This window comes from Nomascus leucogenys, chromosome 20, assembly GCF_006542625.1.
Source record: "Nomascus leucogenys isolate Asia chromosome 20, Asia_NLE_v1, whole genome shotgun sequence".
NCBI lineage: Eukaryota > Metazoa > Chordata > Mammalia > Primates > Hylobatidae > Nomascus > Nomascus leucogenys.
The window spans coordinates 35,457,887-35,529,975 of record NC_044400.1 but is presented as its reverse complement, the minus strand read 5'-3'; the positions used below and the strand labels follow the sequence as shown (position 1 = coordinate 35,529,975).

Genomic DNA, 72,089 nt, shown 5'->3' with positions numbered 1-72,089 from the left:
ACAACACACAGAATGGAAGAAAATCTGCAAATCACATATCTAAAAAGGGACTTATATCCAGAACAGATAAAGAGCTCTTCAGTTCTTTATTACTGAACTTTCAATTCAGTCCTCAGTAATAAAACAACAAATAATCTAATTAAGGAATGGACAAAGGATCTGAGTAGATGTTTCTCCAGGGAATATGTACAAATGACCAGTGAGCACATGAGAAGATAATCAGCCTCATTAGTCATCAGAGAAACGAACATCAAAAAAAAAAAAAATCACAGTGAGATACCACTTCACCCCCACTGGCATGACTAGAACAAAAAAGTTAGGCAGTAATAAGTGTTGGTGATGCTGTGGAAAAATCAGAACCCTCATATCCTGCTAGTAGGAAGATAAAAATTGTGCAGCCAACTTACAAAACAGTTGGGCAGCTCCTTAAATGATTAAGCATAGAATTACCAGGGAGCCCAGCAATTCCACTTTTAGGTATATATCCAACAGAAAGGAAACATGTTCACATAAAACCTTGTACATGACTGTTCATAGTAGCATTATTCACAATAGCTAAAGGTTGGAAGCAACCCAAATGTCCATCAACTGATGAAAGAAGAGACAAAATTTGGTATATTCATACAATGGAATATTATTTGTCCATAAAAAGAATACAACTCTGATACAAACTACATGAATGAAATTTGAAACATGCTAAATGGAAAAAGCCAGTCACCAGAGACAACATATTGTAGTATTCTATTTATACAAAATGTGCAGAACAGGGAAATGTATAGGACAGATAATAGATTAGTGGTTGCACAGGGCTGGGGTGGGGGTGCAGACCACCTAAGGAAGTGACAGCTAAAAGCACAGGGTTTTGATGAATATATTCTGTAATTGCCTGGGGTGATGATTGCACACATCTGTGAGTATGTTAGAAACCAATGAATTATACAATTTAAATAGGTAAGCTGTGTGGTATGTAAATCATAATTCAAAATAACTGTTAAAAAGAGGATGGGAAGTCCTGAAAGTTCCAAATTATCTAGCCTGACTGCAGCACAGGCTGCCATGGCTGATGCAGAGCACACAGCTGGAGAGAGGGAGGGCCCTGCCAGATGGGGAGTTGGGACAACATTCCCAGGTCGATGGGGAGCCAGGGCAAGCTTAGGCTGTAGAATGTTGGCATGACAGATTTCAGGGGAGATGGGAGGAAGAAGAGGCAGGGTGATCCACTGTTCCATGGTCAACCATGTTTCCACAGTCCCAAAAACATTTCTTGCCCTGCAAATGTGCTACTTTCTTTCTCCCCACCCCTACTTATCTCAGCTGGTGATGCCATTGTTCTACCTCCCAGCCCACAGTCCTGGCTTTTTCACTGATCCTGCTAAATATGAACTCCTATATGTGGCATTAGTTTATCCATTTATGTTTTCTCAAGAAAAAAGCAATGGTTGTTTGATGCTTCAGCGTGGCAGAGAGGCAGGATTATCCTGACTGTTGACTCTTTTCTGTGCCTGCTGACCTCCGTAAAAAAGCAAATATTCCCCTCAGCTCCGGCCTCTTTTCTCTATGACCTGGGGGTGCAAGTTTTGGCAGCCTGAGAAGTAGCAACCATCCCTTTCATGAACGTTTTTACAAAGATAATCTTTTAGTGTCTTTTTAATTAAATGAAGAATTCCACTGTTCTTGGTAAGACTAGAAAAATATCACAAAAACTCAGTGCAGTAGAAGATCGGCCAAAATTGCAAAGCACTCATAAATTACCTGGGATGTGGCAGCCCAATGAGCAAGGAGTAACCGTACATGTGTGGACCACTGAACCCCGAGGCTGACTCTCCACTGGCCTTGGATGTGGTATAAACCCATGCTGTTCCCACCCAGCATTTCCAAAATGATACTTGGACTTCCTGAAGCAACAGGGTAGAGTTCTTTTGAGTAAAGGTAAAGGAATCGAAGCTGGCTCAAATAACCTGCAGAAGAAAGAGGGTTGAAAAACTACCAAGACTGGGACTTTCAGCTAGGTACCTTGCAATGGGGCTGCTATCGGTGACTGTGGGGTTTGTGCTCTGGCATCTGTGGAACAACAGGCTTCCCCCAGGGACTTCTGGCATTGGAGCTCTGCATTGGCCACTCCAGCTTTTACTCATCCCATCACCCCACCTCCACTGTCAATCAAGGGCGTGACCTTGACTTGGAAGCCTGTGTGTCTCCCTGCCAGTTCTCCCAGGTTGTGGTTAAGATGGCAGTTCTGGGCCACGTGTATACCCAAGGTGAGTCCTGGTAGGGACTTATCACACCTTCAAGAGTCCAGAAGAAACATGCATGCAAAGAAATAAGTGAAACATAGCAAGGCGGCTGCTGCAACAGTGGGGCAGGTCCAGGCCATGATAGATACAAGGGTTAGAGCCACCTCCCGGGAAGGCTGCACAGAGGAGGTATCCTGAGAAGATTCTGAGCCCGAGGAGCATATATGAACTTGCTAGGTAGACGGGGGCAGTAACCTCCTCAGGTAGACAGTGCCTAGGCTCTTTGGATGACTTTTTGCAGTCCTTAACACTGTCTCCCCTTCTCTCTGTACATAAGAAAAATAAACCAACCTAAGTCATACTTTTATGTGACTCTTAATTATTTTTCTTCCATGAGTCAAGAGACTGTCAACAAATGAGCTCTTCCTTCCTCGACATACAGAACTAAAATGGTATTCATTCAGATTCTTAGCAGCATAACTGATGAAGTTGCAAATGTATCTAGGGGGAAAAGGGCAATAAAACATGTTTGTAAAAGCAGAATGTCTTAGAGCTTTCAAAGTGTGTTAATAACTACTAGTGCTTTCAATTCTGAAAACTTCTCAGAAGTTGTGTGATATCCTCATTGCACAGCTGGGCAAAGTCAAGTCTTAGGGAGATAATATGATTTCTAGGTCTTCCAGATTTGATGAGCTATAGATGGATAAGTGAGGTTACCTGGACACCTGGTCAAGTGCTTTCCTTTGGCAACAATAGGACGGGAGGAGTGGCTTAGTGGGAAGAGTGGGCAATTCCAGGCAGGAGTCATGGAGCTTCAGTTTGGTGAGAAATTCTACTTTGTTCATACTGCTGGGCTCTGAGAATCCAGGGATAGAGACCAAGGGTCTAAAGGACCTGTCACAGATGAACAAAGTGGAATTTGTAAACAAACTGAAGATCCATGCCCCCTGCCTGGAATTGCTCATTTTCCATGAAAATACAAGGCCTGAGTAGGGAGCATGTCTATATCACAGAGAGTCTCATGTTGGGCGGCGGGGTGGGGGCAGGAAGAGATGAATGCTGTCTACAAAACATCATGAGCAAACACTTCCACACTTGAAAGAAATGTGAACTTTTTCCTTTATAAATGTGAGTATCACTGGAGCACTGTTTATACAAATGTGGCCGCTGACCAGGAATGCCCTTAACTGGACTGTGGGCAGGCTCTGAGGAAGAAGACTCCTGCCAGTAGGGACAGGCATGTGTCCCAGGTGCTAGCAGCATTTTTGATTTATATGAAAAAGACATTCTGATTTTCCTTCTCAAAAAGAAAAAAGAAGTTTGAAAGATGATTGTGCACATTCTTTGTATAGTGTTTCTGTTTTGTTTGATTCAATATAACTTCACTGAACATCTACCAGGTACAGACATCATTCCAGGCAATGAGGATACAGGGAAAGAAGGGACTGTCCTGCAGGTGCACCTTTGCTAGTCCTGTTCCCTCTACCTAGACTCCCCATTCTTCTGGATTACCCCTCCCCAGAAGGCTCCCTGTTTCATTACACTGTACCCCAGGTAGGGCAAGGTACCCTTTTCTCTCTCTGCTTGCCTCAGTCATTCCCCCTGGACTGGGAGCCCCGAGGCCAAGGCCTGGCTCTTCTCTGTCCCTGGTCCCAGAATCTCACAGGTCTGGCACAGAACTAGTCTAGACAAATGTATAGGAATGAACAGGTACCCTCAGGCCCTGTCCCGCGGGTGATAGACCTTTAGTGATATTAAACAGGTCATGTTCACCCCAGCGAGGTCTGCCTGTTATCAGCTCTGGAAAGATGTGGGGCGTGAGCATATCCTCAGGCAGAAGCCTTCCCTTTCCCTGGGCCTGTTGAGAAGAAGCTCTGACAGTCCTTCCTCTGGGGCCCAAGCACCCTCCTTGGGCCAAGCTGCATGAAGGCCATCCCTTAATCTACCAATCTCAGCATTTTTCTTTCTGCCACATCCACATGGCAGGCTGTTCCCAAGCATGGCATTCCAAGAGGTGGGGCCAGAGTTGGGGAAGTGCTTTCTAGGAAGGGATGTGCCATAGTAATTGGCCACAGCCTTAGCTCTTCACTGGCCTTTAGGACTGTGCACAAACCTTGCCTCAGCCTTTTATGCCATTATTCAGAAAAGCACACTAAGAAAGAAAGGGAATTGGTTTTGTCATGTTCATGTTATAGGGATAACACTGAATCCATTCTGAGTGATAAAAATAAAATTGACAAACTTTACTACCTTAACTCTCGTGAATAATAATGTATTTGAAACAGAACTGTGTTCATCAGAAAACACTAGTGTTGCAATTTGCCGCTGAGAACTTCTCAAAGATGATGCTGACTCCTGTACCTTTGGGCAGCCAAGGGTCAGCACAGGTATGGGCAGCCCCCAGAGGATGTGAGAATAACAAACTGTGGAAACAGGAAGGGCCTTCGCAAGCATGTGGGAGCTGCCATTTTTGCCACCCTTGACCTGCCGTAAAGGGGCATTGAGGTTCTTGTGGCTGCGGCACACCTGAATAATTGCAAACAACTGCTACTAACACCAACTTCTCGGGATTCTGGAACTATGCCCAACACTGAGCAAAAGCAAGTGTGCAAATTACATTGTGAGAAGGCTTTGATTTCTGACTTTTTAAAGGAATAGAGTATTGCATAAGGCTTTCATACCACACAGTTCATTTAAAATAAAATGAACTTTTGCTTCCTGCATGGCTGTTGGCAGATGTGGTCCTGGAGAAGGTTCTCCTGACTGTAGAGAGTCAGTGCTTCAGCTGGAGGAGATGTAGCTGTCTTCCAGCCATGCCCATCCCTGCTCCCCAAAGGCCTCTTTCAGATCTCTCAGGGGTCAGGCTCAAAGCCGGGAGAAAATGGATCCCTGGGTCCAAGCGGGCGATGATTTTAGCCTGAGTTACAAAGGGTGAGATCAGGTGAGGGGAGGGACAGATGAGGGTGAGATCAGGTGAGGGGAGGGACAGATGAGGGTGAGATCAGGTGAGGGGAAGGACAGACTTGCTTGGGTGCAACATCGAAGGGGACACCAAAAACTCGATAATTGACATAAATACCACATAATTTAATATTCAGAAAATCAGAATTAATAAAAAGTGGTATTGCTTTTTCCCCTTTTGCCTCAAGCTTCCATAGGGCTTGGCACAACATCGTTTCTGGTCCTGTTACCTAAGATTTTGATATTTTGTTCATTGTGGATTTTGTACTAATGTTGATTTTAACAATATTACATGGAAATATTATTCATTAATTTTTGGGTGTCTGCCTCAGGCTAGGAACTTACTTGTATCATTACAGTCCCAGCCCTGTTACAGACACTCCTGTGCACAAAAAAGCACCATGGGGAATCAGAAGGGTGAGTCTTTGCAAGCCTCCAGGGGCTCACACATTGCCTCTCTCTCTCCCCCTTCCCTTTCACCTGGCTTTGAGATTGAGGTAGCAGGCTTTGAGGTGGAGGAGGCAAAATAAAAATGAAACATCAACAACAAAAACACTAGGCTTATTTTCACTGGCAGACAGTGTCTGATGTAAGATCTTGAGTTGCAGCTTCCTAAAATACTCCTGATTGGTAACACGGTTAATTCACAGGATATTCTTGGTTTAAAAAAAACCTGGGGACCAGACTGAAAATGCATTTCAGGACATCTGCAGGGATCATAAAAAGCTCAGCATTAGGTAATTCTCTCTATAAGACACCTTCAGGCATAAAAATATATTAGAATAAAAACCATATCAGGGGATTTAATAGCCTTCTCCAATCACCAAGCGGTCCTTGCATCTTTATGTATTTGTCAGGGAGCATTGCTGGTGGAAGAAAACTGACGTCACAGGCAGGTCAGCAAGCGGCATGGCATGGATGAGGGTCTGGCTCCTGAGACCTGCACCAGGCACAGCCAGGCGAGGAGCAGATGGGAGCATTCTCTCCATCTTCCAACAGTGCTTATCCTGGAGGCAGGGGAGGAATTAGGGGTCATTTTTATCTTCCTTCCTTATACTTTCATGCATTTTAAATGCCTTTCACAATAAGCATGTATAATTTTTTTCAAAAATGATCTTTACATAATTTTAAGTGCTTTCTACAGGGAGGATGGTAGGAATATTTCCTAATTCCAATAAATACCAAGCAATAGGAAAGCATCTAAGCAGCAATATCAAGTTTGGGGGTTAGTATTGAATAGAATTGTTGGAGCTCATGCTGCGAAAAATTGAAAAGTGTTAAAAACCCTGCCACAAAGATTCCTGTGGTCCTACTTGAAAATGAGGAGAGGGACTTGTCTCATACCTCAGAGCTGTGGAGCCTCCACCCAGCAATCAGGCCTCTATCAGAGTTACCTGCTTTGTGGACAGCGTCACTGCGGCTGGAGGTTTCACACCCAAGATGAGATCACAGTCAGGGCTGGCAGTAGAAAAATTGTTAATTTGGCAGAGTTTGCTGGGGTTTTCTTTCCAGCTGACCCAAGTCCATAGCTGCAGAGCTTGAGAAATGTCACCTGGGAGAGCCAGATCTCCTCCGTAAGGAAGCCTCCTGTATTAAGAGGCTCGTGAAGAAGGGTGGAGTTGGGGGTCTGGAAGTGTGGATGGGCCTGGGGCAGCCAGAGGGGGAAGGCAGTGGTGGCTCAGCTAAGATGGGCATGGTGTCCTTATGCTGGGCTGGTGGAAACCAGGGGCCCTGCCCTAGGGCTGAGTGTCTGCTAGAGCCTACAGGCTGAGGTGAGCTGGCTGTGTGCATGTGTATGTGTCAGAGCGGTTGTCAGCACACAAAAACTATGGCCTGCCGGGGAGGCTGAGTGAAGCAGAAGAGCACTGTCAGAAACTGCTCCCAGCTTAGTCTGAGTGTGAGCGTGAGGCGTCAGGAGTAGAAGATGATACTGAAATGTAAGTTCCAGGAAGATGAAGATTTCATCTGTTTTGTTCACTATGGGTGTATTCAAAACTCCTTGCAAATATTAGACACTCCATAAGTGTTAAGTAAACGAAGAAAGGAAGGAAGGAATGATTGATACTAGGAAATGAACAGCAGCGTGGGGTAAGGTATAAGGCTCAAACGTAAGTTGGTAGAAGTGATGTTACCTGACCTCAAGTCTTCTTAGAATGTGAAAGTATTAGATACAGTGCGGTATTGACATAAGAACAGATGCAAAGATCAGTGGGGCATACAAAGGCCAAAGAGATCCATGTTAATAGAGTCAATTGATTTTGAACAAACACATGAAAGCAAGTGAATGAGTAAAGTCTTTTAAACAATTGGTGCTATAACAACTGAATAAAGGAGAGAGAAAAAAATTTCCATCTTCTTCTACACACCATATACAGAAATTAACTTAAGAGGGATCATAGACCTAAACATAAAAGCTAAAACTATAAAGATTTTAGAAGAAAGCAAGAGAAAATATTTTGGTGGCTTGGGATAAGCAAAGATTTTTTAAGTAGGCTTAGAAATTGATAACCACAAAAGAAAAAAGATGATTAATTAGACTTCACAGAAACGATACCATTAGGAAAATGAAATGACAAGCCTAAAAGATAAAATATTCACAAAATATATCTCTAACAAGGAATTTCAAGAACATATAAGGAACTCAAACAACTCAGTAATATAAAACTATCACATTAAAAATGGCAAAACATTTGAACAGACACTCTACAAATGAAGATATATAAATGGTCAATAAACACATGGAAAGGTTCTTAACATTTTTAGTCATTAGGGAAATTTAAGATAAAACCACAAGGTAGCACACTTTAAGCACTAGAATGTCTAAAACCAAAAAGAGTGACAGCACTAAATGTTGGCAAGAATGTGGAGTAGCCAGAACCCTTATATGCTCCTCATGGGAATGTGAAATGATGTGATTTATAAGAAAATCCTACAGTGTAAGACAATGGCTTATACTTTTATATCATTTAAACATGCACCCACTTTTTGGCCTTGTCACTTCATTCCTACAGGTTCATCTAAGAGAAATGAAAATTTATGTCCATACAAAGATGAGTAGATAAATGTAATAGCCAAAATATGGAAAAAACATGCCCATCAAAGGAAGGTAGACAAATTACGGTATATTCACACAGACTTCTCAGGAATGAAGAGAAACAAATTACTGATGCACTGACATAGATGAATCTCACAGACTGCTGGTCAAAAGAGGCATATGAAGCTCAAGAACAGGCAAAACTAATACGGGGTAAAAATAATTAGAACAGTGATTGCCTTGTGAGATTGAGGGATTGAGTAGAAAGGAATAGGAGAAAACTTTCTATAAAGAACGTAAATGTTCTAAATTTTGAGGGGTGTAAGTCACAGAAGTATATGTGTGTGTCAAAATTTTATGGCTAAGGTTTGCACATATATATATATACATTTTACCTAAAGTAAAAAAAAACTGTAGTAATGATAATAAAAATAACCCATTGAGTGAAGAGATGGGGGTGGGAGAAAGTATAGATGGAACAAGAGAGGTAAAATGTTGATTATTGAAGATGAGTGATGGATATATAAGGATTTATTATACAATTTAATTTCTCTAGTGATAGGATTGGGATGTGTGTTCCCTCCAAATCTCATATTGAAATGTATCCCTAGTGTTGGAGATGGGGCATGGTGGGAGGTGTTTAGGTCATGGGGGCAGATCTTTCATGAATAGCTTGTTTCCCTCCCTGCAGAAATGAGTGAGTTCTTGCTCTGAGTTCATGCAAGCTCTAGTTGTTTCAAAGAGCCTAGGACCTCCTCACACCCTGACTCTTGCTCCTGCTCTTGCCATGTGATGTGCTTGCTCCCACTTTGCCTTCTGCCATGATTGGAAGCTTCCTGAGGCTTCACCAGAAGCTGAGCAGATGCTAGCACCATACTTCCTGTAAAGCCTGTAGAACCATGAGCCAAATAAACCTATTTTCTTTATAAATTACCAGTCTCAGGTATTCCTTTATAGCAAAACAAGAACAGGTGAACACACTGATATCATCTGGATCTGTGTCCCCACCCAAATCTCATGTCCAGTTGTAATCCCCACTGTTGGAGGTGGGGTCTGGTGGGAGGTGATTGGCTCATTGTGGTGGAGTTCTCATGAAGAGTTTAGCACCATCCCCGTTGGTACTGTATAGTGAATGAGTTCTCATGAGATCTGGTTCTTTAAAAATATGTGGCACCTCCCCACTCTCTCGGTCCTGCTTCTGCCATGTAAGAGGCCTTCTCCCGCTTTGCCTTCCACCATAAGTAAAAGCTCCCTGAGGCCTCCCCAGAAGCAGATGCTGCTATGCTTCCTATATGGCCTGTGAAACTCTGAGCCAATTAAATCTCTTTATAAATTGCCCAGTCTCGGGTATTTCTTTATAGTAGTGTGAGAATGGACTAATACACCTAGTGTGAAGATTTTCATTAAAAAATGTAACTGTCTTCTGGAACTAGCCCTTTAGGATCTAACTGTGTAGTAGAAAGTGGATCACAGCACAGCACTCAGCAGAGATAACACCATCCCAATTCATTCATACAGCTGGCACTTTTAGAAACATCTTTTACACATCCCCTCAAAAAGTACCTAACATGCACAGCAGGTTTAAAAGCGCAAGGCTGAGCCAAAAACGGAAAGGCAGAGAAGCTTCAAGAGAACAAGGTTCTGAGCTCTGCGGATGTTCTCCTCCAACATTGGGCACTTTAGTGGGAGAAGAGGTGTGGGGTGGGCAGTAGGCATGGCCCAGGTGTGAGTACCAACAGGTAGGCAATGGGGTAAAACGTGGAGCTAGAGCACTAGGTGGGATCTTGTTGAAAAGCAATCCAGTGAATGGGGCTGAGAACACCCTTTACCTACTTGCTCCTATTCCAATCCCCTAGAAATGGCATTAATAGAAAGTTAATTTTGTAACACTAGAAAACAAGAGGGGCACTTTCTGTGGATGAAAAATAATGAGAAATCCATGAAAAACAGGAGATAGATGGAAAAGTGCAGAAGGAAGAAGCCACTTCCTGAAATATGAGCAAGAAAGATATTTAGAAAAGATGGCCCAGAGCCCATAGCTGCCATCAGGGAGTTGGGGGGGTGGGTGTGCCAGGTGGTGGGAGCCTGGAGCATACATGAGGGGGTTCTGCCACTGAAAGGGCATTTCCACCCCACCTCTCCTCTCTCTCATGCCAACTGGAATCCTTAGAGGCTTCCATCTTGGGGCAGGAGCCATGAGTGCACCTGACCAGACTCAAGCTGTCACCCCGAGGTGTCACTTCTGCTGCTGGCACAGCCTGCCCTCCCTGTGCACAGAACAGCACACAGAAGTGCTTCACAGACAGGCTGGCAAGGATCCTTACAGTCACAGGTGAGCACACAGTTAAGGCCCTCCCAACACACACACACACACACACACACACACACACACACACACACTACGGGGGGAAATAGGACAAAGAAAATAAGACCAATCCAACAAAATCCAGGAGTAGAAAAAGTGACGAATTTCCTACACCATTATCAATAATACACACTTAGAAAATGAAATAGGAAAAAAGTCTCAATGATAGCAGCAACAAAATCTATAAAAAACGGAAACAAACTTCACATGAAACTCACAATGATTAATAATAATCTATAAAACATTTCTAAAAAGCATAAAAGAAGACCCAAATAAATGGACATACAGCACATTCTTGGATGGGAAAGTTCACTATTTTAAAGATGTTGAGTCTGCCCAACTTAGCCTATAAATTTAACGCTATCTCAATCAAAATTCTAAAAAAGCCTTGATCAACTGGAAAAAATAATTATGCAATTGATCTGGAAAATATAATATTGTTAGTCTGATGGGCTTCCCTTTGTGGGTAGCCTGAGCTTTCTCTCTTGCTGCCCTTAACGTTTTTTCCTTCATTTCAACTTTGGTGAATCTGACAATTATGTGTCTTGGAGTTGCTCTTCTTGAGGAGTATCTTTGTGGCATTCTCTGTATTTCCTGAATTTGAATGTTGGCCTGCCTCGCTAGGTTGGGGAAGTTCTCCTGGACAATATCCTGAAGAGTGTTTTCCAACTTGGTTCTATTCTCCCTGTCACTTTCAGGTACACCAATCAGATGTAGATTTGGTCTTTTCACATAGTCCCATATTTCTTGGAGGCTTTTTTCGTTTCTTTTTACTCTTTTTTCTCTAAACTTCTCACTTCATTTCATTCATTTGATCTTCAATCCCTGATACCCTTTCTTCCACTTGATCAAATTGGCTACTGAAGCTTGTGCATGCGTCATGTAGTTCTTGTGCCATGGTTTTCAGCTCCATCAGGTCATTTAAGGAATTCTCTACACTGTTTATTCTAGTTAGCCATTTGTCTGATCTTTTTTCAAGGTTTTTAACTTCTTTGCGATGGGTTCGAACATCCTCCTTTAGCTCGGAGAAGTTTGTTATTATTACTGATTGTCCGAAGACTTCTTCTCTCAACTTGTCAAATGCATTCTCTGTCCAGCTTTGTTCCATTGCTGGTGAGGAGCTGCATTCCTTTGGAGGAGAAGAGGCACTCTGATTTTTAGAATTTTCAGTTTTTCTGCTCTGGTTTCTCCCCATCTTTGTGGTTTTATCTACCTTTGGTCTTTGATGATGGTTACATACAGACGGGGTTTTGGTGTGGATGTCCTTTCTGTTTGTTAGTTTTCCTTCTAACAGTCAGGACGCTCAGCTGCAGGTCTGTTGGAGTTTGCTGGAGGTCCACTCCAGACCCTGTTTGCCTGGGTATCACCACCAGAGGCTGCAGAACAGCAAATATTACAGAACGGCAGATGTTGCTGCCTGATCCTTCCTCTGGAAGCTTCATCTCAGAGGGACACCTGGCTGTGTGAGGTGTCAGTCAGCCCCTATTGGGAGGTGTCTCCCAGTTAAGCTACTCAGGGCTCAGGGACCCACTTGAGGAGGCAGTCTGTCCATTCTCAGATCTCAAACTCCATGCTGGGAGAACCACTACTCTCTTCAAAGCTGTCAGACAGGGACATTTAAGTCTGCAGAAGTTTCTGCTGCCTTTTGTTCAGCTATGCCCTGCCCCCAGAGGTGGAGTCCACAGAGGCAGGCAGGCCTCCATGAGCTGTGGTGGGCTCCACCCAGTTCGAGCTTCCTGGCTGCTTTGTTTACCTACTCAAGCCTCAGCAATGGCAGACGCCCCTCCCCCAGCCTCGCTGTTGCCTTGCAGTTCGATCTCAGACTGCTGTGCTAGCAGTGAGTGAGGCTCCATGGGTGTGGGACCCTCTGAGCCAGGTGTGGGATATAATCTCCTGGTGTGCCATTTTCTAAGGCTGTTGGAAAAGCACAGTATTTGGGGGCAGTGTCCCAATTTTCCAGGTACCTTCTGTCATGGCTTACTTTTGCTAGGAAAGGGAATTCCCTGACCCCTTGCACTTCCCAGGTGAGGTGATGCCCCACCCTGCTCCATGGGCTGCACCCACTCTCTGACAAGCCCCAGTGAGATGAACCCCGTACCTCAGTTGGAAATGCAGAAATCACCCATCTTCTGCATCGTTCACAGTGGGAGCTGCAGACTGGAGCTGTTCCCATTCAGCCATCTTCAAACCTCCTCCCTCTAATTTCTTTTATTTTAGAATCACATTTTGTGGAGCTCCTTTGATGTCACTTCAAATGATTTTTGACAAAGATGAGTAAGCAATGCCAAGGATTATTAATTACCTTTTCAACAAGTGGTGCTTGAGCAATTGATATTTGTAGGCAAAACAACTAAACAAAAAAGAAACATACAAACCTCAATCTAAACTACCTCACACCTTACACAAAAGCAAATTCAATTTGAATTTTCAAATTTACACCGGACAGTATTCTCCACAGAAACAAACAGAAGAATATTATATATATGTATGTATGTATAATAGATACATAAGCTATACACATACATATATACTTTTACATACATTTGTATAAAGCCAATTATAGATTCCAGTTTGAATCTGAAGGTCTAAGAAACAGAGGAATTGATGGTGTAAGTTCCAGTCTGAGTTCAAGCCTGAAGGCAGGAGAAGACTGATATCTCAGCTCAAAGAAAGTCAGAGAAAGAGAATCCTTCCTACTTCTACCTTTTTGTTCTTTTCAAGCCTCTAGTCGATTGAATGAGATCCATCCACATTAGAGAGGGCATTCTAATTTACTCAGGCTACAGTTTCAAATGTTGATCTTATACAAAAACACCCTTACAGACATACCCAGAATAATGTTTAACCAAATATCTGGGCACCCTGTAGTTCAATCAAGTTGATATATAAATATGACCATCATAGAATTAAATGTAAAATATGTTTTTTTGGTAAAAGAATGGTAAATATTTAAAATCTAGGTCTAGGCAAAGAGCTCATAGACTTGATATCATAAGCCAATCCATACAGAGAAAATAGATACACTTGTCTCATTAAAAGTATAAACTTTCACTATCTGAAACACATGTAAAAAGTATAAAAGCCAAATTAAAGAGTGAGAGAAGACATTTTTCAAAGCACACATTCAGTAATAAACTGGTATCTAGAATATATTAAAAATAACTCTCAAAACCCAAAATGTAACAAAAGAGGCAATCAAATTAGATAATGGGTAAAATATATTAACTGACATTTCACCAAATAGGGTATACAGATAACAGATATGCACATGAAAAGATTTCAGCATCATTTAGTGATCAGCAATGCAGGTTAAAATCACAAACAGATATCACTGCATAACTATCAGAATAGCTAAAATAAAAAATAGTGACAACAAATACAGGTGAGAAAACAAAGGATCTGTATTACTCATATATTTGCTCCTTGGAATATAAAATTGTACAGCCACTCTAGAAAAAGTTTAGAATTTTTTTAGTTTCAACTAAACATGCAGTTATCATATTGCTCTACAATTGCCCTCTTGGACATTTTCTAGATAAGTGAAAATTTATATTCACACACAAACCTGAACGTGAATGTTCATAGTAGCTTTATTTATAATAGGTAAAAAATTGGCATTAGTATAGAAGTATCTCAACAGGTAAATGTTCAAAAAAACATGGAACACACATACCATATAATAAAAACACTAAAAGGGAATGAACTATTGATTCACACTACTATTTAGATGAATCTTAAGAGGTTATGCTGGGTGAAAAAAGCTAATCCAAAAAGTTAAATATTGTATGATTCTATTTATATAACTTGAAATGACAACATTTTTTAAATAGACAACAGATTACTGATTGACATGGATTAGCTGTGAGGGAACTATGGTTATAAAAAGGAAACATGAAGGATCCTTCTGATAATGAAACTGTTCAGTATCTGATTCTGGGTGTGGATGCTATAACTTACGTATGTGATAAAATTGTATTTTGTTGAGGATTTTTGCATCTATGTTTGCCAAAAATACTGGCTCAAAGTTTTCTTTTTTTGTTGTGCCTCTGCCAGGTCTTGGTATCAGGATGATGCTGGCCTCATAGAATGAGTTAGGAAAGAGTCCCTCATTCTCAATTTTTTGGACTAGTTTTAGTAAGAATAACACCATCTTTTCTTCATACATCTGGTAAAATTTAGTAGTGATTCTATCTGGTGCTGGGCCTTTTGTTGTTGGTAGGATTTTGATTACAGAATCAATTCCAGAACTCATCTTTGGTCCGTTCAGGAATTCAGTTTCTTCCTGGTTCAATCTTGGGAGCTTGTATATTTTCAGGAATTTTTTTTATTTCATCTAGGTTTTCTAGATTGTGTACATAGAAGTGTTTATAGTAGTCTCTGAGAGGTTTTTGTATTTCTGTTGCAGTTGGTGGTAATGTCCCATTTGTCATTTCTAATTGTGTTTATTTGGACCTTTTTTTTTTTTTCCAATATATTGAAATGGCAGATTATTATTTTTTTCTTTTTTTTTATTATACTTTAGGTTTTAGGGTACATGTGCACAATGTGCAGGTTTGTTACATATGTATCCATGTACCATGTTGATTTCCTGCACCCATTAACTCGTCATTTAGCATTAGGTATATCTCCTAATGCTGTCCCTCCCCCCTCCCCCCACCCCACAACAGTCCCTGGAATGTGATGTTCCCCTTCCTGTGTCCATGAGTTCTCATTGTTCAATTCCCACCTGTGAGTGAGAACATGCGGTGTTTGGTTTTTTGTCCTTGCGATAGTTTACTGAGAATGATGTTTTCCAGTTTCATCCATGTCCCTACAAAGGACACAAACTCATCATTTTTTATGGCTGCATAGTATTCCATGGTGTATATGTGCCACATTTTCTTAATCCAGTCTATCGTTGTTGGACATTTGGGTTGGTTCCAACTCTTTGCTATTGTGAATAGTGCCGCAATAAACATACGTGTGCATGTGTCTTTATAGCAGCATGATTTATAGTCCTTTGGGTATATACCCAGTAATGGGATGGCTGGGTCAAATGGTATTTCTAGTTCTAGATCCCTGAGGAATCGCCACACTGACTTCCACAATGGTTGAACTAGTTTACAGTCCCATCAACAGTGTAAAAGTGTTCCTATTTCTCCACATCCTCTCCAGCACCTGTTGTTTCCTGTTTTTTTAATGATGGCCATTCTAACTGGTGTGAGATGGTATCTCACTGTGGTTTTGATTTGCATTTCTCTGATGGCCAGTGATGATGAGCATTTCTTCATGTGTTTTTTGGCTGCATAAATGTCTTCTTTTGAGAAGTGTCTGTTCATGTCCTTTGCCCACCTTTTGATGGGGTTGTTTGTTTTTTTCTTGTAAATTTGTTTGAATTCATTGTAGATTCTGGATATTAGCCCTTTGTCAGATAAGTAGGTTGCAAAAATTTTCTCCTATTCTGTAGGTTGCCTGTTCACTCTGATGGTAGTTTCTTTTGCTGTGCAGAAGCTCTTTAGTTTAATGAGATCCCATTTGTCAATTTTGCCTTTTGTTGCCATTGCTTTTGGTGTTTTAGACATGAAGTCCTTGCCCACGCCTATGTCCTGAATGGTATTGCCTAGGTTTTCTTGTAGGATTTTAATGGTTTTAGGTCTAACATATAAGTCTTTAATCCATCTTGAATTAATTTTTGTATAAGGTGTAAGGAAGGGATCCAGTTTCAGCTTTCTACATATGGCTAGCCAGTTTTCCCAGCACCATTTATTAAATAGGGAATCCTTTCCCCATTTCTTGTTTTTGTCAGGTTTGTCAAAGATCAGATAGTTGTAGATATGCGGCATCATTTCTGAGGGCTCTGTTCTGTTCCATTGATCTATATCTCTGTTTTGGTACCAGTACCATGCTGTTTTGGTTACTGTAGCCTTGTAGTATAGTTTGAAGTCAGGTAGCATGATGCCTCCAGCTTTGTTCTTTTGGCTTAGGATTGACTTGGTGATGCGGGCTCTTTTTTGGTTCCATATGAACTTTAAAGTAGTTTTTTCCAATTCTGTGAAGAAAGTCATTGGTAGCTTGATGGGGATGGCATTGAATCTATAAATTACCTTGGGCAGTATGGCCATTTTCACAATATTGATTCTCCCAACCCATGAGCATGGAATGTTCTTCCATTTGTTTGTATCCTCTTTTATTTCATTGAGCAGTGGTTTGTATTTCTCCTTGAAGAGGTCCTTCACATCCCTTGTAAGTTGGATTCCTAGGTATTTTATTCTCTTTGAAGCAATTGTGAATGGGAGTTCACTCATGATTTGGCTCTCTTTTGTCTGTGATTGGTGTACAAGAATGCTTGTGATTTTTGTACATTGATTTTGTATCCTGAGACTTTGCTGAAGTTGCTAATCAGCTTAAGGAGATTTTGGGCTGAGACAATGGGATTTTCTAGATATACAATCATGACATCTGCAAACAGGGACAGTTTGACTTCCTCTTTTCCTAATTGAATACCCTTTATTTCCTTCTCCTGCCTGATTGCTCTGGCCAGAACTTCCAGCACTATGTTGAATAGGAGTGGTGAGAGAGGGCATCCCTGTCTTGTGCCAGTTTTCAGAGGGAATGCTTCCAGTTTTTGCCCATTCAGTATGATATTGGCTGTGGGTTTGTCATATATAGCTCTTATTATTTTGAGATACGTCCCATCAATACCTAATTTATTGAGAGTTTTTAGCATGAAGCGTTGTTGAATTATATCAAAGGCCTTTTCTGCATCTATTGAGATAATCGTGTGGTTTTTGTCTTTGGTTCTGTTTATATGCTGGATTACATTTATTGATTTGCATATGTTGAACCAGCCTTGCATCCCAGGGATGAAGCCCACTTGATCATGGTGTATAAGCTTTTTGATGTGCTGCTGGATTCAGTTTGCCAGTATTTTATTGAGGATATTTGCATCAATGTTCATCAAGGATATTGATCTAAAATTCTCTTTTTTGGTTGTGTCTCTGCCTGGCCTTGGTATCAGGACGATGCTGGCTTCATAAAATGTGTTAGGGAGGATTCCCTCTTTTTCTATTGACTGGAATAGTTTCAGAAGGAATGGTACCAGTTCCTTCTTGTACCTCTGGTAGAATTCAGCTGTGAATCCATCAGGTCCTGGACTCTTTTTGGTTGGTAAGCTATTGATTATTGCCACAATTTCAGAACCTGTTATTGGTCTATTCAGAGATTCGACTTCTTCCTGATTTAGTCTTGGGAGGGTGTATTTGTCGAGGAATTTATCCATCTCTTCTAGATTTTCTAGTTTATTTGCATAGAGGTGTTTGTAGTATTCTCTGATGGTAGATTGTATTTCTGTGGGATAGGTGGTGATATCCCCTTTTTCATTTTTTATTGCATCTATTTGATTCTTCTCTCTTTTCTTCTTTATTAGTCTTGCTAGTGGTCTATCAATTTTGTTGATCTTCTCAAAAAACCAGCTCCTGGATTCATTAATTTTTTGAAGGGTTTTTTGTGTCTCTATTTCCTTCAGTTCTGCTCTGATTTTAGTTATTTCTAACCTTCTGCTAGCTTTTGAATGTGTTTGCTCTTGCTTTTCCAGTTCCTTTAATTGTGATGTTAGGGTGTCAATTTTGGATCTTTCCTGCTTTCTTTTGTGGGCATTTAGTGCTATAAATTTCCCTCTACACACTGCTTTGAATGTGTCCCAGAGATTCTGATATGTTGTGTCTTTGTTCTCGTTGGTTTCAAAGAACATCTTTATTTCTGCCTTCATTTCATTATGTACCCAATAGTCATTCAGGAGCAGGTTGTTCAGTTTCCATGTAGTTGAGCGGTTTTGAGTGAGTGTCTTAATCCTGAGTTCTAGTTTGATTGCACTGTGGTCTGAGAGACAGTTTGTTATAATTTCTGTTCTTTTACATTTGCTGAGGAGAGCTTTACTTCCAACTATGTGGTCAATTTTGGAATAGGTGTGGTGTGGTGCTGAAAAAAATGTATATTCTGTTGATTTGGGGTGGAGAGTTCTGTAGATGTCTATTAGGTCCATTTGTTTAGAGCTGAGTTCAATTCCTGGATATCCTTGTTAACTTTCTGTCTCGATGATCTGTCTAATGTTGACAGTGGGGTGTTAAAATCTCCCATTATTATTGTGTGGGAGTTTAAGTCCCTTTGTAGGTCACTCAGGACTTGCTTTATGAATCTGGGTGCTCCTGTGTTGGGTGCATATATATTTAGGATAGTTAGCTCTTCTTGTTGAATTGATCCCTTTACCATTATGTAATGGCCTTCTTTGTCTCTTTTGATCTTTGTTTGTTTAAAGTCTATTTTATCAGAGACTAGGATTGCAACCCCTGCCTTTTTTTGTTTTCCATTTGCTTGATAGATCTTCCTCCATCCCTTTATTTTGAGTCTATGTGTGTCTCTGCACGTGAGATGGGTTTCCTGAATACAGCACACTGATGGGTCCTGACTCCTTATCCAGTTTGCCAGTCTGTGTCTTTTAATTGGAGCATTTAGCCCATTTACATTTAACGTTAATATTGTTATGTGTGAATCTGATCCTGTCATTATGATGTTAGTTGGTTATTTTGCTCATTAGTTGATGCAGTTTCCTCCTAGCCTCGATGGTCTTTACAATTTGGCATGTTTTTGCAGTGGCTGGTACCGGTTGTTCCTTTCCATGTTTAGTGCTTCCTTCAGGAGCTCTTTTAGGGCAGGCCTGGTGGTGACAAAATCACTCAGCGTTTGCTTGTCTGTAAAGTATTTTATTTCTCCTTCACTTATGAAGCTTAGTTTGGCGGGATAGAAAATTCTGGGTTGAAAATTCTTTTCTTTAAGAATGTTGAATATCGGCTCCCACTCTCTTCTGGCTTGTAGAGTTTCTGCCGAGAGATCAGCTGTTACTCTGATGGGCTTCCCTTTGTGGGTAACCCGACCTCTCTCTGGCTGCCCTTAACATTTTTTCCTTCATTTCAACTTTGGTGAATCTGACAATTATGTGTCTTGGAGTTGCTCTTCTGGAGGAGTATCTTTATGGTGTTCTCTGTATTTCCTGAATCTGAATGTTGGCCTGCCTTGCTAGATTGGGGAAGTTCTCCTGGATAATATCTTGCAGAGTGTTTTCCAACTTGGTTCCATTCTCCCCGTCATTTTCAGGTACACCAATCAGACGTAGGTTTGGTCGTTTCACGTAGTCCCAAATTTCTTGGAGGCTTTGTTCATTTCTTTTTATTCTTTTTTCTCTAGACTTCCCTTCTCGCTTCATTTCATTCATTTCATCTTCCATCAGCGATACCCTTTCTTCCAGTTGATCGCATCTGCTACTGAGGCTTCTGCAATCTTCACGTAGTTCTCAAAACTTGGCTTTCAGCTCCATCATCTCCTTTAAGCCCTTCTCTCCATTGGTTATTCTAGTTATCCATTCTTCTAATTTTTTTTCAAAGTTTTTAACTTCTTTGCTATTGTTTTGAATTTCCTCCCGTAGCTCAGAGTAGTTTGATCGTCTGAAGCCTTCTTCTCTCAACTCGTCAAAGTCATCCTCCATCCAGCTTTGTTCCATTGCTGGTGAGGAACTGCGTTCCTTTGGAGGAGGAGAGGTGCTCTGCTTTTTAGAGTTTCCAGTTTTTCTGCTCTGTTTTTTCCCCATCTTTGTGGTTTTATCTACTTTTGGTCTTTGATGATGGTGATGTACAGATGGGCTTTTGGTGTGGATGTCCTTTCTGTTTGTTAGTTTTCCTTCTACCAGACAGGACCCTCAGCTGCAGGTCTGTTGGAGTTTACTAGAGGTCCACTCCAGACCCTGTTTGCCTGGGTGTCAGCAGCGGTGGCTGCAGAACAGCGGATTTTCATGAGACCACAAATTCAGCTGTCTGATAGTTCCTCTGGAAGTTTTGTCTCAGAGGAGTACCCGGCCGAGTGAGGTGTCAGTCTGTCCCTACTGGGGGGGTGCCTCCCAGTTAGGCTGCTCAGGGGTGAGGGACCCACTTTAGGAGGCAGTCTGTCCGTTCTCAGATCTCCAGCTGCGTGCTGGGAGAACCACTACTCTCTTCAAAACTGTCAGTCCGACAGGGACATTTAAGTCTCTGGAATTTCCTGCTGACTTTTTGTTTGTCTGTGCCCTGCCCCCACAGGTGGAGCCTACAGAGGCAGACAGGCCTCCTTGAGCTGTGGAGGGCTCCACCCAGTTCGAGCTTCCTGGCTGCTTTGTTTACCTAAGCAAGCCTGGGCAATGGTGGGCGCCCCTCCCCCAGCCTCGCTGCCGCCTTGCGGCTTGATCTCAGACTGCTGTGCTAGCAATCAGCAAGACTCTGTGGGCATAGGACCCTCCGAGCCAGGTGCGGGACACAATCTCCTAGTGTGCCGTTTTCCAGGCCCGTTGGGAAAGCGCAGTATGAGGGTGGGACTGACCCGATTATCCGGGTGCCGTCTGTTACCCCTTTCTTTGACTAGGAAAGGGAACTCCCTGACCCCTTGCGCTTCCCGAGTGAGGCAGTGCCTTGCCCTGCTTCGGCTCGCGCAAGGTGCACTTCACCGACAATCCCGCACCCACTGTTTGGCACTCCCTAGTGAGATGAAACCGGTACCTCAAGCAGAAATGCAGAAATCACCAGTCTTCTGTGTTGCTTGGGCTGGGAGCTGGAGACCGGAGCTGTTCCTATTCGGCCATCTTGGCTCCCGCCCTGGATCTTTTTTTTTTTATTAGTCCAGCTATCAGTCTATCAATCTTATTTACTCTTTCAATAAACCAAACCCTTTTGTATTCTTTTTAATTAATTTTACATTTTAAATTTTTGTGAATATGTACTAAGTGTATATATTTATGGGTTACAAGGGACATTTTGATAAGGCATACAATGTGTAATAATCATATTAGGGTAAATATTGTATCTATCATCTCAATAATTTATCATTTGTGTTTTAAATAATACAATTATACTTGTTATTTTTAAATGTACAATTAAATTATTTTTTGCTATAGTCACCCTGTTGTGCTAGAAAATACTAGGTCTTTTTTATTCTGTCTAAATACTTTTTTGCATCCATTAACCATCCTCACTTTTCACTCCCCGGCCCCTACCTCACTGACTACCTTTCCCAGCCTCTGATAATCATTCTTCTACTTGCTATCTCCATGAGTTCAATTGTTTTCATTTTTAGCTCCCACAGGTAAGTGAGAATATGTGATATTTGTCTTTCTGTGCCTGGCTTATTTTACTTAATATAATAACCTCTAGTTCCATCCATGTTGTTGCGAGTGACAGGATATCATTCTTTGTTAGTACTGATTAATTTGTTGTGTATATGTACCACATTTTCTTTATCTATTATTTTGTTGATGGATTCTTAGGTTGCTTCCAAGTCTTGGCTATTATGAATAGTGCTTCAATAAACATGGTGGTGCAGATATCTCTTCCATATACTGATTTGCTTTCTTTTGAGTATATACCTAGGAGTGGCATTGGTATACAATAGAGTGGTAGCTCTATTTTTAGTTCTTTGAGGGCCCTCTAAACTGTTCTCCCTTATGGTTGTAATAATTTACATTTCCATCAACAATGTACAGGGCTTCCTTTTCTCTGCATCCTTACCAGCACTTGTTATTGCCTCTCTTTTGGATATAAGCCATTTTAAGTGGAGTGAGATAATGTCTCATTGTGGTTTTGATGTGCATTTCCCTGGCAATAAATAATATTGAGAACTTTTTACTATAACTGTTTGCAATTTGTCTTCTTTTTGAAGAAATGTTTATTCAAATATTTTGCCCATTTTTTATTGGATTTGTAGATCTGTGTTTTCTAATAACACTGTAACACCACAGTTAGAATGTTATAATATTCTGGGTTTCGCTGTAGTTCTTACTGTTACTAGTGAGTTTTGTACCTTCATGTGATTACTGAATGCTCATGAATATCCTTTTCTCTCTCATTGAAGTACTCCCTTGAGCATTTCTTGGAGTCTGGTGTTGATGAAATCTTTCAACTTTTGTTGGTCTGGGAAAGTCTTTATTTCTTCATGTTTAAGGAATTTTTTTTCTTTTTGCCAGATATACTATTCAAAGGTAAAAGGTTTTTTTTTTCCTTCAGCACTTTAAATATGTCATGCCATTCTCTGCTGGCCCGTAAAGTTTCCACTGAGAAGTCTGCTGCCAGATGTATTGGAGGAGCTGCATTGTATGTTATTTGTTTCTTTTTTCTTGCTGCTTTTAGGATCCTTTCTTTATCCTTAACCTTTGGGAGTTTGATTATGAAATGTCTTCAGATAGTCTTTTTTGGGTTAAATCTGCTTGGTGTTCTATAACCTTCCTGTACTTGGATATAGATATCTTTGTCTAGGTTTGGGAAGTTCTCCGTTATTATCCCTTTGAATATTCTTTATATCCCTATCTTTTTCTCTACCTCTTCTTTAAACTCTCAGATTTGCCCCTGAGGCTATTTTCTAAATCCTGTAGGCTTTTTTTCATTTTTTAAACTTTTTTTATTGTGTCTCCTGTGTCTATGTATTTTCAAATAGCCTATCTTTAAGCTCACATATTCTTTCTTCTGCTTGATCAGTCCTTATATTAAAAGATTCTAGTGCATTCTTAAGTATGCCAATTGCATTTGTCAGCTCCAGGATTTCTGTTTGATTCTTTTTAATTATCTCAATGTCTGTGTTAAATTTATTTGATAGAATCCTAAGTTTCTTCTCCTTGTTGTATTGAATGTCCTTGAGTTTCCTCAAAACTGATATTTTGTATTGTCTGTCTCAAAGGTCGTATATCTCTGTTGCTTCAGGATTGGTCCCTAGTGGCTTATTTAGTTCATTTGGTGAAGTCATGTTTTCTTGGATGGTGTTGATGCTTGTAGATATTCTTTGGTGTCTGGGCATTGAAGAGTTAGTTATTTATTGTATTTTTCTCAGTCTGGGCTTGTTAGTTCCCCTCCTTCTTTGGAAGGCTTTGCAGATGTTCAAAAGGACTTGGGTGTTGCGATCTAATTTGTGTCTGCTTTCAGGGGCACCCCAAGACCATTAACACTGTAGTTCTTATAGACTTACAGAGGTACAAGGTCTTGGACAAGATCCAGAAGAATTCTCTTCATTACTAGTCAGATATTCTTGTTCTCTTCCCTTACTCTATTCCAAACAAACAGAAGCTTTCTTTCAGTTCTAAGCCACCAGGAGGTGGGGGTAGTGTGACACAAGCAACCCTGTTGCCAACACCACCAGGACTGTACTGGATCAGAGCTGAAGTCACTACAGCACTGGGTCTTACCCCAAGGCCTGCTGTAACCACTCCCTGTCTGTGGCTTATGTTTGCTCAAGGCCCTGGGGCTCTACAATAATCAGGTTGCAAAGCCAGCCAGGCTTGCATCCTTATCTTCAGGGTGACAAGTTCCCTGAGGCCTCAGGTGGGTCCAAAGGTGCCATCTGGGAGAGAAGGAGTAGAGTCAAAAAGCTTAGAAGTCTACCTGGTGTTCTATTGTACTGCGGCTGAGCTGGCACTCAAGCCATAAAATGCAGTCCTTCCCACTCTTCTCTCTACTTTCCAAAGACAGAAGATTCTTACCCCGTGGCCCCCACCCACCACAGGCCCATTGGGAGTACTGCTGGGCTACTGCTGATGTTCCCTTAAGGTCCAACGGCTCTTTGGTCAGCTTGTGGTGAATGCTGCCTGGACTAGGACTCACCCTTTGGGGCTCCCCTCTGGCCCAGGGCAAGTCCAGATATGCTGTCCAAGAACCAAGGCCTACAACTGGGGATCCCAAGAGCCTGCTTGGTGCTCTATCCCCTTGTGGCAGAGCTAGTACTTATGGTGTAAAACGAAGTCCCCTTTACTGTTCCCTCCATTTTTCTCAAGCAGAAGGAGTCTGTCTCCATAGTCAGTCACTATAGCTGGCAATGTGCCGAGTCTCCCCCGAAGCTCCCAAATCTCAGAGACTCACCCAACACCCTGCATGTAGTCCCTGGGTATCACTACTAGTTATTCATGGCCTAAAGCCTCTTCAGTTAGCAGGTGATGAATGTTGCCAGAACTGGGCTCTTCCCTTCAAGGCAGTGGGTTCCCTTCTCATTTAGGGTGTGTGTAGAAATGAACAGGATCTAGGGCCTGGAAATGAGTCTTCATAAGTCTGACTGGTGCCCTATCCTACTGAGGCTCAGCTAGTATCCAAGATGCAATACACAGTTATTCCCACAATTCCCTCTCCTCTCCTCAACTAAAAAGAAGGAGTCTCTTTGGAGCTGCAAGATGTGCAGCTTGGGGTTAAGGAAAGCGTGATGTCAGCACTCCCTTAGCTGCCCCAGCTGGTGGATCAGTAAACTGTATGCCTCCAAACCCCCAGTCCACTGGCTCTGGGCCTAGTTCAGCATTAGGACTCACCTAGTGATGCAGTCCTTGTGGCCTAGACTGCCTTTCAAATTTATTTAGAGCCCCAGAGCACTCCAGCCTGAGGTGGCAAGGCTTGCAGAAACTCAAATTCTGACTGCTGGGATGGGCAATTCTCCTCTGCATAGGGCTGGTTTAAATACTCCCTCCATGGGTTGATGTCAGCTGAGTTCGGTCTGGTTTACTTCCTGCCATAACAAGGCAGTGCTGAATTCAATGCAGTGTCTCATTATTGCTACAGTCTCCCTCTCTCAAGCACATAAAGTCTCTCTCTGCACCATGCTGCTGCTGCCAGGGTGGGGTTTGGGGGAAACAGTGGCATCAGCAATTCAAGCCTGTTTTTTTTTTTTCTACTTCCTCAGTGCCTGTTTAAGTGATATGAAGTTAAAACCAGGTACTGTGAGTGCCCAAAAGGTTTGGGGTTTTTACAAAGGTACTTTTATTTGTGTGTAGACAGTTCTTAAATTTGTGTCCTTACATGGAGGATGAGCCATGGAACCTTATATTCTACCATCTTTCTCTGCCTTTATATTGTTTTTGGCATCTCAGTTTCCTTCAGTTCAGTTCTTATATTTTGGTTATTTCCTGTCTTATGCCAGCTGTGGGGTTGTGCTTTTCTTGTTCTTGTAGTTCCTCTAGGTGTGATGTTAATTTGCTAATTCGAGATCCTTCCTTTTGATGTGGCTGTTTAGTGCTATAAACTTCCCTCTTCACACTGCCTTAACTATGTCCCAGAGATTCTGGTATGTTGTGTCTTTGTTCTCATTGGTTTCAAAGAATTTCTTGATTTCTGCCTTAATTTCATTGTTTATCCAAAAGTTATTCAGGAGCAGGAATTAAACCTTGTTTAAATTCCATGCAGTTTCATGGTTTTGAGTGATTTTCTTAGTATTGATTTATATTTTTATTGCACTGTGGTTCAAGAGTGTATTTGGTACAAAATACTAGCAAACTGAATCCAGCAGAACATCAAAAAGCTAATCAATTACTATCGAGTAGGTTTTATCCTTTGGATACGAAGTTGGCCCAACATACGCAAATCAATAAATGTGATTCATCACATAAACAGAACTAAATACAAAACCACAGGATCATCTCAATAGAGGCAGAAAGGGCTTTGGATAAAATTCAACATCCCTTCCTGTTAAAAACCTTCAACAAACTAGGCATTGAAGGAACACAGCTACAAATAATAAGAAGCATCTATGACAAAGCCACAGCCAACATCATGCTGAATAGTCCAAAGCTGGAAGCATTCCCCTTGAGAACTTGAAGAAGACAAGGATGCCCACTCTCACCACTACTATTTAACACAGCATTGGAACTCCTAGCCAGTGCAGTCAGGAAAGAGAAAGAAATAAAAATCATCTAAATAGAAAGAGAGAAAATCAAATTCTCTATCTTCACAGATTATATGATTCAATATTTGGGAAATCCTGTAGTTTCTGCCCAAAAGCTCCACGATCTGATAAACAACTTCAGCAAAGTTTATGGATACAAAAATTAGTAGAATTTCTATATACCAAGAATGTCCAAACTGAGAGCCAAATCAAGAACTCAATCCCATTCACAGTAGTCACAAAAAGAAACAAATACCTAGGAAAACAGCTACCCAAGGAAGTGAAAGAACTCTACAACAAGAATTACAAAACATTGCTCAAAGAAACCAGAGATGACATGAACAAGTGGAAAAACACTCCATGCTGATGGGTAGGAAGAATCAATATTACCAAAATGACCACACTGCCGACAGCAATTTATAGATTCAATGCTATTCCTATCAAATGACCAATGACATTCTTTAAAGAATTTTAAAAAAAAACTATTTAAAAATGCATATGGAACCAAAAAAGAGCCCAAATAGCAAAGCAATCCTAAGCAAAAAGAACAAAGCTGGTGGCATTACGTTCCCTGACTTCAAACTATACTACAAGTCTACAGTAACCAAAACAGCATGGTACTGGTACAAAAAACAAATACATAGACCAATGGAATAGAATAGAGAGACCAAACATAATGCCATCTACCTACAACCATCTGATCTCCAAAACATTCAACAAAAATAAGCAATGGGGAAAAGATTTCCTATTCAACAAATGGTACTGGAATAACTGGTTAGCCACATGCAGAAGATTGAAACTGGACCCTGTTCCTTATACCATATACAAAAATCAACTCAAGATGAATTGAAGACTTGAGCCTTTCAGAGGGGGGAAAATGGTAAACATGAGGTAGGATGAACTTGCAGCTCCCACTCGGACAGACAGAGCAGTCTTTGGAGACCCCCATTGTGAACTTTTGCTCCAAGAACTACCACAGGAACATGTCAGGAAAGCCAAGGAAATCCACAGACCCTTTGAAGGAGTTGAATTTCCACTGGAGGTTCTGTGGGACAGCTAAGGAACTGTGAGTCTGCTTGCTTTCTCAGCTGGGAGGCTTGCAGCCCAAGGCAAGTTCTCAGCCCTGCTCACTGGTTGCCTGGAAATAAACTTGATGCTGTTGGGGGAACACGGTGGCAGTGAGACTGGCCCTTTGGGCTGTGGGCTGCATAGGAGCTGAGTGAGGCTTGTGGCTTTCCCTTCCTTCCTTGGCGATCTGTGTGATGCAACAGAAACAGCCATAATCCCCCAGGAACATAACTCTGTTGGCATGGGAACCACACTCCATCCCCCATAGCAGCCACAGCAAGCCCTACCCAAGAAGAGTCTGAGCTCAGACATGCCTAACCTTGCCCCCACTTAATGGTCTTTCTCTACCTGCCCAGGTAGTTGAAGACAAGAGATGTTATCTCTTGGAAGCGCTATAGCCCCACCCACCATCTGATCCTCCCTATAATACTGCAGCTGATGTGCTCTTGAAAGTGCCACCTCCTGGCTGGAGGCCAACCAACACAAAAGCAGCACACTTAAGAAAAATACCATCAAGGACCCTCACAGTGTCCACTTCACTCCCCTGCTACCTCCATCAGAGCAGGTGCTGGTATCCATGGCTGAGGATGGATGACATCACAGGACTCTTCAGACACTCCCCAGTACCAGCCCAGAGCCCAGTAGCTCCCCTGGGTGGCTAGATCCAGAAGAGAAATAACAATCACTGCAGCTCGGCTCTCAGGAAACCCCATCCATAGGGGAAAGAGGAGAATACCACATCAAGGGAGCACCCTGAGGAACAAAAGAATTTTAACAGCAGCCCTTGAGTCCCAGATCTTCCTTCTGACATAATCTACCCAAATGAGAAGGAACCAGAAAAACAATTCTGGTAATATGACAAAACAAGTTTCTTTAACATCCCCAAGAGATCACACTAGCTCACCAGCAATGAATTCAAACCAAGATAAAATCTCTGAATTGCCAGGAAAAGAATTGAGAAGGTCGACTATTAAGCTGATCAAGGAGACACCAGAGAAAGGGTAAAGTTCAACTTAAAGAAATCGAAAGAATGATACAGGATATGAATGGACAAATCTTCAGTGAAATAGATAGCATAAATAAAAAACAATCACAACTTCTGGAAATGAAGGACACACTTAGACAATTGTAAAGTGCCCTGAAAAGTCTCAGTAATAGAATTGAACAAGTAGAAGAAAGAACTTCAGTGCTTGAAGACAAGGCTTTCAAATTAACCTAATTCAACAAAGACGAAAAATAAAAATTAAAAAATTTAAAAATGGGCCAGGTACAGTGGCTCATACCTATAATCCCAGCACTTTGAGAGGCTGAGGTGGGTGGATCACTTGAGGTCAGGAGTTTGAGACTAGCTGGCCAACATGGTGAAACCCCCGTCTCTACTAAAACACAAAAAAATTAGCTTGGCATGGTGGCACGTGCCTGTAATCCCAGCTAGTCAGGAGGCTGAGGCAGGAGAATTGCTTGAACCTGGGAGGTGGAGGTTGCAGTGAACCAAGATGGTGCCATGCACTCCAGTCTGGGTGACAGAGAGAGACTCCATCTCAAATTAAAAAAAAAAAAGAAAAAATATATGAACAAAGCCTTCAAGAAGTTTGGGATTATGTTTAATGGCCAAACCTAAGATATAATTGATGTTCCTCAGGAAGAGGAGAAATCTAAAAGTTTGGAAAATATATTTGAGGGAATGATCAAGGAAAACATCCCCAGCCTTACTAGAGATCTAGACATCCAAATACAAGAAATTAAAGGACATCTGGGAAATGCATTGCAAAAAAATCATCACCTAGGCACATAGTCATCAGGTTATCTAAAGTCAAGACAAAGGAAATAATCTTAAGAGCTATGAGGCAAAAGCATCAGGTAACATATAAAGGAAAACCTATCAGATTGACAGCAGATTTCTCAATGGAACCCCTACAAGCTAGAACAAATTGGGGTCCTATTGTTAGCCTCCTTAAGCAAGGGCAATTATTGTATTCAGTGAAACTTAGCTTCAAAATGAAGGAAAGATACAGTCTTTTTCAGACAAACAAGGGCCGAGAGAATTCTCCACTACTAAGCCAGCACTACAAGAAGTGCTAAAAGGAGCTCTAAATCTTGAAATAAATCCTCAAGATACATCAAAATAGAATCTCTTTAAGGCAAAAATGCCACAGAACCTGTACAACAACAACATAATGAAAAAAAAGTATTCAGGAAACAAATAGCATGGTGAATAGAATAATACCTCACATCTCAATACTAACTTTGAATGTAAATGGCCTAAATGCTCCACTTAAAAGGTACAGAATAGCAGAATGGATAAGAATTCACCAACAAGTGCTATACAAGTGCATGGAATATCTTTTTCTATCCCTTTACCTTAAGTTTATGCAACTCCTCCCATGACACATAAGGAGTTACATAAACTTAAGGTAAAGGGATAGAAAAAGATATTCCATGCAAATGGATACCAAAAGTGAGCAGGAGTAGCTATTCTTATATTAGACAAAACAAACTTTAAAGCAACAGCAGTTTAAAAAGACAAAGAGGGACATTATATAAGGATAAAAAGCCTTGTCCAGTAGGAAAATATCACAATCCTAAATATATATGCACCTTACACTGGAGCTTTTAAATTTATGGAACAATTACTACTAGACCTAAGAAATGAAATAGGCAGCAACACAATAATAGTGGGGGACTTCAATACTCCACTGACAGCACTAGGCAGGTCATCGAGACAGAAAGTCAAACAAAGAAACAATGGACTTAAACTATACCTTAGAACAAATGGACTTAACAGATATTTACAGAACATTCTACCCAACAACTGCAGACTATACATTCAGTACATCAGCACATGGAACCTTATCCAAGATAGACCATATGATAGAGCACAAAACAAGTCTCAGCAAATTTAAGAAAATCAAAATTATATCAAGTACTATTTCAGACCACAGTGAAATAAAATTGGAAATCAACTCCAAAAGGAATGCTCAAAACCATGTAAATACATGGAAATTAAATAACCTGCTCCTGAATGATTTGGTCAACAATGAAATAAAAGTGGAAATTAAAAATTTTTTTGAATGGAATGATAATATTGACACAATCTATCAAAACCTCTGGGCTACAGCAAAGGCGGTGCTAAAAGTTCATAGCATTAAATGTCTACATCAAAAAGTCTGAAAGAACACAAATAGAAAATCTGAGGTCACACCTCAAGCAGCTAAAGAAACAAGAACAAACCAAACCCAAACCCAGCAGAAGAAAAGAAATAACCAAGATCAGAGCAGAACTAAATGAAATTTAAACAAAAGGCTGGTTCTCTGAAAATATAAATAAAATTGATAGACCATTAGTGAAATTAACCAAGAAAAGAAGACAGAAGATCCAAATAAGCTGAATTAGAAATAAAATAGGGGGTATTACAACTGATACCACAGAAATACGAAGGATAATTCAAGGCTACTACAAACACTTTTACACATGGAAACTAGAAAACCTTGAGGAGACAGATAAATTCCTAGAACTGTACAACCCATCTAGATTAAATCAAGAAGAAATAGAAACTCTGAACAGACCAATAACAAGAAGTGAGACTGAAATGATAATTTAAAAGTTACCAACAAAAACATGTCCAGGACTAGATGGATTCACAGCTGGACTCTATCAGACATTCAAAGAAGAATTGGAGCCAATCCTGTTAACACTTCCAAAACACAGAGAAGGAAGGAATCCTCCCTAAATCATCTTATGAAGCCAGTATCTCCCTAATACCAAAACCAGGAAATAACATAACAAAAAAGAAAACTACAGACCAATATCCCAATGAACATAGATGCAAAAATTCTCAACAAAATACAAGCTAACACAATCCAACCTTTAATTGTAATAATTTCTATGTGTCAAGGGTGGGACCAGGCAGAGGTAATTGAGTCATGGGGGTAATTTCCCCCTGATGCTCTTGTGATAGTGAGGGAGTTCTCATGAGATCTTATGGTTTTATAAGGGACTTCCCCACCATTCATTCTGCACTTCTCTCTCCTCCCACCATATGAAGAAGAACGTGCTTGTTTCCCCTTCTGCCAAAATTGTAAGTTTCCTGATGTCTCCCCAGCCTTGTGAAATTGTGAGTCAAATAAACCTCTTTCCTTTATTAATTACCCAGTCTCAGGCAGCTCTTTATAGCAGCGTGAGAATGGACCAATACACCAGGGATTTAGGGATGGTTTAACATCTGAAAGTCAATAAATGTGATATACCACATAAGCAGAATTGAAGACAAAAATAACATGATCATCTCAATAGATGCAGAAAAATCATTTGACAGAATTTAGCATTGCTTTATGATTAAAACCCTCAGCAAAACCAGCATAGAAGGAACATAACTTAAGGTAATAAAAGCCATCTGTGACAAACCCACAGCCAACATTATACTGAACGGGGAAAATTTGAAATCATTTCTAAGAACTGGAACAAGTCAAGGACGCCCACTTTCACCACTTCTATTCAACATAGTACTGGATGTCCTAGCTGGAGTAATCAGAAAAGAAAAAGAAATAAAGGGCATCCAAATCAGTAAAGAGGAAGTCAAACTGTCACTGTTTGCTAATGACATGATCGTATACCTAGAAAAGCCTAAAGACTCATTCAAAAAGCTCCTAGAATTGGTAAATGGTTCAGCAAAGTTTCAAGATACAAAATTAATGTATGCAAATTAGTAGCCCTGCTATACCCCAACAGCGACCAAGCTGAGCATCAAATTAAGAACTCAATTCCTTTTACAATAGCTGCAAAAAAAAAAAATTAGAAATATACTTAACCAAGCAGGTGAAGGACATCTACAAGAAAAACTACTAAACACTGCTGAAAGCAGTCATAGACAACACAAACAAATGGAAACATATCCGATGTTCATGGAGTGATAGAATCAATATTGAAAAAACGATCATATTGCCAAAAGCAACCCACAAATTCAATGAAATTCCCATCAAAATACAACCATCATTCTTGACCGGACTAGAAAAAACAATTCTAAAGTTCATATGGAACTAAAAAGGAGCCCCGCATAGCCAAAACAAAACAAAGCAAAAAGAACAAATCTGGAGGCATTACATTACCTGATTTCAAACAATACTATGAGGCCATAGTTACCAAAAAAGCATGGCTCTGTTACAAAAACAGGCATACAAGAAAAACAAAACAAAACAAAAAAACAGGCATACAGACCAATGCACTAGAATAGAGAACCCAGAAATAAAGCCAAATACAATCAACTGATCATAGACAAAACAAACAAAAACATAAAGTGGGGAAAAGACACCCTATTCAACAAATGGTGCTGGGATAATTGGCTAGCCACATGTAGGAGAATGAAACTGGATCCTCATTTCTCACCTTATAAAAAAATCAACTCAACATTGATCAAATACTTAAATCTAAGACCTGAAACTATAAAAATTCTAGAAGATAACATTGGAAAAACCCTTCTGGACATTTGCTTAGGCAAAGCTTCATGACCAAGAACCCAAAAGCAAACAAAACAAAAACAAAGACAAATAGATGAGACTTAATTAAACTAAAAAGCTTCTGCATGGCAAAAAAAATAATCAGCAGAGTAAACAGGCAACTCACAGAGTGTAAGAAAATCTTCACAGTCTATACTTCTGACAAAGGACTAATATCCAGAATCTACAAGGAGCTCGAACAAATCAGCAGGATAAAAACAAACAATCCCATCAAAAAGTGGGCTAAGGACATGAATAGAAAATTCTCAAAAGAAGATATACAAATGGCCAACAAACATATGAAAAAAGGCTCAGTATCAGTAGTTATCAGGGAAATGCAAGTCAAAACCACAACGCAACACCACTTTACTCCTATAAGAATGGCCATAGTCAAAAAATCAAAAAATAATAGATATTGGCATGGATGTGATGAAAAGGGAACAGTTTTACACTCTCGGTGGAAAATACAACCACTATGGAAAACTATGTGGAGATTCCTTAAAGAACTTAAAGCAGATCTACCCACATCCAAAGAAAAAGAAGTCATTCTATGGAAAAGATACTTCCGCACACATTTTTAGCTGCACAATTCACAATTGCACAAATGTGGAACCAGCTCAAATGCCCATCAATCAATGAGTGGATAAAGAAAATGTGCTCTGTATATACAATGGAATACTACTTAGCCATAAAAAGGAATGAAATAATGGCATTTGCAGCAACCTGGATGGCATTGGAGACCATTATCCTAGGTGAAGTAACTCAGGAATAGAAAACCAAACGTCGTTATGTTCTCACACATAAGTGGAAGCTAAGCTATGAGGACACAAAGGCATAAGAATGATATAATGGGCTTTGGGAACCCAAGGGAAATGGTGAGAGGGCGGTGAGGGATAAAACACTACAATAAATAAATATCAATTAAAACCAAAAAGGATGAATTAAAGACAGAAACGTAAAACCTAAAACTGTAAACACCCTAGAAGATTACAGAAAATACCATTCTAGGCATAGGTCCTGGCAAAAATTTTATGATGAAGATGCCACAATCAATTGCAACAAAACCAAAAATTAACAAATTGGACCTAATTAAACTAAAGAGCTTCTATACAGAAAAAGAAATGGTCAACAGAGTAAACAGAAAACCTACAGAATGGGGGAAAATATTTTCAAACTTTGTATCTGACAAAGTTCTAAAATCTGGAATCTATAAAGAATGTAAACAAATTAACAAGCAAAAAACAAACAACCCCAATAAAAATTGGGCAAAGAACATAAGCAGATGCTTTTTGAAAGAAGACATACATACAACAAGCCAACAAGCATATGAGAAGATGCTCAACATCACTAATCATTAGAGAAATGCAAATCAAAACCACAATGAGATACCATCTCACATTAGTCAGAATAGCTATTATTAAAAAGTCAAAAAACAACAGACACTGGTGAGATTATGGAGAAAAGGAAACACTTATATACAGTTGGTGGGAATGTAATTTAGTTCAGCCACTGTGAAGAGCAGACTGGAGATTTTTCAAAGAACTTAGAATTACTATTTGACCTAGCAATCCCATTATTGGATATATACCCAAAGGAATACAAATTATTCTACCATAAAGACACATGCATGCGTATATTCACTGCAGCACCACTCACAATAGTAAAGACATCAAATCAATGAAAATGCCCATCAACAGTAGTCTGGATAAAGAAAATGTGGTACATATACATGATGGAATACTACACATTTATGAAAAGAAATGAGATCACGTTCTTTGTAGCCACATGGATGGAGCTGGAGGCTATTAACTTAAGCAAACTATCACAGAAACAGAAAATCAAATATCATATGTTCTCACTTATCGGTGGGAGCAAAACGTTGAGTACACATGGGCACAAAGAAGGAAACAACAGATCCTAGGGCCTACTTGAGGGTGGAGGGTGGGAGGAGGGAAAGGATTGAAAAACTACCTATTGAGTGCTATGCTTATTAACTGGGTGACAAAATAATCTGTACACCAAACTCCCATGACATGCAATTTACCTGTATAAGAAACCTGCATATGTGCCCCTGAAGTAAAAGTTAAAAAAATAAAATAAATTATAAAGTCCAGTAAAAGATAAGTAAGATACAGTTTATGGAAGAAAAAAATGTATAGAACTAAAATATGCATGCACACACATTCACACACACAGAAAAATTAGTACAAGTAAAATTGTGAAAAATTAAAAAAGATTGGTGGATTTTATCAATGTCAAAATCCAGGTTTTGAAATTATTCTACAGTTTTGCACAGTTACCATTAAGGCAAACTGGGAAAATTGTATAAGATATCTCATATTTCTTACAACTGCAAGTGAATCTGCAATTATTTCAATTAAAGTGAATTTAGAAAAGTATACTAGGACTTCTAGTTTCAGCTCTGGCATATAAATATATTGGGAGTGATTACTCCCATTTGTTTTTGACAACAGAAAAGCTAAAAAACTAAAAATCATTCACCAGAGAATTGAGGTCACAGAGCAAACCACCTCCCTGAAGTCAGGAAAGACAGGCAAATACAAAGAGTCACAGTGAACATCTGCTTACTTGGAGTGGAACCTTCAGGAAATATGAATCAGTAGGAACACTTAAATGGAAAATTTGATGAATATATGGGAATATCCAAAAAAAATTACCTCATGACTCTTACAAAGGTAGGAAATTTATCATTTTGAAATATACCTAGAGTGTTCTCCATAACAAAGGCCTGCTATCCAAGGAAAAATACCCTACCACAGCTTTGTTCCAGTATAATAACAGTGGGCTACAATTGACAGAACTGCAAGACACAACTTCTATTTAAGTAGGAGTTCTTAGGGAAGCCCAAAAGCAAAGGAGGATACAAAAACAAAGACATTAGAGAAACTTGAACTTGCTGGCACATAAAGAAATATTAGGCAAATCCCACTCCTAGCCACACTGACATAACATACTATGCTAAAGGTCTATCTACCTCAGTTCCTGTTACCTCTGTTCAGGTTTTAAATAAAATTTCAAAACATGCTACAAGGCAAGAAAAAAAGAGTCTAAAGAGAAAGTAAGCATCAGAACTAGACTGAAAAAAGACACAGATTTTGGAATTACCAGATGGGAAATTTACATTAATTATGATTAATATGTTAAGAGTTCTAACGGAAAAACTAGACAACATGCAAGAACAGATGGATAATGTAAGCACAGAGATGGAAACTCTAAGAAAGAATCAATGAAAAATGCTAAAAATAAAACACTGTAACAGAAATTAAGAATGCCTTTGATAATCTCAGCAGCAGACTGGACAAAGCCAAGGAAAGGATCTGAGGTTGAAGATATGTCAGCAAGTATTTCCTAAGTGAAAATGCAATGAGAAAAGAGAATAAAAGCATAATAGAATGTATAAGAACTGTGGGAAAATTTTAACAGGAATAACTTATGCAGAATGCCAGAAGAAGAAGGAAGACAGAATAAAGTGGAATAAAAATTTGAAGTAATATGGCCAAAAGCTTTAAAAGACTAATGACAGACTTAAAACCACAGATTTGGAAATCTTGGAAAAACCAAGCAGAATAAATACCCCCAAATTCTACAAGTACACGTATAATATCCAAATTGAAGCAAACCAAATACACAGAGAAAATCTAGAAAGTAGCCAGCAGTTCAAAGTAAAACAAAACACCTAACTTACAAAGGAACAAAGATAAGAATTGTTTTGGACTTCTTATCAGAAACCAGGCAAACAACAGAGTTGAGTAAATATTTAGTGTTGGAAGAAAAAAAACCATATCTACCTATAAACTGCATGCTTTTCCCTTAAGATTGATAACAAGGCCAAGATGCCCTCTCTCACCACTTCTATTCAACATAATACTGGATGTCCTAGCTAGTCCAATTAAGCTAGTACAATTATGCAAGAAAACAAAATAAAAGGTATGCCAATTAAGAAAATAAAATAAAACTATTTTTGTTTACAGATGACATGATTGTCATTGACAACAAAGCTCCTAAAACTACTAACTGATTACAAGATTGCAGGATAAAAGTTTAATAAGCAAAAGTAAATTGCTTTGCTACACACCATCAACAAACAATGGGATTTTGAATTTTTTAAAAAATAGCATTTACAATAGTACCCCAAAATAAAATATTTAAGTTTAAATATAACAAAATATGTACAGTAATTATATGTGAATACAACACTCTGATCAAAGAAATTCAAGATCTAAACAGGGAGATACTTCATACACATGAATTGGAATACTCAATGTTGTTAAGACATCAATCCTTTCCAAGTTGATCTAGATTTAATACAATTCCAATAAAAATATCAGCAAGCCAATTTAGGTATCAACAAACTGATTCTATAGGCAAAAAATCTGGAATAGCCAACATAACACTAAAGAAGGAAAATGAAGTTGGAAGTCTCACACTGTTTGACTTCAAGGCTTACTATAAAACTACGGTAATGAAGACAGTGCAGCACTGGCAAAAGAATAGACACATAGATGCTCTGAAATAGTCTCACACAGATATAGTCAATTGACCTTTGACAAAGCAACAATGGCAATTCAATGGAGAATTGACAAGTTTTCAGCACAAACAGTGCTAGAAATATTGGAGGACACACCTATATGCGAAAAAAAAAAAGAAAAAGAAAAGAAAAGAAAAAAAAGAAAAAAAGAATCTAGCCACAGACCTTACATTTTACACAAAAATGAACTCAATGCTAAATGTAAAATGCAAAACTACAAAACTCCAAGGGATCATAGAAGAAAATAAAATAACCTTGGATATGGTGATAAGCTTTTAGATAAAATACCAAAAGCCAGTCAATGAAAGGTAAATATGATTAAGTTGGATTTTATAAAAATAGTAGAGTTTTTTCTAGGGGAGGCCTTGGGAGAGACAGATACCATCTCTGGTAGAATATCAAGAAGTTAGTAATGATGGTCAATTTTAGAGAAAGAAGCAGGGAAACTCTTGACTCAGTGGTAGAAGGGCATCTTTATTTTCAATGAATTCCCTGTTGCACATTGGAAAGAATTTCCATATGCATATGTTAAGTTAATATTTCTAAATTAGGAAACAAAACAGAAATTCTAGTACAGGGTAGAAACATGCGTTGGCATCACTGGCATGCAAAGACAAGCTCTTAGTATTTGTATCAGCCATAAACTTAACATAAATCAGTAGAGTACTGTGATTGCTAAAAATTGGTGAAATTGGAATCTCTTTAATAGGAATATTACTTTTAAAAACCACACTTTTACTATATATTAGATAAAGGGAGGATGGTTCTTGGCTCCTCTTTCTTAGGAGAGCTACGTTCAGTTTCAGGATTTTATATAATGAGAAAAAGAACAACATAAACATGTATTAAGCCTAGGAACTAGTGAATAAATTCAAATGCATTCTCTCATTTAAATCTCCAACAGTTCTAGAGGTGGGTAGTGTTATCATTTTGATTTAGAAAATGTGAAAATTGTCACTGGCAAATTGAACGACCTGCTGAAAGTCACAATGGTAGCAGAGCATCTCAGCCCACATCTTCCTGATATCAGGGCCTGAGGGTTTCTATCCACTCTGCCATGTTGTCTCCAGAATGGTATCGACAAGTGTGAGTTTTCAAGATGAATGTGCCAGAAATAGTGAGGGACTGGAAATCAGAGGAGGTAATTGTGTCACAAAGGCATTCTTTTGAGTATTTCAAAGGCCATTCTGTGATAGTTAAGCTACATGTGATCTGCATGTGTCAAAGGGACAGAAATGGGACAAAGATGTAGAAGCTGTAGGAAAGAAATGTAAACTCAGTACTTGACAAACACATGCATATCTTTTTATTTCTTATTTTTTATTTTTTTGAGACGGAGTCTCGCTCTTTTGCCCAGGCTGGACTGCAGTGGTGCTATCTCGGCTCACTACAAGCTCCACCTCCCAGGTTCACGCCATTCTCCTGCCTCAGCCTCCCGAGTAGCTGGGACTACAGGTGCCCCCCACCGTGCCCGGCTAATTTTTTGTATTTTTAGTAGAGACGGGGTTTCACCGTGTTCGCCAGGATGGTCTCGATCTCCTGACCTCGTGATCAGCCTGCCTCAGCCTTCCAAAGTGCTGGGATTACAGGCGTGAGCCACCGCGCCTAGCACATGCACATCTTTTAGGACTTCTCAAGCATTGCGTCTCATATGAAGCTTATCCTTATTCTCTTGCAAGTAGGACTTGCTGCTCCTTTTTGTCCTCCTCTTCTATTATATGAAAGAGCTTGTGTCAGATTGACATTGTTGCTTTTTAAAGTATTTGACAAAATTCACCATTGAAGTTATCTGGGCCTGGATTTTTCTTTGGGGAAAGGCTGTTTATTACAAAGTCTTTGGGTAGTGTTCCCTTTTCTCCTTGATATCCTTTAACTTAAATGCTACATTGCAAAATTAACAATACTGAAATAAAGGGATAAGATAGAGAAGAAAAAGATTATATATGCACAGATTCATAAAAATGAGGTAGAAATATAACAAATAGTCTTTATTTCTGCAACTTGTCACATAGTCATAGTTAGTATTTATAGCTATCTTTTTCCACTGACCATTACATATTCCATTTTCCCTCTACAAGTGCCTCAGCTGGCTGTGGTTCTTAAACTAGGGCGACTCAGATTTTTATCTAGAAGGATCTAGGCTATTAGTAGTCCTGCCTGAATTGGGTTGTTGTAGTTTTTCATTAATGTTAAACACAGGGCATGGTAGTACTAACAGACAACCTATGGTATCTGCTGTATTCTAGACATATTATTCCTTATCTCCATTATGGAGAAGCAGTCCAACATCCACTGTGTAACCAGTGCCGATCACCCAGCCAGTATAGTAACTCCATATTCTGCCTGTTGATTCAGACACATGAGGAGTCCAAAGTGGCCAGATAGCAGTCTTGAGTTCATTGTTATGTCTCCATGTCTCAGTTTCTATGTTCATGTCTTCATGTCTTAGTCTAGAGTAGTTGCTACTTATTTCTCACTAGGTCCAATCAGCAGAATGTCATCCATGTAATAGACCAGTTTGATAACTTGTGGAACAAAGAGTTGATCAAGATCCCCACAAACTAGATACTGACATAGGGCTGGAGGGTTGATATACTGAGGTAGGATAGTGAATGTGTATTACTGGACTTCCCTGTTGAAAGCAAACTGCTTCTGGTGGTTTTTATTAACAGGGGTAGAAAAAAAGCATTAACAAGATCAATAACTGCATGCCAGGTACCAGAGGATGTGTTAATTTGCACAAGCAATGAAAACACATCTGGTAAAGTGGTTTCAATTGGAGTTATTACTTGGTTAAGTTTACAGTAATGTACTTTAATTTTCCAAGATCCATTTTCTTCTCAAGCTCCTGACCTCAAGTGATCCACCCACCTCGGCCTCCCAAAGTGCTGAGATTACAGGCACGAGCCACCACACCTGGCCTTTGTGTTCATAAGTGCTTATCATTTAGCTCCCACTAATAAGGGAGAACATGTGGTATTTGGTTTTCCCTTCCTGCATTAGTTTGCTAAGGATGACAGCCTCCAGCTCCATCTATGTTCCTACAAAAGATATGATCTTGTTCTTTTTATGGCTGTATAATATTCCATGCTATATACAGGCCAGATGAGTGAGTTAAATGTGCCACCTCTGCATCCTTCAAGTCCTTGATTGTGGCACTAATCTCTGAAATCCCATCAGGAATGCAGTATTGCTTTTGCATTACTATTTCCCTAGGTAAAGGCAGTTCTAGTGGCTTTTGCTTGGCCTTACTTACCATAATAGACCTCACTGCATAGGTCATGGAGTTGAAATGGGGACTCTGCTAGTTGCTGAACATGTCTATTACAATCACACATTCTGGAATTCAGGAAATAACCACAGGATGGGCTCAAAGACCCACAAGGCCCACTGTGAGATGAACCTGAGCTAAAACTTCATTGATCACCTGACCTCCACAAGTCCCTACTCTAACTGGTGGACCACAGTGATGTTTTTGCTCTCTTGAAATTAGCATCAGTTCAGAGCCAGTGTCCACTCTTCTTCCCTAAAATATGGTTATTTCCTTTTCCCCAGTGATGATGACCTTGGTAAAAGACTGTAGTCCATTTGCAAAAGGCTGGGAAAAGATTAACAGCATAAATTTCTGGCAGTGTAGCAGAGCCCTTCCTCAAGAGACCCAGCCTCTCATTCATTAAAGGGGTCCTGGGTCTGTAAACTGGCACAATTCTGGGTATTGATTAAGAGGTCACGACTCTGTGTTTTTGTGATTCAAGTTAAATTTTAGTTCACTTGACCTAGAACTCTTTTGCTTGTACAAATCACATAAGAATTTAATAGTCTGCTTATCTTTTCACTTCGAAGAACACCATGATCATTTAGCAAATGTCACACGTCTCTGAGAGTCTGACTATTCTGATGATTGCTATGATTTTGCTGTCCATTAAGGCAACCACACCCACCTTGCCTTTGGTTATTAAGTGCCACCACTTGACCCCTGCTACCCTGGGATCCAATTAATTTCATTTCATCTGGGTTTCCCAATTCTGTGGCAGTAGTTCCCACTGTAATTTCTACCCTACAGGCAAGAACAACCACAGAGCTCTTTGAAGATGCTAGAGTTCCCTTACAAATTTCTTTCACAGTCAGGGTGAAAAGTATGTCCTCTGGACCCTCTCAGCATGGGTGAGCAGGTCTTAAATAATGAATCCACCCTAATACTTCAATCTCTTAAGCCTTTGAATTTTTTCCTCTGCAGTACACCAGGACAAGTCTGCCTTTTTTACTTTATTTAGTGCAAGCCAGCTTTTGGTCCATGTTTTGGTCAACCAACCAAACAAATGGTTAGAGCTGCAACATGAAGTCCAGAATCTCTGCTTAGTGGGAACATATTTGTAAACTTGGCCTGATCCAAGTTAATTTCTACCATTTTCCCACATCTTTAGCATTCATTTCTATATATATTCCCTGTTACTCTTGGCATAAATTGGAAAAATCAAGTAGTTCTTTTGAAGTGTAGTACACCTTCTCACAGGCGTACTCTGCACCTCTCTTTTAGGACTTGAGTCTAGTCCTAAAAGTCTAGTCTTTTAGGACTAGACTAAAGTCTGGAACCAAAGATGAATGCAAGAAGGGGGGTCCTGGGAGACTCAGAATTATCTTGTAAGGCACCTATCTCAGGAGAGCCATAACAGGTTTCTCAGGCAATGCAGGGTTTATCTCCTCAGACAGGGGTTGAGCGGCTGCTTCTACTGGCAAAAAAGACTTGCCAGAATTTAGGGACCAAATGTTAAGAATCCAAAATGGCTGTACTAATTTATAATACCATCATCAGTAGTATGTCTTATTCCAGCTCTCAGGGTCCCATTTCTTTGCAGTTAATACCATCATTTTAAAAGCACCTACCCTGAGAAGTTAATAAATTTGCATTATAATTCAGCCACTCACCAGATGAGATATTAGGTGTGGTTTTTAGCAATCTCAGCTCTGCGGCTTCAGGAAATAGGGTCTCTTTCAGGGAAGACATAGAAACCTCCAGGTCATTTATACCGTGTTAGATCTGGAAATTAGAATCTCTGAGCTCATTCTTTTCTTTTCCCACTTTGTTCAGCGCAATTAGAAGCTATCAGTCAATCTCATTATGCTTGTCAGTTTGACAAAAAAATGTTCTAAGGTATCAGTCACCTGGAATTTTGCCTCTTACAAGTATTTGATTAGGAGTGTCTAGTGGTGATATTTTGTGCATTTCTATTGCCACATCACACTGTGTACTGTTAGTGTTCTCCTTACTGCTGAAAATAGAATAATGGGTGCCTTTATATCTAATCAAATCAGAGGACTAACTCCAGAAACTCCAGCATCAATTCAGAAAACTCATCCTTGAGATTCTTTTTTTCTTCCAATTTTTAAATAGATTTAGTTGTTATTGTTGTTGTTGTTATTGAGTAGTGAGTTCTTGTATATTTTAGATATTAACCCTTAGCCAAAGTATGCTTTGAAAATATTTTTTCCATCAATCCATGAGTTGTCTCTTCACTCTACTAAATTGTTTTCTTTACTATGCAGAAGCTTTTTGGTTTCATGTAATCCCATTTGTTTATTTTTCTTTTTATTGCTTGTGCCTTTAGGATTATATCCAAGAAATCTCTGTCCAGACCAATGCCATGGAGCTTTTCCTAGGTTTGCTTCTAACTGTTTTATAGCTTTAGGTCTCATGTTTAAGTCTTTAATTAATTTTGAATTAATTCTTGTATAAGGGCTGAGATAAGGATCTATTTTCTTTCTTCTGTATGTGGATCTTCAGTTTCAGCCAGTACCAGGCTGTTTTGATTACTGTAGTTTTATAATATATTTTGAAATCCAGTAGTGTGATGCATATAACTTTATTCTTTTTGGTTAAGATTGTTTGGCTATTTGCAGTCTTCACAGTTACATGTATATTTCAGGATTATTTTTTCTATTTCAGTGAAAAATGACATGGGAATTTTGGTAACGATTATATTGAATCCATAGATTGCTTTGGATAGTATGGATATTCTAACAATATTAATTCTTCCAATCCATGAACATGATATGTATTTCCATTTACTTGTGTCATCTTTCATTTCTTTCATCAATGTTTCATAGCTTTCAGTATGCAGATATTTCACTTTCTTGGTTAAATTTACTTCTAAGTATTTTTTCATGCTATTGTAAATGGGATTTCTTTCTTAATTTCTTTTTCAGACAGTTTGTTGTTAGTGTACAATAACCTAGACAAGTTGACACATAAAATCAATCAGACAGGAAACTAAATCTTTTTTGTCTTTCTACTTCCAGAGCCTTGAAAGTGTCTAGAAAATAGTAGGTATGAAATAAATATTTATTTATTAATTAGTAAATAGTTCATTGCTTGCCAATTTAATAATAACTTTTCAAGGCAATCAGTTTCCTGTTTCTGTTTCTAGAGATTGGGACAAATATTGAGTGATTGTGAGATGAGAATTTAAGCGTACCTGCTTAGAGAAAGTTTATGATTACTGGAAATTCTAGAGTGTGAAGAATTTTATTCTTTGTGGAATATGATAGGATATTTTTTACTTCATTCCACATGTGCCAAAAACTTAAAAATCTTCATTAGAAAGGAATATGAAGCAGGATGAGCTATGAAGCAAATTTAGAAACCAAAATTAATGACAAGTTGCTCACAAACCCCTCACCTGTCTAACTTCTTTTCTAAGTGATCACATGTTCTCTGTGGGAGCATATGCATGGGATGGATGCCTTTTTCTCTCCCTGTACTTTATTTGGTGTCTTTTTCACTCCCCGTACTTTATTTGAAAACCTGTCTGGAAGGGATGTTGGAATAGCAATGAGGAAGGAGCTGCCAGGTTTGGTGATTCATTTCTATATAGCCTGAGGCCATTTTTATTCCCAGGAGCCCATATAGAAATCATCATCTATGGCTGTTTCCTCATCTCTGTGCTGCCCTGCCTCCAGGAAACAGAGTCAGGAGGACTCAGTGAAATCTTCGGGAAATGTAAGAGTACAAGGAATGCAGAGGGTCCCCTCTCCACCTGCACGTATCTCCCCTCCCCTCAAAGAAAACTATCTTGAGAAAACAGTCAGGTATCACAGGATTTGTGAAAACTCATAATCCTGAAACCTTTTATAGCCAAGGTTCCCCAATAAATACTGAAAGACATTGGCAAGGCGGCTTGTGGCTATACAGCTGGAAGATGGAGAGAACTGCAAACACACAGACCAAAGAGAAACCTTCCTTGGCTGGCCTGAGGGGAGGGAAGAATTATCTCATCTGCTTGTTCTGGGGAACAATGCATTGGCTACCATCTGCAAGTTGAACTGGTGAGATTTGACAACTCGTTACCAAGAACAAGAAGACATGATGGTAGACAGAAGTCTTACCCTCTGGAATCATGCTTTCCAAACAGAAGTGGCACCTACTTTTGAGTGAAGAGTGCCCCTCCCACCAAAGTTCTTGATCATTAGATGAACTATGAGGAACATCCATGCATTGACAGCTTATGTCCCTGCATTCTAATTTGAGTTCTAACAAGGAATCACTGAACCATGGCCAGGTGGGAAGAACATGGGAAATGGGTTCTGGCTCTCAGATCCTAGAGAAGTTGGAGATCTTCTACCCCTCAGCTTTCTCAGTTCCAAAGTGAGTAGGTAAGACTGGATGAGTTGTAAAGCCCCACGGAGTTGAGCCCATCTATGTCTGTGACTTGACATCTGGAAGAGTCAGGTAAGGACTAAGAAGGAGCCAGGCCTCAGGATGCTGAGCATTGTGTGTTTGTCCCACAGGATCCCCTCCCCTCCCCTCTCTAATCTTCTCCCCTAGAAGGACAGACCCTAGAGTATCCCCAATAATTCCTGCTGGTGTCCATGCCTGTGTGTTATTGATAGGTGTCACCTGTGACTTGCCTCTAACCAAGAGAATATGGCAAAGGTGATGGGATTTATCTCCCATGGGTCCATCACATTGTATAAGACTCCATCTTAGCAAACTGGAGCTGGAGGCTCCCCCTTGCTGGCTGTGGAGAAGCAAGCAGCCACATAGTGAGAGGGCCCAGGGAAGCCACATGGCAGGGAACTCTAGAAGCTGAGAGTGGACACTGATGACATCCAGCAAGAAAACAGGACCTCAGTCCTACAACTGCAGGAATGCAACTCAGCCAACAACCTCAAGGTAGTGAATATTTCCCCAGTCGAGACTTTGATGAGAGCCCAGCCCTGGATTCTAGCATGATGAGACCCTAAAGGAGAGGACCCAGCTAATCCGTACCTGGGCTTGTGAGTTACAGAAACTGTGACATGACAAATGTTTTGTGACTTAACAAACTTTGCCCTAAGTCGCTAACATTATGTTTATTTATTATGTAGCAAAAAGTTCTAACACATCTGCCTTTCTCTGTGCCTCATTTGGAATGGGCTCCCTTCCCTCTGACTTCCAGAGTTCAGCCAGTGGAAGCACTTCCACTGGGTTCAGCCAGTGGAAGTACTAGGAAATCAGAGAGTGAGAAGTGAAGAAAGTTTGGGAATTCAAACTCCCTTCCCTCTGTACAAGCAGCCCTCTCCATGTGGCCGCCCTCTTTGGAGTTAGGAAACTGTTTTCTTCCTTTGCTCTGCCAGGCTCTCTTGGCTGTTGCTACTGCCCCCAGAATACCTGACTGACCATTTCTTGTGCTTTCTCTGTACCTTCACCACACTTTTTGCACAGTCCTTTTATTAACCTTTCCACAAATAACCCAAATAGATGAGTCATCTGCTTCCTGATGGGTCCTGACCAACACAACAAGGCTTCAAGGAGACATATCACATGAGCTCCTTTCCTGCCCTCAGCAGATGAAAAGAGGAAAAGTGAAATTAGAACATCCACTACAGGCAGACTTTGTGCTTACAGATTGGTGGATAATTATTAAATTACTGTTTTGCACAACCTTGAAAAAATTGACTTGGGATTTGAAATGTAGATGCTGATGCCTTCTATTAATAGAGGCCAAATTTAGCCATTCCTGCAATAAAATTAATGACATACAAATTTCTAAATTAAGACCACATTTTTATGTGTATAGTAAAAACTGAGCACAGAAGAGGAAAACGGCTTTATGGACTCTGTTGATTTGGGATAAAATGAGCTTATTCCATGCTTGCTGCTGTGGTGGAGTGTCTCACATTGTATGATCTTTGTCACAGACGTCACTTATTGGGCATCAAATATGCATACATTGTGTGATGCTCCAGTGCCTGCGCTGTACTCACCTAGCCTTGCAGAAAGGAGGTGGTTGAGGCTCAGAGGTGAACTCATTTGTCCAAATTCACCAACAGACTGGTTTGACAGAACCTCTATTTAAACCTGGCTGTCTGACTCCCACTTTGCGTTCAGTACCAGTGAACCAATTCACATTATTACACAGTTCACCCAAAGAAAGGGAGGGTTTAGATTAGGCCTTGGATTGTGAAATGGGACACTATTATTTATTCATAAAGGAAGTGATTTCAATCTTAGTGAAAGCTACTTGAAACAGATAATGTGCCTTTCATATAGACACATAAGTAGGTCCCTGTTCGGGAATATACCATCATTCTTTCCTGTTGTCTGTGATAAGCTGAGATGTGTTTTCAGGCCTGACATGTGCCGTAAGAAGCATGCATTAGCACATTTTGTGTCTTTTTATCATGGTGCCTATTGACTCAAGGTGGAAATGTTACCTATTAGGTTTTACATTAACTAGAAACCCAATCGCTCATTAAGAAATGATTAACTTAATCCCAGCACTTTGGGAGGCTGAGGCGGGCATATCACGAGGTCAGGGGTTTGAGACAAGCCTGACCAACATGGTGAAACCCCGTCTCTACTAAAAATACAAAAAGTAGCCGCGCATGGTGATGTGGACCTGTAATCCTAGCTACTTGGGAGGCTGAGGCAGGAGAATCTCTTGAACCTGGGAGGTGGAGGTTACAGTGAGCTGAGATCACGCCACTTCACTCCAGTCTGGGCAACAGAGTGAGACTCTGTCTCAAAAAAAAAAAAAAAAGATTAACTTTGACATTGCCTCCAATGGCAGAGGGTGCACTGTTGTTGCTGTTTTTGCTACTGTTTTTATTCTTCCTAATTGTTCATTTAAAAACAACTTATGATTACAAATCATGCTGCTATAAAGACACATGCACACGTATGTTTACTGCAGCACTATTCACAATAGCAAAGACTTGGAACCAACCCAAATGTCCAACAATGATAGACTGGATTAAGAAAATGTGGCACATATACACCATGGAATACTATGCAGCCATTAAAAATGATGAGTTCACGTCCTTTGTAGGGACATGATGAAGCTGGAAATCATCATTCTCAGCAAAGTATCACAAGGACAAAAAACCAAACATCGCATGTTCTCACTCATAGGTGGGAATTGAACAATGAGAACACATGGACACAGGAAAGGGAACATCACACACCAGGGCCTGTTGTGGGGTGGGGGGAGGGGAGACGGATAGCATTAACATGTTAAATGACGAGTTAATGGGTGCAACACACCAACATGGCACATGTATACATATGTAACTAACCTGCACATTGTGCACATGTACCCTAAAACTTAAAGTATATATAAAAAAAAAACTTATGGGGCAAAGCCTTTGGCTTCTGTTATGTGGAGGCTGAGACAGATGCAGCCCATGGCAACATCTCACCACAAACACTCAGATTTTAGGACATGGGCTTATCTGTGGTAGTCAACAGTTTTTCCTGGAGTCATCCTCAAGCCCTGAGAGGATGTGAAAGGAGTAGATATGTTTTCCTTCCTCCATTGTCCCTGCCTCAAGTGTCCCCAAGGGATGAGGCTCAATGACATGGGTGTCATTTTTGGGATGAGCTATCATTCTTACATGAGCATCTGTCCCAACACGTAACAAATAGCTTGTGTGGCTCAGCTTTCTGGGATATGGGTAGCTGACTCGAGGCTCCTGGAGGACCTGGGCCAGGATATTTAGCGACCGGATGTTTTCCCAGAACTCTGGGGGCAAAGATCACAAGTATGGGCTTCCCTGCAGTGCAGCTGGAGATAGGGATAGGCTAGTCTAGGTTAACTTACCACAGATCAATCCATCAAATGGAAAATTCATCACATTTCCCAACGCTACCCATGTCTTACAAAGCTTTTCTCACTCAACTATTTATGACGATAACAGGAACTCACATTAGAAGTGTTGGTAAAGACCAATATGCTGTGGATGTTCGGGCACAGAGTGTGTGGGCATAGACATTTCTCCCTTCAATCCAGTTTTCACATCTCTGTCCTATCCTCTGGCCCTGTTTCCCCTCTCTGTCTCTCAGTTCTTTCTCAGTTTTTCCTCTTTCTGTCCTTTATCTGCCTAATTCCCTGTCTGACCCTAGGAATCTCCTCTTCCCGTGTGATCCATTAATCTCCAAGGAGGGTAATGTAGGCATCTGGATCCCTTGTGGGTCTCCTTCTTATAAACCTACTTTAGAAAAGTATGTAATTCAGCCTCTGTGCTAATATCCATGCCAGGGCCTGAGGATAATTAAAAGAGAGGCTCCTTGTTTCCTTGTAAATCACACTTGGAAAAGGATTATTTCATCTATGATCTTGCTAAAATCATGAATGACAAGCAGATGTACCAAATGAAGTAGTCATATTACCAGATAAAATTATCTATATCAATTGTGAAGAAACACTGTATAATTATTTTTCTTGTTAAAAATCGATTAGAGTGCTTTGGGCTCCAAGGAAGAGAAACATGATTCATACTGGATTGAGCAATAAGGGATTTCATTGGTTCACAGCACAGGAAGTGGTGTGGTTGGTTGGAATTCATGTACCATTTCATGAAGGGACCTCTCTTGGCTCTTCTCAGTCTGGATTCTTCCCCTTTGTTTTTAGATGGCTACAGTAACGCCAGGGTCCCCAGCTTTCCAATGTATTCAGAGTTCCATCTTAATAGTAAGTGGCTTCCCATCCTGCAGGTGGACACAACCTAAATTACCTGTTCCCTGGGGCTGTCTATCTTCCTGTCTCAGTGCATTCAAGGATGGGATTTTGGATACAAAGACACTTTTCGTTGGTCTCTGCTGTTCCAGTCAGACCCATGCCTCTCCACACCCTCTCCCTGTGCTCTGTTCCTCACACACTCCATGCCCACCGACACCCTTTGCTCAAGTTCTACTGTGTCCTAAATTCTCAGGGCTTCTACTCATCACTGTAAACAACACAAAACAAACACAGCAAACAATCCTAGCACCAAGCCGATTTGGATACTTTAAAGTATAGGTCCTTCACCCAATAATTGCTGCCACACTTATTCTAGTGGCTTTTAATGTTTATATTCTGTACTATGCATTGATCATTTATTACATTAAATTGTAGCACTTTTGTATCCTAAAGTTTGTGTGTGTGTGCTTGTGTATTCTGTAGGGTTTTCTATGTACAGGATCATGTAATCTATAAATAGAGATAGCTTTGCTTCTTCCATTCTAATCTCGATGCATTTTATTCCTATGATTTTCTTTCTCAATTGCCCTGGTTAGCCCTCCAGTACAGTGTGAGGTGGAAGTGGCGAGAGGGGACATCTGTGCCTTGTTCCCATTTTTAGATTTAGGTTTTTCATAGAGTCTCTTTTTCAAGATGAGGAAGTTACTTTCAGTTCTTATTGTTGAATCTTTTTAATCTCAACAAGATTGTGCTAAATCATTTTTATGTATCTCTTGGGATGAATATATGGATTACGTCCTTATTCTATTCTTATTATTTCTTAAATTGACTTTTCAGATGTTATATCAAACTCACATTTCTGAAATAAACTGCACTTGATTATCTTTTTTTATATATTTCTGTATTCATTTTGCTACTATTTTGTTGAGGTTCTTTGCATCTATATTCATGAGACATTGGTCTGTAGCTTCCGTTTCTTGTGATGTCTTTGTTTTGTTTTCATATTAGGTAATACTGGTCTCATATAATGAGATGGAAAGAGTCCTCTTATTTTGCAAAGAGTCTGTGAAAGATGGGGATTAATTTATCTTTGAGTGTTTGGTTAAATTAACCAGTGACGCCATCTAGACATGATCTTTTCTTTGTGGGGCATTTTAAATTACTCATTCTATATCTTGTTGTAAGTTTATTTCATTTTCTCTTTTTTCTTGAGTCAGTTTTGTAAGGTTCTTGAATCAGTTTTGTAAGTTAACTCTTTCTAAGAATTTGTTCATTTTATAGGTTATCCTTTTTTTTTTTTTGCCAGAGACTTCTTCATACTACTACTTCCTTATAATCTCTGTTTCTCTAAAATTTTATTTAACTAAACTTTTTTAGAGACAGAGTTTTTGCTGTGTTGCCCAGGCTGGTTTTGATGTCCTGGGCTTAAGTGATCCTCATACCTCAGCCTCCTGAGTGGCTGGGTCTATAGGTACCTGCCACATGCACCTAGCCTAATCTCTGTTTTTGTTTTTTAAATAAATTTCTGTAAAGTCAGTAAGGATGTCCTCTCTTTTAGTCTTAATTTCATTGTTTTGAGTTTGTCTTCTTTATTCTTGATTAGTCTTGCTAAAGAATGGTTAACTTTGATCTTTTCAAAAGTACAGTTGTTGATAGTGTTGATTTTCTCTACTGTTTTTATGCTCTCTGTTTCATTTAAACCCAATCACATATTTATTATTTCCCTCTTATGCTTGCTTTGGGTTTAGTTTGTTCTTCTTTTTATGGTTTCCTAAGGTTGAGAGTTAACCTATTGATTTTGCCTCTTTCCTACTTTAAAATTTTTTATTATGTATATTTAAGGCATACAACATGAGGTTTTGACATACATATATAGTAAAATGATTGCTACAGACAAGCAAATCAACATATCCATCACAAACACAAGGTTACCTCTTTTTGGTCTATGTGGGTGTGTAGTAAGAGCACCTAAAATGTACTTTCTTAGCAAATTTCCATTATGCAGCACAATATTATTGAGTATAGTTCTCATGTTGTACATCAGATTTCTAGGCTTATTCATCCTGGATCAATGCAGCTTTATACACTTTGATTTATGTCTTTCCATTTAACTCTTCTCTCATAACCACCATTCTACTCTGTTTCTATGTATTCAACTCTTATTGTGTTAATATGCATTTACAGTTATAAAATTCTCTCTTAGCTGCATTTTATAAGTTTTGGCAATTTTTTCTTTCATTGGCCATCCATTTCAAAGTATTGTCCAATTTTACTTGTGATTTATTGTTCAATTTGTTGGTTATTTAAGAGTATGTTATCACTTGCCACATGTTTGTGAATTTACCAAATATTCTCCTGTTATTGATTTCTGATTAATTCCTTGTGATGGGAAAACATACTTGTATAATTACAGTTCTTTTAAATTTATTGAGGCTTTTATGTAGACTAGCATATGGTTTATGCTGGAGAATATGTCATATGTTCTTGAAGACACTGTATATCTTGCTGCTGTTGGGTGGGACGTTCTGTCAGTGTTTGCCAGCTCCATTTGTTTTTTAATGTTGTGCAGGTCCTCTACAGTGTTGCCTTTCTTTGCTGATATTATGTTTAGTTATTATAGCTATTATTGAAAATGGATTACTGGAGTCTCCATCTGTTGTTAAATTGTCCATGCCGTTCTTCAATTGTCAGGTTTTTTTCTCCTGTATTTTGGGATTGTATTGTTTGTTAAGTGCACATATATTTGCAATTGTTAGATCTTCAGTCAATCAATCTTGACTGATTATTTTTTCTTTTTTTGACAATTGGTATTTAGTTTTTATTTCGTAATCATAAACTTAAGTCTGCAATCCAGCTAGGCATGGAAGGGAACAAGAAAAACATGGAACCCAAAGGGAACTGCAGCTAGAGCACAAAGATTCTAGGATAGTGTGAGCAAATGGGGTGGAGGGGTGCTCTCCTGAGCTACTGAAGGAATGGTCTGGTGGTTAAGATAAAACACAAGTCAAACTTATTAGAGTTGTCCATAGTCAGCAATGGTGATCTTCTTGCTGGTCTTGCCATTCCTGGACCCAAAGCCTACATGGCCTCCACAATATTCATGCCTTCTTTCATCTTGCCAAAGACCACATGCTTGCCATCCAACCACTCACTCTTGGTGGTGCAGATGAAAAGCTGGGAGCCATTTGTGTTGGGTCCAGCATTTGCCATGGCAAGATGCCATGACCTGTGTGCTTTAGGATGAAGTTCTCATCGTCAAATTTCTCCCCGTAGATGGACTTGCCACCAGTGCCGTTATGGTGTGTGAAGTCACCACCCTGATACATAAACCCTGGAATAATTCTGGGAAAGCAGGAACCCTTATAACCAAATGCTTTCTCTCCAGTGCTCAGAGCACAAAAGTTTTCTACTGTCTTTGGAAACTTGTCTGCAAACAGCTCGAAGGAGACGTGGCCCAAGGGCTCGCTGTCAACGGCAATGTCGAAGAACGCGGTGGGGTTGACCATGGCTGATAGTACAGGGCTCCTGGTGGCAGCGGCATTAAAAAGTCTTTAGTAACATTTTTGTTGAAGTCTATTTTGCCTGTTGTTATTATAGACATTTCAACTTTCTTTGCTTATTGTTGGCATGTTACATTATGTCTCATGCTTTTACTTTCAATCTGTTTATTTCTGTTAATCTAAAGTGTGTCTCTTGTAGAAAGAATATACATAGACATTGTTTTCATTTTTTATGCATTGTGTAAAACTGTTTTTTAGAATGTTTAATTCATTTGCATTTAATGTCATTACTGATAAGGTAAAATTTACTTTTATCATTTTGTTATGTGTTTTTTATCTGTCTTATTTCTTTGTTTTTCTATTGCTGCCTTACTGACTTCTTTTGTCTTAAGTAAAAATTTTCTAATGTAGCATTTCGATTCCCTTTTTGTTTCCTTTATTATGAGTTTTGAGTTAGTCACCCTGGATATTACAATTAACATCTTAATTTATAGCAAACTAACCTGAATTAATACCAACTTAATTCACTTGTATATTGAGAGTTTGCTCCTGTATAACTTCATTTCTTCTCTACTGCTTAGTGCTATTATTGTTATACAATTACATCTTTATGCAGGCTAAATTAATCAACACAGCATTCTAATAATTGCTTCACACTGCTGTCTTTTACATCAGACAGGAGAAGAATTACAGAAAAATACTTTCTTTCTTTCTTTCTGACTTGCATGACTTTTATTTCTTTCTCTTGCCTAACTGCTCTGGCTAGAACTTCCAGTATACGTTGAATGGAAGTGGCAAGAGTTAATATTTTTGTCTTTTTCCTCGTCTTAGAAGAAAAGCTGCTGGATTTTCACTGTAGAGTAGGATGTTAGATGTGGCTTGTGATATATGACCTTTATTGTGTTGAGGTATATTCTTTCTGTACCTAATTTTTTTGAGAGTTTTTTTTATCCAGGAATGATGTTGAATCTCATCACAAAATTTTTCTGTATCTTAGATGATCTTATAATTTTTTTTGAGACAGAGTTTTTTTTTTAACATTCTTTCAATATGATATATCACATTTGTTCATTTGCTTATGGTAAACTATCCTTGCATCCCAATAATAAATCCTACCTGATCATGATGTATGATCCTTTTAATGTGTTGTTGAACTTGGTTTGCTAGTATTTTGTTGAGGATTTTCTGCATTTTGAACCTTACTTTTGGGTATTTATCTGAACAAAATAAAATCAGGATCTCAAAGAGATGTCTGCACTCCCCTGTTCGTTGCAGTACTATTCACAATAGCCCAGATATGGAAACAGCCTAAGCGTCGGTTGATGAATGAATTGATAAAGCCAAATGTGATGTGTATGGAATATACATTCTATTCAGCCTTAATAAGGAAAGAAATTCTACCATTTGTGACAACACAGATAAACATGGAGGATATTATGCTAAGTAAAATAAGGCAGACACAGAAAGACCAATACTTCATGATCTCACTTCTGTGTGAAATTTTTAAAAAGTCGAACTCCTGGTAATAGAATAGAATGATGGTTGTCAGGGGCTGGGGGTGGTAGAATGGGGAGATGTTGGTCAAAGGGTATAAACCTGTAGTTATAAGAAGAATAAGTTCTGGAGGCCTAATGTACAGCTGGGTGTCTATAGTAATAATAATGTATTGTCTACCTGAAATTTGCTGAGAGTAGGTCTTAAGTATTCTCACCACACACTCAGAAAAGACAACTCTGTGAGGTGGTGGAGGTGCTGGTTAGCTTGATTGTAGTAAGCATTTCACAAGGTATACATATATCAAAACATCACACTGTATACCTTGAATATATACAATTTTTGGCTTTCAATCGTACCTCAATAAAGCTGAAAAATATATTTATGCTGTTACTTATATTTACACATAAAATGTAGGTATTTTGCTGGTGCTCTTGTGTCCTTTGTGGACATCTGAGTGACTTTATAGTATGCTTTCAAAGTAGCCTGAATTACTCCCTTTAGTATTTCTTTGTAGGGCTAGTGAAAAATTGTGTTTTTGTTTATCTGCGAATGTCTTAATTTTTTCCTATTTTTTGAAAAATACATTTTCTCAATGGTGAATTATTGGCTTATAGTCTTATTTCCCCAGAACTTTGAATAAGGCATCCTGCTTCCCTCTAGCTGCCATGTCTTTTGACGATGAGACAGCTGTTAATCTTACTGAGGAAGCCTTGTCCATGAGGAGGCCTCTTTTTTTCTCTTTTGAGATTCTCTTGATGGTTTGATGTGTTATGATATGGATCTCCTTGAGTTTATCTTACTTGGAGTTATTGAGCTTTTTAGACACGCCCATTAATGTTTGTCATTACATTAGAAAGATTCTGGCCACTATTCCTTCAAATATTTTTTCTGCATTCCTATCCATCCCCCTGCTGGGATTCTGATTATGTGTATCACAGCTGGTGGATGATGTTCCACAGGTCTCTGATACTCTGTCCCTTCTTCATTCTTTTTCTTTCTCTTCCTTAGATTGTGTAGTATCGTTTGATCTATCTTCAAGTTCACCAATTCTTTCTTCTCCAGCTCAATCTGTTGTTGAGGCCCTCGAGTGATTATTTTATTTCAGTTATTGTACTTTCAAATTTCAGAATTTGTGTTCAGTATTTTGTTATAATATCACTCTGTTAATAATCTTTATAATATCTCTCTCCATTAATCTCTATTTGATGAGACTATTGTCATATTTTTCTTCTATTGTTTACATGTGGTTTCCTTCAGTTTCCTGACCATAGTTGTAATAGCTTATTTGAGTGGTTTTTTTTTTTTTGAAACCTCAGCATCCTAATAGAAAGTATCTGTTGACTGCTCTCCCTATCCCCGTTGATGGCCCATACTGTCCTGTTTCCTTGTATGTTTCATATAGTTTTGTTGAAAGTGGGACATTTTAGATAGTGCAATGTAGCAACTTTGGAGATAAGATCCCTCTCCCTCCCACCCCAAACGCAGTTTGTTGTTGCTACTGTTTTTGTTTTGTTTCTATTATTGCTGTTTGTTTATTAGGCAACTTTTCTGCACTAATTCTATGGAGTCTGAATTCTCTGTAGTGTGCAAGCCACGAACTCTTTGCTCAGTTACCTCAGTGGTCAGGCAATAATTGAACAGAGGTTTCCTTAAATTCCTTGAACTGATAAGCCTTTGCCCCTCTGCGGAGGCACCCTGTGCGATTGCTGAGGCACATGGCAACATGAATACAGTCTGTAACTGCCTGTGCACGTCCTCAAGGGCAGCCGCAGGTGAGAGCCCAGGGTTTGGCCAGGTCTCACCTGGGCATGCTCACAGCACCACCCCCCCAACAGAAGCCCTTCCAGGACCCCAGGAGTATGTCAGAACTCCTCAATCCCCTTCATCCTCGGCCCCATGCTGGGCCTTTTGCTCCCTGTGTCTCCCTTTTAATGATTTGGCCAGGATATCATTTGTCCCACCTGGCATTGCAGCCTCGGGCAGCTGTGACATTTAAGCACATGTCATTCATGGTTTGAGAAATGGCTTGTGAATGGGATTTTTCCACAGACCTGTGAGACAGGCCAATTAGTGACGTAACTCTGAGGATGGGACTTTTTGAGACACTCCAAATACAATTTCCCTCTTTCCGATGGTTCCACCGCTGCTGGTTTTCACAGGCACTGTGGCTGTGAGGCTTTCCGGGCCCCCTGAGCTGGGCGAGCAGAATGAGGTGTGGCAGGTTATGTCGCCGCAAGCCCCACTGTTCTGACTGAGGTGCAGTGTTCTAGAATAAATTCTCCTGCAATTGTTGCAAACATGGTTAATTTCCAGAGCTCTACAAAAGTTTATTCGGACAATTTTTGCGAGTATTTTTGATGCTTTATGGAAGGGCTGATTTACGCTAGCTCTCAGTGCACCGTTCCAGAATTCCTTTTTTTTGTTTTTTTACCTCATTTCTCCTATAGCACAGTGCCATGCTCGCCAGACCAGTGCCATAAACGATCCTGTGACTGAGGGAGCTGTGGTGTCTCAGCGCGTGCTCAACATCACCAGCTGGTAATCGACTGGCTCTCATATCTGCCTGTCCATCCTCTTTAAAATGTACGATTTGGCCAGGTGCAGTGCTCACATCTGTAATCCCAGAACTTTGGGAGGCCGAGGCGGGTGGATCACCTGAGGTCAGGAGTTTGAGACCAGCCTGACCAACATGGAGTAACCTCGTCTCTACTAAAAATACAAAAATTAGCTGGGCATGGTGGCGGGTGCCTGTAATCCCAGCTACCTGGGGGGCTGAGGCAGGAGAATCGCTTGAATCTGGGAGGTGGAGGTTGCAGTGGGCCAAGATCGCGCCACTGCACTCCAGCCTGGGCGACAAGAGCAAAACTGCATCTCAAAAGCAAACAAACAAAAAATGTATGATTTGCCCTTCACAGACCAAAAGAGTCCAGTGCCCTTCACCCAGGAGCTACACGTATCCCTTCAGGTCCGTGATTCACTTTTGGCTGCTTTACTGGGCTAGATCCAACCCATGACTGTCAATCATGGAGAATCACAGAAGCAACAGCACTGGCTCTTCCTCCAATTTATGTATCTGTTCTGGCTGGTTCTAGTATCCTGGGTATCTTTTTCCTTTTTTTTTGTTTTTCCTTTTTTCCTTTTTCTTTACCAATTGTTGGAAATGATGAAGTCAGCATTCTGGCACAGCCATGCCTGCAGCTAAAGTCATGGAAATATTACCCACATCTTATCTAGTAAACACATATTTCATTTCACTCCTGACATTTCTTTCCCGGGGAACAAAGTCTTAGTGATGCATATTGCATATTCAGCAGAGTTCCGAGCTGTCCTCAGACAGTCTCTTGGTGAACTTTGCATTAGGGTGTGTGGGTGCAGGGCAAAAGCCCAGCTGTCAAGGAAAGAGAGACTCACTAATTCAGGATATTCTCCTCCCAGTTGGAACGGCCTCCTTTCCCCTCTTCTCTGACCTGGGGAGCTGGTGTTACTCAGGCTGTGCTCTGGCCTCTCTGACAAGCCACAGCTTTTATAGGAGTGCTCTTCTCCAGGCAGATTGAGTTCTTTCTCTGGAAAATAGTACTTGGATTTAATTTTGAGTGCAAACATGACTGGTACCTGCAGCTGAGGGAGTGCAAAGGAGGAAAAGGGTCTCAACATGTGCTCAAGTAAATACCTGCATTAGACAGAACACACTACCCTGCCGAGGAACAAATTCAACCTGGCCACCTCTGTGGCTTCATATCAGGGGCCTATTTCTCACTCATTTAAATTCTGATGCAATTTTCCAGGAAGCAGTGGCCCATGCAGACGCAGAGATCTAGTTGGCTCCATCTCATGGCTCTGCCATGACAACCCAGGGACTCACTGTTGCAGCTGTGGGAGGGTGAGGGGGACTCAGGCTCGCTCTTCTGTGCCTCAGCCTGGAATGGCACATGGATGCTGGAATCACCTCTCCTCACGCCCCGCTGCACAGAAGCAGTCACATGGTCCTCCCTTGTAGCACAGCTAGGAGGAGTTGTCTCCCCATGTGCCCAGGAGGAAGAGGAATTTCCATGCAGCTTAGCACAGAAGCCTTATGGCTCCACCCCAGAGTTCGCTGTGGCCTTGTTCTTTGACTCACAAACTTGGTTCAGAATATCTGTGAGATTTGACACCACATCTCTCCCAGGCACATTTTAGGGTAATATTCTCTTCTTTCTGATTTCTTCTCAGTATGAGCCTATTTAGCATCTTCCAGGAATCTAAAAAAAATTTGGTTTGCTAAGAACTCCCTTATTTTTTTGTGTAGTGTTGTGATCTAAATAAGGCCCTCTGAGGACCTTTTCCTTATTTTAAATTCTTTTTCTTAATTTTCAAGTGATTTTGGACAGAAAGGGGAAGGAGTTCACTCTCTTGTATAACTGCATTTGTACTTTGAGGATTGCTTGGTGCCCATGCCCCACCAAATTCTAGAACTTCCTGGGTACATGGACCACATCCATTTTGCTGACACAGTGCCTGGCACACAGTCCGCATCTGGTGTTTATCTGCTGAATGAACAACTGTCTATGGTGGGAGAGGTATGGAAAGAACCCTGAGAGAGGCCGTGGAGCAGTGCAGTCGGCTGCATGGCATTGGTGCCTCAGGGCTTGACTGTTAAAACCGCGAACTCTTCCCATTTAAAGTGAGAATAGCACACAGGTAAATATGTGGTCATGTGAACAAAAAACTTGAGGTTCAACTTAAAAATCATTAGAGTTGAAAAGGAGTGGCTCAACGAATAAAAAAATATAGAGCTGCCAATCCCATTATGGGGTATATCACCAAAGAAAAATCAGCATAGGAAGAGATGGCAGCACTCCCATATTGGTTGCAGCACCATTCACAATACCCAACATATACACTCAGCTGGCCGGGCACGGTGGCTCATGCCTGAAGTCCCAGCACTTTGAGAGGCTGAGGCGGGTGAATTACCTGAGGTCAGGAGTTTGAGATCAGCCTGGGCAACCTAGTGAAACCTCGTCTCTACTAATAATACAAAAAAAAGAAAATAGCCAGGCATGGTGGCGTGCGCCTGTGATCCCAGCTTCTCAGGAGGCTGATGCAGGAGAATTGCTTGAACCTGGGAGGTGGAGGTTGCAGTGAACCAAGATCGCACCATTGCACTCCAGCCTGGGCGACAGAGGAAGACTCCATCTCAAAAACAAACAAACAAACAAACAAACAGTTATGCACTCAGCCTAACTGTCCATCAGTGAATGGGAGGAGAAAGAGAATGTGGCATAAACACGAAACAAAATACTACTCAGCCTTAAAAAAGAAGGAAATCTTGCCATCTTTGACAATGTGGATGAACTCAGAGGACATTATGATAAGTGAAATGAACCAGGCACAGACACATGCTGCACGACCTCACTTATGTATAGAATCTCAAAAAGATGAACTCACAGGAGCAGGGAATAGAATGGTGGTTGTCAAAGGCTAGGAGGAGATATTAGTGAAAGGGTATAACATTTTAGTCAGACTGGAGGGATAAGTTCAAAAGATCTACAGTCCATCATGGTGACAACAGTTAATAACAACATATTGTATACTTGAAAGTTACTACAAAGTAGATTTCAAGTGTTGTCACCAAAAAAATTACATGTGAGTTGATAGATATGATAATTGGCTTGGTTTAGTCATTCCACGATGTATATATACTTCAAAATATCATGTTGTACACCATAAATATATACAATTTTTATTTGTTAATAAAAACACTACTTCCAGTTCTCCCCACACCCCCAAAAGGAAACCAAAGGAATGGCCGCAAAGCACACTGACTGTCAGGACATGGCTCTGAGTTGACCCCGTGCTGCATGCCGGTCATGTGACCTTAGGCCACTCAATGAATCACTTTTTGCTTAGCTTTCCCGTCTGTACAGCGGGTGGACAAACATGGTCTCTGGTCTGTATATCCTGCAAGTGTGTTCTGATGATCAAACCCGCTGCCTATGGTAGGGCAAGTTCCTTTACAAGCTTAGCATCTCTGCAAGTATCCAGGGCATTGCGGGGGCCCCTACTCTGTGGAAACTATCAGTACTTGCAGGAGTATTTTGTCGCAGCTCAACCTACCATCTGTCTGCACTCATTGCCCGAGTCAGGAAAGTACAAGTGGCGTTTCCACAAAACTAGACTGAACTAGAATTAGCTGGCTTAGTTGTCAGCTTGGTTTCATTTCAGCTCAGATGAATGAAGCTTTTAATGAAATCTATTCTTATAGTCTTAATGTCCCCCACGGGCACTTAAAGAGTATTATTATTCCAAGCAGAAGCATTTGGCATGAGAAATAGAATTGATGGCATTTTAGAATTATGGGGAATAATCAGCATTGGAAGATACTGAAAGAAAGTCAAAATAAAACCAGGCAGAGAGTCTTGAATCATCTGGAGAGGAACAGAGATTTCTGATGTTCTGAGGAGTGTCACAGCACCAAGACTGGGAGGCAGCTGGGAGAAGGGAGTTGGTGGCACAGTGAAAAGGACCTGGACTGGGGTCCCCGAGTCCTAATAGTTGTGAACTAGATCACATGCGGCCCTCCTCAAGCAGGCCTGAATGTGCATTACGTCACTTAGCTGGGGCCTGAGCAGCAGGTCACAGAAGGAGTGGTTCTGGATGTGGCCTTGGAAAGAGAAGTCCAAGCACCTGTAGAGATGGTCTGTATTTTCCTCCCACTTCGGGTGCAGCTTTCCACCTCTTCTGCAGGCCCTGAGTGCACAGGCAGCTCTGCCAACCCACTAGGGGCTCTGGAACACACCTCCTGCTTTAGCACCTGCACCCTCGCTGTGAGGATCTGTGTGCACTTCCCTTCCTTCAAGGCCTGGCTTAGCCATCCCACTCCTGGAAATGCTCCCCTCAGCCCACTAAGGGGAAACCACCAGCCACTGTTGTCATCTCCCAAGGGAGAACATCGAGTCTCAAAGAGATCAAGGCTCTTGGTCTCAAAGCTCATTTGGACTGAGTAGGCATTCACACTGCACAAACTCAAATGGATGCCGAAAGCTCTAGAAATGTTTCAACATTTCAATAGCATTAGGGGTACAAGCTAAATTGAATTGTATAGTGGTAGTCTGGGCTTTCGGTGTACCTGTCACCTGAAGAGTGTTCATTGTATCAAATAGGTTGTTTTGTGTTCCTTGTCCCCCTCCCACACTCCCCGTCTTGAATCTCCAATGTCCATTACACCACTCTGCATGCCATTGCATACCTATAGGTTAGCTCCCCCTTACAAGCAAGAACATGCAGTATTTGGTTTTCTGTTCCTCAGTTACTTCACTTAGGATAATGATCTCTGGTTCCATCCAAGTTGCCACACAAGACATTATTTTGTTCTTTTTTGTGGCTGAGTAGTATTCCATTGTGTGTGTGTAATACACACACACACACACACACACACCACATTTTCTTTATCTTCTCATCTGCAATTGTGAATTGAGCTGCAATGAACATACGAGTCCAGGTGTCTCTTTGATATGATAGCTTCTTTTCCTTCGGGTGGGCACCCAGTGGTGGGATTGCTGGATCCAATGGTAGTTCTACGTTCAGTTCTTTGAAAATCTCCACACTGTTTTCCACAGAGGTTGTACTAGTTTACATTCCCACCACAGTGTATAAGCATTCCCTTTTCACCACAACCACGCCAACATCTACTGTTTTTTGACTTTTTCATAAAGCCATTCTGACTGGGGTAAGGTGATATTTAACTTTGTTTTAATTTGCATTTCCCTGATGATTGGTGATGCTGAGCATTTTTTCATACGATTGTCGTCCACTTGTGTATCTACTTTTCAAAAAGGTATGCTCATGTTGGTTGTGATTATTCGTTTTTTTCTTGCTGATTTGTTTGACTTCCTTATAGATTCTGGATATAAATCCTTTGTCAGATATACAATTTTTAAATATTTGCTCCCATTCTATAGGTTGTCTATTTACTCTGTTGAGTATTTCTTTTGCTGTGCAAAACGTTTTAGCTTAATCGTCTCATTTATTTTGTTGTTGTTGCATTTGCTTTTTGGGTATTAGTCATAAATTCTTTGCATACATAGGCCAATGTCCAAAAGGGTTTTTCCTAGATTTTCTTTTAGGATTTTTATGGTTTCAGGTCTTACACTGCAGTCTTTAAGCCATCTTGAGTTGACGTTTGTATATGGTGAGAGGTAGGGATGCAGTTTCATTCTTCTGCATGTGGCTATCCAGTTTTTCCAGCACCATGTGTTCAGTGGGGTGTCTTTTCTGTAGTGTATGCTTTTGTCTGCTTAAAATCCGTAATTTTTCTGAGTCTTGCCTGTAGACCTGTGTCATGTGAGCCTCTTGCATTTCTTTGGAAGGGGATCTCACACTGACCTTGTGCCAGCTGTGCCCTTCTTATGGTACAAGAAGCCTGTCAGCCAAAGAAATTTGTCTGCTTGGAATAAAGACATCCTTCCTTCTAGATATAGACTCCTTTCCTGACCTAGGTGAGCCTCTTACTTGGGCCTGTCATCCGGAAGTTTGCCTGTGACACCAAAGTGTGCAAGTGTGTACCTGATCCCTGACTGGGGCAGGAGTTGAGTGATGCAGAGGGTGTGGGTGGAGCTTGGACAGGCAGATTCAAGTGTCTGCCCTGCATGAGCCCAGCCCCATGGTGCAGGACAGTGCTGGTGTGGGGAGAGGACCAGTCAAGTTGAGCCTCAGGGCAGACAGGACCTATGGCTGGTGCTCACCCCGCTGCTGTCTTCTGGCTCATATCTCTGAGGAGTCCAAGAATTTTAAATTTGAATCTCATCTTCCAGGTTGTTATGAAGGAATACTCATTAAAGAAGAAAGGCAGAACATAAATTGCTCAGCAATTTATTAACTTGACTTAGCATTTTAAACTATTTGGACATATGGTTCCTGGACCTCCATTTGTGTTCTTGCCCTGAACCCTACAAATGTCAGGAGGCCTGTTTCTAACACAAAACACCACCCCTCGGAGAATGATGGCTCTATCTTGTGCATTTTAAGCGGCCTCCATCTATTAACCTCTTAGGCCCATGAGCAAAGGCACACATGGCCTAATTCACTGTGCATTCCAGCACCTGGCCCTGGAGACAGCCGTACGCTGTTTTGACTGAATGGAGCCAGGCCTGGAGGGTCCACAGAGCAGGGCTTTTTGTTCTCTATCTTTGAAGAACAATGAACAAAGAATGGAGCTATTAAATGTTTGCTCAAAACCCTGGGAAACAAAATGGCTCCGTATGGGAAGAATGAAAGGGCCTGAGTTTGTAGAAGGCCCTTGACTTAGGCCAAGCATGACATCAGGGAGGGACAGCCCACGGGGAAGGAGGCTGCTACAGACAGGCTTCCGTGAGAGCCCCTCCGCTGTCACAGAGCACCCCTGAGTTTGGTAGAACTTACTGAAGCAATTGTGGCTATGGGGAGACTTCTGCCACTCAGTGGCCCTCCATTCCATTGTCTCTGCCTTCCTCACCCACTCTCTGGACTACCCAGAGGACTCCTGATGACTCTCCCTCCCCATCTCCTCTGTCCACCCTTACCTACCTGGCCCATCATCAGGGCTTCCTACACGGCCAGCTCCACCCTCCACAAAAGGAGCTCTTCCCATCAACACCATCAACAGCAGGGCTATCTTCTTTGTTAACAGATGCTCGCTCACGGAGCAGCAAGCACTCAGAGGCTCACTTGGGTGGGACTTCTTAGCGGTTTTTCCTGCTTGATTGTTCTTACATAAACCTTCTGTTTATTACATGTGATCACATACCTCTACCCTCTGTCATGTGTGGTGCTGGAAACATCATATCCATTCCCAAATTTTATTTCCACAGCAACTCTGTGAGATATGCACTGTCATTACCTCTGTACTGCAGGCAAGAATGCAGTCTCAGTCTCAGGTCACAGAACAGCACTTGAAATCACCTGGTAAATAAATAAATGGCAAGGGGCCATGTGTGGTGGCTCACGCCTGAAATCCTAGCACTTTGGGAGGCCAAGGCGGGTGGATCAAGAGATCAAGAGATGGAGACCATCCTGGCCAGCATGGTGAAACCCCATCTCTACTAGAAATACAAAAATTAGCCCCACGTGGTGGCAGGCGCCTGTAGTCCCAGCTACTCAGGAGGCTGAGGCAAGAGAATTGCTTGAACGCAGGAGGTGGAGGTTGCAATGAGCCAAGATCACACCACTGCACTCCAACCTGGCGACAGAGCGAGACTCCATCTCAATAAATAAATAAATAAAATAAAAAAATGGCAAGACCAGGCGTCAGCTGAACCCACACATTTTATTACTACCATACCTTGTCTGGTGCTCTTATGGAACTTTTCCTTTCCATCAGTTTTCCTGTTTCCACTCTCAGTGACCTCCTGAGGAGCAGGGGCTGGATGGATCTGGTACCTCCGGGATCCTCGTGTTCATCCTCCTCTCTAGTATTACAGGAGCTCAAGATATTAGTTGCGTCATTTTGCTAACAACTAATAGGTTAGAGGCATTTTTGATCATTTGACAAGGGGCAGAAGTCCCAGGACTCTTAGGCTGATTTTCATACCGCTGTCACCTGCACACACTCAGAAAGAACACGCTGTAGTGCGACTTTGTTCTGGGGATGCTGCTGTGGTCTTCCAGGGCCATGTAGATCAGTGGAGCACATGCATGTGCCATTAAACACACAAAGGGACACTTATGTCCATTTAAAAGAAAGGTTATTGCCGCTGCATCAGACAGACGTGGGCTTGACAGGGCTCGGCTCTGCCCCTTAACAGCTATTTGATGGTGGACAGGATTCTGAACATTTTTTGCATGTTATCCTCTTAAGAGACTTCTAGAAAAACTATTGATCAGGTACAGCTAATTTATTAAACCTAGTTGCAATAAGGGAGAGCACTCCCTTGGCTAAGTCTGAGCAGAAAGAGGAAAATGGGGGAGGACTCAGGTTGGGGCTGATTGGCATCAGACAGAGTGAAGGAGAGTGGCTTTGAAGTGATGGCAAGTGGAGGGCCTGCAGTGGGCCTGGATGACAGAGCTAAGTAACCTATTTCAGCCGGCTGACATTCCTACCTCCCAGGAGTCAGTATTTCCTGGAGCAAGTTGCTGAGTGACTTCTGCTTGTTTTTTTTTTAGCATGATTTTTAAACAGAGGAACAAGGAAGGATGCTCAGTAGAGTTTAGACAGGGGCTGGGAGTTACACTGTTTTCAGTTCCCACTTTCTAAAATGAGTCACTAGCAGGGAGCTCTACACATGGTGGGCATGTGGACCAGTGCCTATCACAGATCATCATAGTGACTGCGTCATGTGTGACGGTGCAGGCAATGAAAGTAGGAACTGGTGCAGTTTCATGCTGGGGCAGGTGTTAGAGTTTTGGAGTATGGTCCAAGCACATCTACATTGGGAGATGCCTTGAGGGGCAACTCCTTCATCTGGGAGATGTGATCTGGAGAAAGAATGCTGAGAGTCTTCATAGAGGAATTATTGGCCAAACAAGATTTTGAAGGAAGAGTGTGCCCGGTGGAAAAGAGGAGGAAAGACCTTCAAGATAGAAATAGTGGTTTACTCAAAAGCGCTTGGTGGGATCTAGAATGCCATGGACTAGAATGGGAAAGGATATTCTGGCTGAAGTACAGCAGAGGAGTGAGGCAGGAATGTTGGCCTCCTCAGCACTCAGTAACAAGTTACTCCGCAGGAAATTGTTCCCTGGAGGTCACTGCTGTGGCCTGACATGCAAAGATGCAACCAAGGCGAGGTGAGAAGCACATTTGTCCTTTTGCACCCAGGACAATGACAGCCTGAGTAAGTCTGTCCTTGAGTGTGCTAGACCTGAGAACACTCCTTCCTTAGAGGACAGAACCCTAGAAGGGCAAGGTCAGGTTCGGGGACAGAGAGGCCCAGTGTGTCTCCATCGGTCTGGGCAGATGCTGCCACCATGCAACAGCAGACTCTTCAGGCAAAGTCATCTTCCAGGACGTGGTAATTTCATGGTGGTCTTGGTGTTGCTGTCTCCACGGGCCAACCCTGCACTGGGACAGTTTCTTCCCCAGACTTGTACTTGCACCAAGTTAGGCAGGGGATTGGCATAAGCCTGGGAACATCAGTTTCTCCATCATGCTTGTAAATGATGAAAGATTACTGGGGCAGTGGACATGGCAAAGGCCACCCATAACTCTCAGTGGTTCCTGACAAGGCAGGAATCCTCATATGGCACTAGGATTCACCCTTAGTAACCCACGAGCAGGAACTCTTCTAGGAGTGTGTATACTTTGCCCAGGAGCATGGCTTTTTGATTGTTTGTTTTTAAGGAGTATTCTGGGATGGCTCCTAGTTTGATTAAAAAATATTATACATGTGCATATTTAATATATATATATTTAATGTCTTTAAATACACAGGCTTAGATATGTTTTACCATGTAGATTACTTTAAAAGGTATTCAGATTTTTAAGTACAGTAAAAATGGATTCTCTTTGGAAGAAAAGCATTCCCCATTATAAAAGTAGGAGATGTTCATTTTAGAAAATAGGAAAAGCTGTCTCTGGTCCTACTACCACAATTTAACAATTGTTAAGATTTGGTTCACTCTTTTCTTCTTCCTTTTAAAAATATGTATTTTTTAATTTTGATTGCCCTGCTGAGATATAAGCCACCAATTTAAAATGTGTGATGCAATTCTTTCAGTACATAGAACTGTGCAACCATCACCACGATCTAAGTTTAGAGCATTTTCATTTCCCTCAGAAAAATCCCCTACCAATTAGCATTCTACGCCCAGACCTCACCCACCCAACCTTAATCAAGCACTAATTAGGTGGGGTGGTTCCACTGGATCCATTCCCAGGGTAGCCCACTCCCATGTCTGGCAAGTGGGTGCTGACCGTCAACTCCATCCACCATGGAGTGCCTTGTGCATCCACATGACATGGTACCTGGGTTCAAGAGTGAACCTTCTGGAGCAGGAGTGGGAATTGCCAGTTTCTTAAGGGCTGGATCTGGATCTTGGCTCAGCATTAAGTCTGCATAACACTGATCAGGCAGTCACCAAGCCAAGATTCAAGGGGAGAAGAATGTCAAAGGGTTTTGGAGCCATGTTTTAAACCATCACAATGGTAATGATATTATATTGAGAAACCCACGTGCAAATGAAATAAAGAGTAATGCAGAAGAGTGATGGCTGGTCAAACTGTCCCTTCCTTGGGGAAGGTCTGGGGAAATCTGGGGATCTCTTGGCCTTGCCAAAGAATGGAGTCACAAGACAGTGGCTGTGACTTTTAAACAAAGGGACAGCACAGCGCCTGAGAGCTCCAGCACTTTCCAGTTGCTGACACTCTATTGTGTCTCCTCCTGTTCAGTCAGGGTCTCTACAAACATTCCACCTGCTCCTGGACTGAGCTCTCCCTTGTTGCATGAGATGCACAGCGTTTCCTGGATGAAAACTTCAGCCCTGGAGATGGCAACTCGCTTTCTTCAGGTCAGAGATAAATCCTTTTGAAATCAAGGATTTGCAATGGCAATTTGCAAAATTAACTTCGAAGATTTGAGGACTCAGGACATGAAGTCCATCCTACACACGTCTGTAAAATACTCGCAGAGCAGTTTCCTTACGTGAAAAGAAATAAACATGTCTAGACTGGGGGAGGTGGAGAAAGAGAAATGATGGACAGTGGAGGCGGGTATTTGAAAAGGGGAACATGTGCCCACAAAAGGTCAGGACTTGGAGGCAGAGAAGTGAAATAGCAGAACCCCAGCAATGTTTGGCATCTTTGAGCAGAGACTTGGCCTTCGTTCCAGGGTGAAGTCCAACATGGTGGCCGCTTTCACAGAGCACCTCCTGGATGTTAGAAAGGGCAGTCCACAGGGAGGCCCAGGCACCAGCTCAACTCCACAGGTCCTGAGCCGGGGCCTGGCTCTGGACCCAGGGTATTTTGGCAGTAAAGTGTGTTCTTTTAGTGAAATTGATAATTCCCCTCCTTAAAAAGTAATAGCTAGCTAGGATTGCTTTCATGGCTTTTTTGCAAACCTGTAAAAAAGGGAAAGCATTTTCTAGCCAGGTCTAGAGGGAAAGGAAAAGATGGATTGTGAAAGCAGAGACCTTTTGACTTAGTATGGGGGTTGAGAGAGGAGGGAGAACTCATTACAGAATGGAGACCATGGGAGGGGACAGAGGAAACACCTCTGATGAGCACGTGGCTGGCTCACTGGTGACAACAGGTACATGAGAAGGTTGCTAAGGACTGCAGTGGGTGGTCACCTCCTGTCCTGGTCAGGCAGGTTCCTGGGAATCCTCGCCCTCCCTGCTGTTCTCAGGCTTCCTTCAGTGGAGACACCAAGAAGCCCAGGCAGAGAGCCCCAGGCATTGGTCTTTTCTCTCTCTCTCTTTTTTTTTTCCTTAAAAAACAGAAACTGGCTCTGGACTGAAGATCCCTGAAGGTCAGAATGGGAGGCTCCATCCCGGTAACCATCATCCCTTTCTGCTTTCATCAGAAATTATTTTAACTGATAGGGATTCACACCCGAGACATTGCCCTGTATGTGATAAATGTCAGACTCATTCTGCAATTCCCACTCCCGCCATAGGCTCTGCAGGAAATTTGCAGCACAGCAAGCAGGGACTTCGTTACATGCCTGTCATCACTGTTAATGGAAATGGCACAGCAAAATCTTCAGGCGCCACTTTGAAACAGCCCCCCTGGTGTTATGATAACATTCCTTCCCATTACTTCTTAAAGAGTGCAATGGAATGTCAAAGGAGATATGACATTCCAGGAGGGAAGGTCTGTGCCTCCTCAAAACCAAATAATGTGTTCACTTTGCGTTGACATAAACTGTTGTATCTGATTTAATAAATCTAAATTGATTATGTATAGGCACACAGGGGATACAAAGAGAGGAGCTATGGTGTTAGGTAATACTGCTTATGACAGTAAAACCTTCTTCCTTGCCCCTACCTTTTCTTTCAACTTGAGAGGAGGATGATGTCTCTCTTTTGGAAGGAAGCTTTCTGTGTTAATGCTGCTCGTCAGAGACAGTAATAACACAGAGAGTTTGCTTCAAAATACCTTGAATGCTTCATTCTTCTTAATAACTCATAGAAGGAGAGAGTCCCACCTGGGGTGGAGGAGTATGAACTAATCAAAGGGCACAGTGGCAAGAATGGCACAGCCATGCATTTGGGCAAATCCTTAAAAATGTCTCATCTCCAAGTAAAGGCTAACAGCATCATTTCTTTGGCTACAGAGTAGGAATTATTCCTCAGGATGCTGACATTGGGAATGTCAGCCTCCTGATCTATGGTCTGATTTAGCAATAACTGCCTTCCTGTCAAGCCTGGGGAGAAAAGGGACTTTTCGTCAGCCCACACTGTAGCTTGATGCGATCTCCTCTCCCTGGGAATGTCATATGGCCTCATCCTGCAGCAGTATCTCTTGAAATGAGATGCTCTGCAGATTTCTGTGCTGCAGGATCAGGGATGCCAAAAACAGCATATGCACTGAATAAGTCAATCTGGTGCAAGCCATTTGCACCTTGTAGTGCTGTCTGACAACCCATGGGTCATGATCAATTTACTCTCATCCCTTAGCATCAGGCTCAAGCTCCTGAGAGGCAGCAGGACTTAACTCACTCTGCCTTCACAGTCAGCAGCCACTCTCTCAGAGCTGGTGTGGGAATCCAAAGTGAATAAATCAGAGTCCTCAAGACACTGAATGCCAAGAGCATGATCTGATGGACAGTGTGCTATAATAGAGATACATATCGAGGAAGCGAAGGAAGAAGGAGCAGATTGTGTTTGAGAATGGCTTAAGCAGAGTTGAAGCTATTTCTCACGGTTATCAATTTCCACCAGAGGAATTGGAACCTGTTGTATTTCTCCTAAAATTTTGATGATGAAACATTTATGTTTAGAAATCCCCTCTTAGTGCCTTTACATTATTAAACATTAAGAGATGATTGAAGGGAAAATGCACTTTAGACCAGGTGAAATTATGGCGTCTTAGACCTATCCTGGGGGCCTCACTCATGGGGCCCAGATTTAGTAGAAGAGACTTGTTGGAATTTAGGGGAAACACTGAACATCCTGTGCCCATCTGCCTTCCTATGAGCTGCGTCTGTCCTCCCACCTTTGGGGGAGTTGGTGAAATTAAGCAGTAAGACTAGGCCCACATCAATCCTTCACCTCTCTGTAAGGAGAGGAAACATCCTCTGCACCCCTCTGGAGGTGATCTGGCCCGAGCACCTTCACATACTATGGATTCACCATTGTACCCAGCCCACCATCAGGGCATCTAGCTGCCACACATCTGTGTCATCGGCTTGCCTTATCTACAGTCAAAATCATTTGAGACGCTCTGGGATGATGCATTTAAAATGAAAGTCAGATATTTCAGTGGGACCAGACTGGATAAAGGAATAATGACCATTCCACCTGCCTGTTTATGGCATGTAACAAATAGTGAGTATGGACAGGTGGTGATGATGGCTGATCTGCACAAAGAGGGAAGAGGAGGGGCCAAAATACTGGGAAATTCTATTTATTCTGGGATTCTTATGCTTGTTGCTAGTTTTCACCTGCCTCCATCTTTAAATCTGGAATATTTTGTGTATGCGCCCAAAATGCATACAGATGTATTTAAGTAAACTGTTTACATTATAATGGTTTCAGGCTTACAGAAAAGTTGCAAAATTCTCATCTATCCCATACCCAGCTTCCTTTATTATTAATATCTCCCATTAATATGGTACATTTATCATAATTAATGAACCAAATTTGATATATGATTATTAACCGAAGTCCACACTTTCTTCACATCTCCTGAGTTTTTAACTAGTGTCTTTTTCTGTTCCAGAATCTCATTCGGAAATGATACTTAGTTGTCATGTCTTCTTAGGCTCCTCTTGGCTGTGACGATTTCTCATACATTCCTTGTTTTTGATGACCTTGACAGTGTTGTACAATACTGGCCTGCTCTTTTGTAGAATGTCCTTTAATTGGGATGTTCTGCAGTGATCAAATCTATGCACACATATCCCCACAAGGCTAAGGGAACTGAGAAGCTGAAGAAAGAAGCTGACAAATCCAGTTTCTCAGAAGGAAACCCTTAATAGGGACTTACAAGCAGAAGCCATGTCTTAGGCAGCTGCAGGATGGTGGATCTCCGCTCCTGCCCTCCAGAAAGTATCCTTTATACAGCAAGCTTTTAGGATAAAACACGGGCAGCTGCTGATGTCTTCAGACTTCCCTGATAAATTCATGACCACAGGGACGTTAGATAAATTTTTTTTTTTTTTTTAGATGGAGTTTCTCTCTGTTTCTCAGGCTGGAGTGGCACAATCTCAGCTCACTGCAAGTTCCGCCTCCTGGGTTCAAGTGATTCTCCTGCCTCAGCCTCCCTATAGCTGAGATTACAGGTGTGCACCACCATGCCTGGCTAATTTTTGTATTATTAGTAGAGACAGAGTTTCACCATGTTGGCCAGGCTGGCCTTGAACTGCTGACCTCAGGTGATCCACTGTGCTGGGATTACAGGCATGAGCCACCACGCCCAGCCTAGACAAACATCTTTGTGAGGAGTTATCTATGCTGCAGACATCGTTTGAAGATCTTGCTGCAGAGCACCTTGGGATGTGGAGTTTTGCTTTAAGATGGCATCCCTCTTGCCATGCCACAGGCTGTTCTCCTACATGGAATTTGTCTGAATTTTTTTTATAATTAGACTGAGTTTTGGATAATTGGAAGGAAAAACACAAAAGTGCTATTCTTATCACATCATATCAGGGATAAACACTATCAACA

At 40.9% G+C, this 72,089-nt stretch overlaps 1 pseudogene; it reads right to left on the bottom strand.

The window, feature by feature from the left end:
• Positions 1-52,271: 52,271 nt before the first annotated feature.
• LOC101176785 lies at positions 52,272-52,859 on the bottom strand (annotated as a pseudogene).
• Positions 52,860-72,089: the final 19,230 nt, after the last annotated feature.